At 47.9% G+C, this 68534-nt stretch overlaps 2 protein-coding genes and 1 long non-coding RNA gene across 3 annotated transcripts; 1 reads left to right on the top strand and 2 right to left on the bottom strand.

Annotated features, from left to right (window-relative positions):
• Positions 1–8220: 8220 nt before the first annotated feature.
• LOC144135296 (uncharacterized) lies at positions 8221–9477 on the bottom strand. Its single transcript, XM_077668007.1, has one exon. It carries the CDS (start codon positions 9436–9438, stop codon positions 8341–8343), a length of 1098 nt encoding a protein of 365 aa, XP_077524133.1. The 5' UTR covers positions 9439–9477; the 3' UTR covers positions 8221–8340.
• An 11133-nt stretch (positions 9478–20610) lies between these two features.
• On the bottom strand, positions 20611–36392 carry LOC144135295 (protein Skeletor, isoforms B/C-like). Its single transcript, XM_077668006.1, has 9 exons — positions 36253–36392; positions 35491–35625; positions 32888–32960; positions 32176–32278; positions 25362–25527; positions 24264–24339; positions 22778–22983; positions 21392–21475; positions 20611–20700 (listed from the first exon to the last, which is right to left on the bottom strand). Exons 1-9 carry the CDS (start codon positions 36302–36304, stop codon positions 20684–20686), a joined length of 912 nt encoding a protein of 303 aa, XP_077524132.1. The 5' UTR covers positions 36305–36392; the 3' UTR covers positions 20611–20683.
• Positions 36393–39746: 3354 nt separating this feature from the next.
• Positions 39747–42269, top strand: LOC144135294 (uncharacterized). The gene is made up of 3 exons (XR_013315438.1): positions 39747–40120; positions 40857–41016; positions 42182–42269. It is a non-coding gene; the product is annotated as an uncharacterized LOC144135294 (long non-coding RNA).
• The last annotated feature ends 26265 nt before the right edge of the window (positions 42270–68534 follow it).

Here is a 68534-nt window from a genome sequence, read left to right as displayed (position 1 = left end):
AAGGGACATTAAGTGAGGGATAGGCTAAAAAAAGGTATTCAGATGAATAGAGATGATCTTCGATGGCAGTTTTGATATGGCCCAAGTTGACTGTATACAGCCACTACTTGACGCTGTCTTGAGGAAATAAGAGAGGTAATTATATTTTGGTGCGGACTTTCACGGGGTAGACGACTATTACTACTACGGGAAATACGACGATAATTGCGAGAAATCCGATAAGTACGTGTGATAGGCATAGATTCGTGATTAGAGGCAAGATGGATTTTATGATTTAAGGAAAGACTGGCGAGTTTGCGGCGACAGGCTGATGTAGAAAGATGCAGCTGAATCTCTAATGCGGAAACGCCTTTAGTGTAATACGAATTGTCAGAACAAGTGAATCCGGCAGCAGTCATTTGTTCATTCAAGCGGTGCGTCCACGCCGCCGCTGCATCGGTTACCATGTCGTGGTAAAGTCATTCTTTGCGAATGAAGGCACCTCCGCCCAACTATTTAACTAGTTAGGTTCTAATACGCGGTGTGTTCGTAACAAATTTATTACCTTTTGCAGTGAATTCCTGCCCAACGCCCTATAGTTACAGTGTGGTCGCACTGACTGACGAAATTACTCGATTCATTTGTTTGCGCGAGGTCGTTCTTGCTGTTGTGGTAGTTGATGGTAAGGGATAGCTAAACTGCTGCTCGAAGCTTTAGATGACAAATCCGGCGAGGCGAACACTGCGCCATTACGACTGTCGGCGGCTTGTCCTAGAAACGATTTTAACAAATTGTACGCCAACGGAAATGAAGGTAATGTTGGAATAAACTGAGCAGTACGACTCCGCGATGCATGGTCAGTCCGAGCGCAGCATAATCGGCAGCTGGTTATTCCTATGAAACTATTTTTTGAAGGGACTAATGGTTATTCTTTAGGGGGTTTATGGTTGAGGTAACGCAGTTGGTTTCCAAGGAATAACCCCTGTGTAATATTTAGCTCTTTCTTATGCGACCATACCATACCAAACACCAATAAAACCAGACAGTGCAGCTGCAAGATAAAATGGTCTTTTTGACTATAAACCCGTATGGTATAGAGGACAGTAGTGGTGGGGATTTGTGTACCGTAGCTGGAACGGTGGCCGTGGCGGTCGTCCGATTCTCAGATCTCGAGCGACACGGGGGTTCCTCCTCCTCCTCGTCATCGCACCAGGGCTCCGTTGTGGTCGCCCTGCGGCGGGGCGTCGTTTGCACCACCACGTCGTCAAACTTGCTGACGTTTGGGCAGCCTTTCCCTTCCTTGCTGCCTTTCACCAGACGCCCCGACTGGGCCGCACCTGTGCAGACGCGGCCAGAGCCGCCAGACGCCATGGTCGCTCTTTACTAAAACATGGGAATAAGAAGATCGTTAATAATTGCAAACAGGATTATCGGCTTAATAGCCCGGTGTCTTGATGTTTGGCGTCCGCACGGGTACACAAAGGAATAGCTGTTTTGCTGTGTGCTGTCCTAAATGATGTGCGCCAACGCTACGGCCTCTTCTGGTGGCCCACACAATCCAAGTACCGGAGGTGCATCCCAAATGGCGCCAGCTCTAGCCTTATCATTGCACGTGCTTGATTTTATGACACACATCTGGGATGTTTCATATAGTTTTCTTGTTGCTTGTTCCCCTTAGATCACTCGCCTTTGTTCTCGGTGAGGAGTAGTACGACGATGAGTAACAGAAGCACCGCGATGATGTTGACTGGAACCAGCATCTTGAGGGTGTTCCTTGGCCCTCCGTATGCTTTGCGGTGGAAGCGTTAAATACTATACCGCACACACTTTCACTATTCCTACTGCCATTAACAGAAGGTAGAGGCGGAGTGTGCTTACGGTGCGTTAGACGACTCTAAGAAAATACAAAGAATAAACGGCATTATGGTTAACATTTATGACACTATACGTTTAATTATCCAGGACGCTAGTTACTAGTACGCCACGCACAGTAGTGCACTCGAGGCTAGAGTACTAATGATGCACAAATATTTTCTTTAATTTTTGTCTTACAAACACGTGGGACCTCTAGATTAGAGCAAAAGGTTTAAAATATGGGAGGCTTTCGCCGGAATACATGGCCGAGATTGGAATTCAGAGTAATGTTCTCTTAACTTGAGCCCAAATAATTGTCCGGAGAGATACAGTTCCAGATGTTAATGGACGCCTTATACATAAGGTTTTTCAGTGGAACTTCATTTATTTTCTTCTTCGTTGGTCTGAATGCCGAAATTATGTCTGAAGAAAAAAAAAGCGCTCTTCACCCTCATGACTTACCCATCATGTAATCAGTCTTCTCTGGAAGAAAGAGCCACCACATGAGCGATTTCAGCCCTCCGTGAATCTTTGTCTGGCTACGGAATTGTCCCGAGGTAAATAGCACAGCTTCTGCCAACTTACGGAGGTCAGAGTCAGGCGAATTGCTTACGGAGCTCCTGGGAGCTTCCATCTTCTGCCTAAAAGACTGTACAGCTGTAATTGAGAAACAGGAAGAAATGAGATGTTGAAGCATTGTAGTAGAGTTCCGAGATTCCTCTGCTTAGCGAAGCTTCTCTCTTCTTCAAAGCACAGAAAAAAGAGGACGAAAAAAAGAGGAAGGTCACGCTGAAGATTGGGAAAACAGAGCTGGTGCAACGAAAACAAGCTGCGTGCTAAGGCTGTCTACATAGTCGAAGGTACAGAAAAGTTCCGCACTGAAAGATAACACCGGCCCGTTTCAACATAAGGTACGTATGCCATCCCGACACACTGCACGTGAGAAAATATTATGCCAAGCGGGAAGAAACAGTGACTGCTGTTGCGGAGATACCTTAGGTTCTAGGGTGCACAATGCCAGCAGCTAGCCACCATAAAGGCTTCAGGCTGTCTCTCGTAATTGCAAGAGTGCCGCCGTGTTTTCTGCAAGCCCTGTTGTCTATTCTTTAAATTCGCAGAGACAAATTTTTCGCAGCAGAAAAAAAGAAGGATTAAAATACACACACATGATACGGAGAGGAACTCAGACAGCCAAAGCAATAATCGAACGAGGGCATAACGGTTCCTCTGAACCTGCAAGAGCTCGAGACACTGGAACAGGGGCGCGTGAAAAACGGCGATGATTATGATGATAGACCAAGCTGCCTCTTCTTCTTAAACAGCCTAGTTTACTAAAATACATAAATGGTATTGTGCCACTCGAAAAGAGGACAACGACATAAATGGAACTGAAACAAAGGTCTTGATATACAGGTGCTCGTAGAAGGTCTACGATGACGGAAGCTAGTACAAAACTTAATTCCTTGTCACTCTAAGCGTGTAGCCACTGTTGAATCTTTTTCATCGTCTTCGTTGCCCAACCAGAGAAGAGGAAGACCACTTGGAGAGAGAGAGAGAGAGAGAGAGATAAAACATTTATTATTTCATTGAAGTGTTCCACGAGTCAGGTAGGCGGACTCCTCAGTTCAGGACTCCGGTTTTGGCGGATGCCTGGACCAGTCTGATGATGCGACACTGGTCCTCTAGACCATTGCTGGTCAGGGCTGCCTCCCACTGCTCGTATGATGTCTGTAATGTTTTTAAATGAGGTGGTTTGGGGGGACAATTCCAGGAAATTCAAACAGCGTAGGCTTATCGCCGCACCATGGACAGAAGGGACGGTATTTGGAAGGGTGAATGAAGCTGTACAAGTACAGGTTAGGGAAGGTATTCGTTTGTATTCGCCTCCAAAATGTGGCTTCTTCTGTGGTGAGTTTAATATCGGGAAGGGGATATATTCTACGATCTAATCTAAGCATCCCCAGCCGTTCCCCATAGTTTGATGGTAGAGGGGTGAGGTACGGGCAAGGATCAGCTCGGTTTGTTAGCTCACGAGCTAGATCGTTTGCCGCCTCGTTGCCTTCAAGACCAGAATGGCCCGGGGTCCAAGTAATGTTATGGGGGCGTTAAAGCGTAGGTGAGAGGCCCTACGGTATGAGTAGAGCCGCTGTCATTTTTGGGACTCTCCCTGTAATGTAATATTGACAGGCTCGCTTCGAGTCAGTTATTATGTGAGCTGATTTGTCCGCCAGATCACAATGCCTTATTGCAAGGGCGATGGCGGAGGCTTCCGCCGCGGCAGGATCCTCAGCCCAGAGTGAAACACTCGTCAGTAGTTGAAAATTGTGGTCAAGGGCGACTGCAACTAAGATGCTCGGTTCAGTGTACGCCGCCACGTCTACATAGACTGCTTTGTGATCTGACTCTAGACGCCGGCGTAGATGAGTGACCCTAGCCTCCCGTCTGCCTTTGTGGATTTCTGGATGCATATGTTTTGGGAGCGGAGCCACCGAGATCTGTCTTCTTATGTTTGCAGGTAGTGTGCACCGATCCCCCGGCGTGGGTATGTGTCATCTTTTGATAGGCTAACAACAACAACACCGAGGACACGCCCTGTGACGTTCCGGACTTCATCTTGGTTTTAGGGTGCACTCAATAAGGCCCACTTCTAACCGTTCAAGAGTTGAGTCTGTGGTTGCCTGCTCGTGGCCCATTCTCAACAGCCACAAACGGGAAAATGTGCTCTGCCTTTTCCTGCACGACCTATGCACAGTCTGCCTCTCAATGTCAACCTCGCCTCTGGATAGTGAGAGGAAGTGAATCACGAGATATTTGCATTAAAGTCCATAGTGCGCTCTCTCCCAGACTGGACGTCAGATGGCTACACAGCACATCCTTCCAACGACCTCTAGGCAAGTGGGAAATTTTGGTCGTTTAGCAAGTTCCTGTTTTGATGATACCTGTGGGTACCAGTACGATTATTGTTGTTGTTGACCTCAGTTTGAGTGGCGCATACCCACGGTGGTGGATTGGCGAGAGAGTGTTATTTGCATACGTTTAATTTAGTTTTCCATAAAAGACACTGAATGGAATAGATCGTTAAAGACGCACATATGAAAAAGTCAACAGTCACTGAAACCATAGAAAGAACAGAGGAATGCTTCTCTATTTTTCAGAACTTCTGGGGTCGATCAATAAGAAATTAGTAGGGTAGCCAATTTATACCTGACAGATAAATGATTGGAAAATAGGAAGTGCTCTATCACATGAAGTGCGTGACTAAGTACCGTGCGTGACATGCCGAAGTCATGGGTTCGGATCTCACCAGCGGTATGTGGTTGTTCCTTCGTCTACTGCGGTGTCAATTATCTTTCACGTTAGAAAGGATTACGCTACTAATTTTGCGTGGATCAACAGCAAGCGCAAATTGTAAAAGACAAAAACATTCTCCAAGGCATTCCTTTGTTGACGGATGGCTTCCTTCATGTGTGTTCACGAGTTTAGTTTAGCGGCAGATTGACTTAGAGTTATAGCTGTGGAAGCTAGGGTAAACTTTAAAGCTTTGGCACATACTGTGAGAGATAACAATTTGGCTTAAAAATAAACTAACAAAAGAATTTCCCTCACACAATGATATAATCATGCATAAATTCACACACAGATTTCAGGACATGTCCCCTGGCCCTTGCATTGATGGATACAAGAAGCGGTGCCAAGTTTATACTGCTGTATTTTAGATAGATGTTATTCTTTGCGGGGAAAAATCACGGAACCTTACACGTAGTGCCGTACTACTGCCCAAATGCTAACATTGTTGTTTAGAAAACATCTATTCGCGCCATAAATGCATTGAGGTGTTCCCCTTCAAATGCAATTAAAAAGAATACATGACTCAACATGAGTACATTAATAATGACGGCGAAAACAATGCCTACATGACACTTTTGAATATTGCGATAAACAAGAAATGTTCTGTTTTGGCGGTCCAAATTCTTGGCGGATAAAAAGAACGGTTAGTGCAGAGAAACAAAAAAAAAGGGGGGATATAATAAAGTGTCAACATCTGGGTCCTACCAGCTCAAAAATCAAGCCTCTTTACCCCACTTGGCAGAAAGTTCTGTTCAGCACTTGAACACTGTGTGAGATGCAGTGTGCTGTGCTTGGGACACCCCGTGTAAGGCTAAAATATCTCTCCGAGTATTTATGAAAGATTCCTGTGGGCGCTCAAAGATCTTGCACAGTTCCGAACGCAGTCAGAAGAGATGTACACAGGAACCACAAGCCACAAATCCACAAATACAAATTTCAATAACGAGACAGATGAGAATAAAAACACGTGAGGTCTTTCTCTACCACTTATACAGTATACTAGAAAGTACAATGTTCCCACCGCCGTACCTTCACTCCTTCTTCCCCAAGTGTCAACTTGTCTATGAACCCAATGGAAGGCGAGCTCATATGCGCCGTTACACCAACCAGTTTGCGTCCAACAAATATTTGTGCATGGATGCGTGTGTGTAGATGTCTTGGATGGCGTCGTGTCTGCAGCTCGTCGCATTTTGACCTCCTAACCGAGAGCCTTCTCTTCCTATTTCGTCGTTCTGTTAATCCCCTCTCATATTGGGGAGTAGCAGGCAAGGGACAAGTTCTGTCATGCAACCGCTCCCTTGCCGCTCTTTCCCTTTATTAAACTTTCCCTCTCAAACATGTGATCGCACACGCCACGGGTTCCAGAAGTTTGCAGGTGTAAACGCAGAAACTTCTTTCCACAGAAATCTCGGCCAGATGGTCTCTTCTTTATTCAATTTGATTTTGTAGTGGGTGTTGTGTGCTGTTTGCGAGTCTTTTTTTCTGGATAAGCGTTAGATGAACTTCATTAACAACCTGATTCATTTTTACTTCGTGCGAGCTTCCTATCTGCTAGCCTATCCTTCCTAATGGTATACAAACCTCCTCGCGTCGTTGTTCGACGGCATTTCCTCGGCTTGAAGCTCACAAAGGCACGGCAAACACAAAAATGCCTGACGACAGGAAAGCAGTGAAAGAAAAAAATCACTATTCGATATTGAATATTGAAAAAACTATTCAGTACTACTAAACCAGCCTGCTAGTAAGCACGTCTTACCTGCGTTCTGATGTACTGCATCTCTGACAAAAGTACACAAATTTAAAAATTTGTATACTCTGAGACGGAACGAACATTGTCGAGTTCTCTTTTTGCATGAGAATCTGCCAGTACTTTTCTTTACACGGTGAAATTCCTCGCAGCAGCCTATAGGCCGCTGCTATGTGATGGTGTGTGCTGATTGTCACTGTTTAAATTAATTCTTTGCACGCGGAGGCCATGAATTTGAACAAAGTTCAAATACCAGACACGGTATTGATCTGCGAGGATTTGAAAATAGAGTTGAACATTCCTAGAAAGCCACATCTAATGTCAAGCAAAAAACATTGTGTTGTAGATCATGGGTGTTCCGAATCCAAGCACCTTTTCGCTTGGTTCCCTCCACTACATGGCAAGACGCACATTTTGAAGGGAGATCACCTTGAAACCCACGCAGAGTTATGCAGAATAATCCACCACACACCTTTTACTCACTCAAAGCCTGATTCGCTTTTGCTCCGCAGAACTGACCATTCACATCAGTAACATGCCTGATGATAATAGATAAAACCACTCTCAAGCTTTCGTAAATGAAACAGTTGTCAATGTCCCCACCAAAAAACAGAGTCAAATATGGTATGCCTGCAAACTACAAGGTAACTGTACAGACTTCAGCATATGTGGTGCTCTGGTTGCATATGGAACAGAAAAAGTTTTTCGAATACATCAGCAGCGCTGTGAGAAGTCTCTGCACTATATGGGCACGTATAGCAACTGCCGACACGGTTGTTTTCGAGGCCGTGATTTAAAAAACACTGGGTTGACATAAAGCGAATTGCGAGATAATACACAGTACCTCGGAAATTACCATTTGTAGTTTCTATATCCCGGCTGAAAAGCACGCCGCCACATAAAAATACACCCACACACGTCCATGATTATAACTCGGCAAAATGTCCGGCAGAATAAGCAGGATAAGGCATCTGTACAGAGGTTGCCTTACAGAATTAGTGCAAGAGCTGACAAGCCATCCGAGTGGAGCTCGTGTTATTTATGAAGCGGAAGAGATTCCCCTTTACAATCATGCTAAACTCTAAGCCAGTGCAACACCAAAAGAGAAAGTACCACTGCTTAGGGGTAATTTTAAGGCAAACGATTTGAATGAACAGTGTAAGATATACCTACATATCCAGCGCGTACACAAACATGTGCTTTAGGCCAAGAGACCAAACAAAATAGTTACTGTAGGGCCTCAGTTCAACAGAAAAAGGAAGTTAATCTTTGTTGTGGCGGCACGAGTCTGCATTCACAGGTTATGTGCAGGAAAATATGCAGTTTGTTCGTGAAGTTGCAAAGGAATTGAGAGTAGGTGCCACAAATACATTAGGCTGTACAGTGCACATCAAGAAGCTATGTCCACAGCATCAGGCGTAAGCACACTTGGGGCTCTTGTTCATCTCAGATCCAGCAGGGCAAGAAAAGGCACTTGAGAAGGGATCGAAATTTTGCGCCGCTGCTTTGCACACTTGCGACACTTTCACCCTCTTCGAAGGATCAAAATAACAGCTGCAGTGACAGAAAGTTGCAAAGAAGATTTTCTCGGGTCTGAAATGCGGGAGGCCTTTCAGAGGCAAATCAGAAGCCCCATCCTTGAACTTCACGTACGCCGTGTACGCGACGTCAAGTGCAGGTAGCTCAGGGTACGTAAACCTGTTATTTATTGACGCCGGACACCACGAGGCGTTCCAAAAGGCCGCAGTATCCGGTGCGTCTGTCGGCTTCATTACAGTGCCGCCGTTAAACAAGTGCGTCAACATGTCAAGGGCTTCGAAGATTTCCTGCGCGTAAATGTAGCCCAGACCTGCGTACGTCATGGCGCTAGTTCCGTCTTTGTAATAAAAGGGGGGTCTTAATGCCGCCATGGACACGGACATGGTGTTTAGGATGGGGTTGTACGAGACCAGTCTGTTGTCGACGAAAGAGTAGACCTCGGCGGCGGCAACGTACTCCTTGCTGGTGAACAGCGTCTTGCTGCGGTTCTGTATTTGCAGGCGACTCCATCTCCACTCCCCGAAAAAGCCGTCCTTTCCTCGGTAAGGCTTGCCGTAAAACTGCTGGAATCCCCCCGGTCTTCCGAAATCGTCGTCCGGCCAGAGTACGGTGGACATATTTTCAAGCACCACCGCCAGAACCTTCCTCGTCGTCGCGTTCAGTGTGGCGTATGAGCGAAGCTTCTCCAGGGCGACGGCTCGGACGTTCTCAAGTAGACCGACGATGGAAAGCCGCTCGGGAGGTGACAGCAGTGTCTTGTGAATGGACGCCAAGAGAGCGTTGTACGTCGTGGAGACGTGGTCGAAGCAGATGATGCGCTGGAAGTACTTCCCGCTTGGGTGCTCGTTCAAAGTTAAGAAGAGCTTGTTACTCGTCGCAGCACCGACAGACTGCACAAACCACCAAATTGTGTGGAAGAAAACGTCCTGGGCTGTGAAGGCATTAAAAATGGAGTCTGCAGCCTTGAGCATATTTTCGTTGGTCGCAAGGAGAAGGTCGCTCACCGTGATATTTTGATGGGTGCCAAAAACCGATCCGATAGCCTTCGCCCACTCTTCTGCACCCACTTTCCTAATCCAGGTTGGCAGGCTTCGGATCTCCACGAGCCTGGGCTGCTTGTACGTGTCGTGGAAGGCAGAGCTCAAGTGACCCAGTACTTGCGTCTGCACGTTCACCCCAGTTGTCAGGAAGGACGCGAAGGACTCCGAAGGTGGTCGGTATTTGAATATGCTGTTGTTAAAGAAGCTCAAATAGATGGAATACGCCTCTTCGTACAGCAACAGCGTTTGGTGCAGGCCATGCCATATAGCCGAGAGTGCAGAGGGGCTGAGGACAACTGCTCGCCCCCGCTGAAGAGGAGTCTTTGCAGGAAGCACATGGATCCGAAACCACAGGGGCAGTTGCCAGAGCACCGACAGCTCCAGAAGCAGCTGGAGGGGCCGAGAGTAGTCTGTGATCGGCGGCCGGTGGCCGTCGTCCAGAGTGGGCCAGGCGAAGCGGCTTCTGTCCACCAGTTCAAGTAGACTCATCAAGGAGTCCGCATCATCGCCAGGCCTATGCATGCAATCGCGCATCATGCTCAGCGGCCTGTTGACCACGGCCTCCCTTTCGTAGGCGTCCATGCTCATCTTCTCCACGCTGATAACCCAGAGGAGGACGGCCTGCGCATTGACCGTTGTGACCACGTCCACGTCCCCAAGCTTCCAGCTGGGGCAGATGAAAGTACTGAAGTCCTCGCATGCCAATGGGCCACGGCTCTTGTCAATGCCCAGGGCCACGGCGTGCTGGACGCACCCGCGTGTTCCGCATACTTTCATCCCGTCACCATTTCGTCTGCTTACTGCTAATATAAGCAGCACCAATAAAAGTATCGCCACAAACAGCAGCGTGGTCAGTGGGATGGCTATGGCGTCCATGTTCGGAACAAGAGGCCTCCCTTGTTTCGGATGAGACGTGGGGAAGTCGTCTTCTAGCCGAAGGTTGAGAGGGCACTGTACAAAAGTGAGCCAAGGCATAAACAAGTTTATACGCGAGGTACTTGATGCAAAGCTCGCGAATGAAATGGCGAAATTAATGTAACCTTTGTCCGTTAAAGTTTCGACACCAATTTATTTTATTCTCTAGGAATGATTCCCCGAAGCAAACGATGGTGCGTTTGTGTAGCGCCGACTATTTGGGCTAAGCTGAGCTATTTATGTTAATTGCTGTGGCAGCCGCTTGATGGAACTACAGGTAGAAAAATACGTTGTCACTTGTCATTTGCGCATTATACTGTGAGTGAATGTGGAGGGATGGACGTCCGCCTGCAACAGCGTGTAAACATAAAACTCATGTGTGAAGCTTGGCAAGACAGCCACACAGACATATGAGCTCGTTCGTGACGCTTACGGCAACGAGACATTAACGCGGGCGCGAGTTTTCGAGTGGTCCAAGAGGTTCGTTTCGGGACGAACGTCGATGGCAGACGACACAAGGCAGGGGCGCCCTTCAACCTCACGGAATAAAAACAATGTGGCTCGGATCAGGGAAATCGTACAGCAAGATTGCACCATTACAGTCCGCATGCTATCGATGCTCTCGACATTAGTAAAACAACTCTATTAAACAGCGTGCGCTATCAGGACGTACACAGGAAACTTGGAGACAGAGGAAAGCGCACGCTGTTTAATAGAGATGTACCAACTAGCCCGTCAGAAAGTTCTAGTAAGACAATATGCCACCAGATTTTCTATGAGAACTTGCCAGACTTGTGCCGCACTACCTCACACAGGACCAGAAGGACATGCGGGCATCAGTGAGCGCTTCTTTGCTCTCCGAGGCAGATAAGGATGCTGCAATCGTCGACAGCATCATTGCTGAAGACGAAGCATGGTGTTTTCAATACGATCCTTAAACAAAGAAGCAGAGCGTCGAATGGCGGTCCACAAGCTCTCCGGCGTCGATAAAGGTGCGGCGACAGAAGACCAAGACAAAGATGGTACTGATAGTTTTTTTGTGCACCAAGAGTTCCGCCCACAAGGGCAGACGGTGAATCAGGAGTTTTATATCCGCGTGCTCCAAGACATGCGCGATGCACTGCGACGCCGTCGCCTTGACTTATGGGCATCTGGACAATGGAGCCTTCTCCACGATAACGCAAGGCCGCACACTGCTCTCAGCGTGACAAAATTTCTCGCCAAGCACAGCATTACTGTACTTCCCCATCCGCCATACTCGCCTTACCTCTCCCCATGCGATTTTTCCTGATTCCTCGTGTGAAGAGAGCCCTAAAAGGTCGCTGGATGGGGAGCGCGGAGGTCATTCCAGACGCACACGACGAAGGAGCTGGCAGCGCTGCCAAAAGAAGCGTTTTCCAGCTGTTTCCAAGACCTCAAGAAGCGTTGGAAGCTGTGTACAGACTGCGAGGGAGAATATTTCGAAAGGGTGCTGCACAAATTATTTCAATGTTAAACGCATTTTTTTAATGAACTCAGTCTTGGAACTTCAAGGACAAAGGCATAGATCGCGATTTCAACGAAAGAAAACTTTTCACTGCTTATTTGTGTTTTCTCTTGCTATAACCTACCACAGCCTTCGTGAGCATTGACTATATTTATATTTCTTCCTATGTTTTCTCCTGTTACCTTTTTTGCTATTATACGTACTCCCCATTGTAATGCCCTTGGTCACTGAGAGTAATTAAATAAAAAATCCTTAACTCCCTAAAAGTAGCTTGTACGAGACTATTTCAGGCCTATCGGCAATACACAAGCTCGAAACAGTGGCGCCTGCATCAAAATGTTGGGCAACTGCAATGGAAAATCTTTTGCTAAATGAGCAAATGTACGTAGAGTTCCATAATAAAAACTCCACATTGTGATTTAGCTTTAACTTTTAAAGTGCAGCATGCTCAACGAACACCACTGCTATAGTGTTTGGTCTGCACGAAGTGGCGTCCAAACTAAGCTTCAACCAAGTATTTCACGACAGAGAAGCTGTGTGCCCGACTGAAAAACGTTTGTGTCCCCTGCTAAACCGGAGGGCATGCAAAGGATGCGCGGCGGCCATTGTTACCGCCGCGCATCCTCTGCATGTTTAATGAAGTCCAGTTATCAAGGGCTCTATAGCCTGCATTGCGTTGGGGTCACCGTCACTTTGGCGTCGTAATCCTTCACGTGCTACTGATATTGGTGCAGCGACAGCTACGGTGGTGATTGGTTTTAAGCTCGTGACCTTCCAAATTCCAAAGAGGGCAGAGAAACCTAGACGGATACAAAGGGCACGGCTACCTGCGTACGCTTTCTCGGGAGCCACCGATCATTCCGGCGCCGGGGTTCATGAAGAACGATTTAATCACTGCTGCTGACGAAGCACTCATCGTGTTTGATCTGAAGAAGAGTGGGCACATCGTGGGAACCCATAGAGCAACTGTATGTTAACAGAGTATTATTTGGGCCGTATATATAAGCATGGACCGTGAAAGCCATTGCTAGATATTGGTTTGTTATCATGTGTTTACATAAATGATAAATATTTTTTGGCAATTATCTACGATTTTAAGGCGCACTATGCATGCATTAAATTGCATGCACCCTCTGTAGATGGAATGATATCTCTGAATTGCGTGAACTACCCGTGCCCACAATCACTGAATTGTCCTCTAAGTGATGAACTGGAAATGTCAGTTGCACCGTTTAAGAGAAACTTAACGGCGCTGGTGCGTCGACACACACTATCTGTGCTGGACAGAATAGTGTAACGTACACAAATAGTGAATTTTCAGAATATCTGTTTTCGGCTGAAGCTAACGGGCAGTCTGTCGACAAAAACATGCAAAATATGTTATCTGTTCTGCCCAAATTCGCTCTGCGCCTCCGCCATTAAATCATGCCACAGCCGTCTGTCGTGTCGTACTGTAGTCATCGCCTTGCCGTCACGTAACAGTATCCTCTTTCCTTGACTTGGAACAGTGGAGCTGGAATGCGGCCGCCATCGGAAAGCCATCTGCGATCTGATCTACGGCGATGCCCCAACAGATGGCGCGGAAGCAGTACGAGTTTTCTCAGTGCAGAACCTGCGTCCGGGTGGAACTCCTCTTGGCGGACATGTGATTTTTTCTGTGCAATATAGTCAGTGCTCATCAATGTGTGGGCATATAGAAGCAACATTATGTGTGTAAACTGCCGTGTGGAACTTTGTTGCGATAATTATGATAAAAGTGAGAATTTGAACAAAGAACAGTCACTGTGGGTGAAGAGAAACCGCTGAAGAGAGCTATTAACGCTATCCTAAAAGCAGATATTAAGTGTCTCCCTCAGTTTTAATTTTTGCCGATTCGGCAACTCTGTACTCCGGCACACAGAAGGAGGTGTTCTGGTTTCACTAAACCACGCCGCTAGTTACTCGCGACCTACCGGGTTTTGGGTCTCTTAATCGGATTGTTCCGAACAAGCACTTTATACTTTTCGTGCGGCCAAGACGCGAGCAACGCGGTGCAATGACTGCCTGCATAGGCGAGTTTTGCGACTGACCTCACATGGATAATCCAGTACTTTAATGGTTACAGCAACAATGTTTATCTTCATTTTTTTAATGAAATGAGTATTACAATATAAAAACAGTACTCAAAGCATAACTTGAGTATTGAATGAATAGTTGTGTGTTTGTTTTGAGAAGACATTTCCCATTCCTATTTAAGTAGAAGGAACTCGTTTGCGGAAACCAACCAGTTCCTGCGGACTTGGCGCTGGACAGACTGGGCGCAGGGCGCTGGACAGCGGTTGTCCACGACGGAACACCGCAGCCTCCCCTGCCGGTGACGAGGGCTCAAGTTGGGGGAAGCTCCCGGTAGATGGCGCCTCTGGTGCGACACCTGGTTCCATCGGGACAGGATGGTGATGTTCGGTGAGGCTTAGTTCGGCCAAGGGATGGTCTCGGCCTCCGGGCAATGCTTCTGTGTGTTACAAAGCATGCGTTTTCAAATTTGCCAGCAAGCAGTTTAATTGCTCCGACTGATGTTTGCAAAAAAATTTAAGAAGGGGGTATATAATTTCATTTTCCACTGCTAACCATATAAGTCAGTGTAGAGTGCCGGGGTAGTGCGGTGTCAACGTTTACACACATCAATCAAGCGGACAACTGCCTTTCTCGTGCTTTTCCTGCGATCACCTCCCAGCGCCAAGTTTTCGAAGCAACTTTCCGACTGGGTTAGCTTTTAGTATGAAGACACTGCAGGGACCGTATTTTCAGCGTTTAATTTTCGTCTCATTTTGTCTTACGCCATTGTTTTCTGCTCTCGGTGACGTAGGTTGTGGGAAATAACATCAAATTATTCATGTCGGTAACACTTCCGTGATGTGCCTTATTTGCAAAAACGCGCCCCACACCCATGCTGCCTGCAATAGTGGACGGAGCCGGCACCGATAAATAATGGAGCACGTTAGTCTGCACCCCGTGAAGACTGGCTATGACCGCGATCCGTACCTTGCTTTAACACCTTGCAATTCTTACGTCATAATTAAAGTCTCGAAGAAATGAACTGAAAACAAGATAAAAAGCTGCAACTTATGGTCCCAGTACAAGGATGCTGAAGCGTGTAGCTCTGTATAATTCGTGCATGTAGAAATTTGCAGATCGCAAAAGGCTCTTACCGCAGTCTGAGGGGTTGGAGGATTGAGTTGGAAACATAATTGTACATGACAGTGTGCAAGCCGACAAGCAAGAAGAGAGATATGCGTTGCATGCTTCTGCTATAGACAAGTCTGTATGTATTTACATTACATAAGTAGTGACTCTTTTTTCCTTTCCCTCTAGTGCAGAACAGGAAATGAAGCTACCATGACAAAGAATAAGAAACGTGCACAATATTTCTTCTCTTGCAGCTGCATCTATACTGCAAACACCAAAACATTTTTATACAACGTGACCTCTTAACTGCGCATTAGATTCGTCACTTCTCAAAATTAGGCAGTGTTTAGAGCATACATGCATCGTGCCGTATGTGTGTAATGTTACCTAAATACGTGATCTAATCATTGGTGCTTGCTGCGAGGGCTTAAAAAGCAATTGATGTGACATTTCGAATGCAAGGGGCGCCGGTCTTGGCCCCTTTATGTGTTGCGCTAAAAATGTATCCGCCTTCAAAACATGAACCATATAGCCCTCAAGGAAACGCTGCCGAAATTATGAGAAGTGTGCACCTTTACCTGCAAAGGCGTCACCCATGGTGGAACCGGTTGGACGCATCTTATATTCGGCCGGGCTTGCTGGAAAATGGCTAGCGTCTGTCGTCGAAGGAGCAGCACCGATGTCAGCAGCTGGCGGCTGTTGGTGGTCGGGGGCATCAGACAAGTGTGCAGAGACGCCCGCAGAACTATATGGAATGATGCTGCGGAGGTTCGAAATTCTGGAGGCCTCTGAGGATGGTGCGTCCTTAACAGTCGTTCCAGCCGCAGCTTGCTCGGGTGCCTCGCTGGACTTGGACGAAGAGTCGCCCGTCGAGCCCGAGCTGCCATGTTTTCTGCGACCTCTCTTCCCCGCTTGACTATTCGAATGACTCTTGGTTGTCTGCGTGTCGTCCTGGGAATCTTTGACACTCCCTGTGTCCCACTGGCTCGACGTGGAGTGCTTGTCTGTCGATTCATCCGCCGGTAAGAACCCGGGCCTGTTGTGCTCCTTCGAGGCATTGCTGCGCTTCCGGCGAGAGGCTTTCTTAGGCATGGCTGCCGTTCAGAGTGCGAGGCCTTCGCCGTGATCTTCTTCTTTATGTCGGGCCACGGGGTGCTCGCGGTGCTTCGTGCTTCATCGCTCTCAGTTTCCGACTTCGTTGCTGCCTTGTGGCGCCACCTATAAAGTGGACAGTGCCGCTCCTGCAACAGCTCTTAGATAATTCCAGTTGAGAGAGAGAAATAGAACAAACTTTTACTGTGAAAAAAGGAGACCGGATCGAATTGTTCGTGCGGCCTTCATTCTAGGACTCAGTAGTCGTGTCCCGTGCACGGCTCTCCGCGTTCTGGACGATCATCTCGAACATGATCACGTCATCACCTGAGTCCCAAGACATGCTGGACCAAAGATCGACCACGGCGCCCAGTGACCCTTAAGGGTCACGAACACCTCAAATAAGTGGCAATTCCCATCCATCCATTCTAGACATGCCGGTCTCGATGGCAATATTGCGGCCTAATATCAAAGACCCCTGGCTCCTGCAAAGCCGCACCACTGGGACACAGACATCGGCTATGATGACGTCATCAATGTGTACCATGTCCTGCTTTTTACGTGATTTTCTGCATTTTTTAGCAGAGTAACGTTCTTTCCTCCATGAGCCAACATCAACTAGCCACACTTGCTGGTTTACTGCACTATATTCCGAATGATTAGGTCGAGATCACCGATGTGGTGCTCCCAGCAGAAACACTCCCTGATGATTATACTTCTCATTGACCCCCGCCAATGTGGATTCAAATGCCAGTCACTTTTTAGGCCACTTTTTCGCCGTTGCTCTTTCCGCAGTTGCTGCCGCAAGTTTATGCGCTCGACTGCTGTATTCTTTGCCTCTCTGTAGCCGTACTGATCGTTGATGGCCTCTTTCCTTATTCTTACAATAATCGGAAGTTGGCGCGGAATTTGTCACGTAGTGAAGTAGACAGTAGGGTAAATATAATGGCTTTGGTTATATTCTTGTAAATTTTAGCGCATGTGTGCCTTTCTTATCCCCCCCCCCCCCCCCCCGGCATTTTAACACTGGTGGAGTTGCAGAGCAGGAAACAAGGCGAACCTATGCAGCAGGGGCCACTGGGTCGCTTCTGTAAAACACCACTCACCATTGAAACCACCGTCAAGGTGCAGAGTCCAGGTGGCGCGCATAGCAAATTGACATATTAACGTCGTCAATACTCATAACCGAGTTCGTGTCTGTAAACTCTGTACATGTGTTACAACCTTGACCCTGCCCTGAGGCTTGCCAGGATATTTTGGCACCGAATAACGGCGTGTGCTTCGCTTCTGACCGAAAAGGAAATTTCACGTCAACTCGCGCTGAGTTTTCGTAGTCTGCCGGATGGCCAGCTGTCTGTGTGAAGATGGGAGAGTGCTCTGAAAGCAAGAAGCTAAGAGGGGAACTTCATGTTATTGCGCTTTCAAGCCCGCTGCTGCAGGCGCTTCTTATTTTTGTAATGCTAATGAGAAGATAAATCTGGGCAACGGCGCATGTTTCGCATTTTTCCGCTTCGTTATTTCCTCCCACTTTTGCGTTTTTACAAGGTCTTCGTGTATTGCAGGGTTAAAAGGATTCGCTGAAACCTTGCCTCTGTCGTTGCATCAGGCTTTAATAAAAACATACCTGTCTTCAAGACGCTACAGTAAGCTAATATTAACATATGCTCTCTCTACATGCTCATACTTTTTGTCGTATTTCACTGATAAGGAGAAGTTAATCAATGCTAACAAATTTATGCTTGCGGCTTTTTCTGTAAATGCGAGCGAGGGATACTTTTTAAATACCTGCAGTCAGATGGCCTCGAAGGGAGCTATAGATTATTCATACTTGGTCAGCGTGATTTTTTAATGATATATTTTACGTCAGTTTTAGCATTCACGGCGCTGCACTTAACTTTATCCGGGTTTACATGGCGTCGTATTATGTCGGGAACGAAAACTCCGACGTTCACCGGCTGACCAAGGATAATATTCACATGGGGCTTGAGCCCTAGGGGACATGTGTCTACAGCGGCTGGCGCTTTCGAGTATGTGCAATGTATGTTCACGTGGTCTATGTGAGCTATGGACCGGTTGTGTCACGAGAACAGAAAGCAGGATGTCGTAAAGCTGACATCGCGTATTAGCCCGAGAGAGGGCGAGCTACTCGCGAGTCTCATCCATAAAACTTATTATCTGTGTTTGTTGCTCGCATGTGAATAGAACTAAAGCGAATGCATGGCTAAAATAACGGTGCAATAGATACTAGTTTTTCTGTTGTGCAGTTGCCTGTTGTGTTGCTATAACTTAGGCCCCTGCTGCACGGCTGACATAATTGAGCTGATTTGTATTTTTCCTCTACAAATTGCAGAAATTGCAGCATCAAAGGCGCCTGATGTTCCTAATGGGCAACATCTTGAGAGAAGAACTGAGTCACACCTGGGCGCATTCCGAGGGAGCAGCGAACACCGCACGTCACAGGACACACATAAATACCAGCACTGAAACTGCTACTTTTTCTTCCCATTATCTGCAAGTGTTTTCAATGAATGAATACGAAACTCTAGCTGGCACTGTGCTGCTAGAGGAAAACAAGCCGCCACAGTATTTATTTACAAAAAAAAAATTGTTACAATATTAGACAGTGCTGCTGCATTGTGTTTGTGGTTGCCAGAGATGTTCCAGTAACCTTTCTGATAGGTGAAGTTTGAATGTATATTAAGATGAAGCATTTATATCAAGTGGTGGCCTTAAAGCAGTATTATGTCTCGAATTCTTCGCGTTAACGCTGTCCGATCGAGATATATATGTAGTGTTTGCAACCCCTGGATGAGGCTTACATTTATTGTGTTGCCGACGAGCTTTTGAACATTTGCTTTCATGAGGGCTATTTTCCTCTTTCCGATTTGCCACCTGTCCACCTATGATTAAAATCTACAAGACAGTATTTTTTTTTTCAAAAGCGGGGCTGTAATTCTGATGCGTTAAAAATTCTGTACTCGGATGAAACGTTCAGCTGTTTGTAACTTGAGGTGTCCAGATGTCAAGCAGCAGACAGCCCTCAGCGATGCCCGTACAACAGTTCATCTTCGTTGCACGAGCGACTCGACTACACAAGCATGAATCTTAACGGTGACGATGGTGCATCTGGTTGCAATGTAGTGGCCCTTGCATTTTTGACTATTGCGTTCATGGCGATATCAGCAGTTTAATTACGTCAACTGCAGGACAAGAGCCTCTCCCATATACCTCCAAGTAACCCTGTCCTGTTCACACTGCTGCCATTTTCTGCCATCAAACGTCACGTTCTCATGCGCCCACATCCGTATTTCTGAATCAATAAATTCGTAACATTGCCAGGAATTCAGGACAGCACTAAGCCAGTGCCGCTAAGCCTAGCGTCCTGTCACATTCTTTTCTGCTGCCACTCGCTCAGTCTCTTTCTTACGTGTCCAATGATGTCATCTTCCTATTTTTCAATGTTCAAAGCTATGCGCTGCGTCGTTGCAGCCGAGGGAACTAGAAGCGCTTGTCCCGAAGTCCTGGTAATGAACACGCCGTAAACGTATCAAAAGGTCTTGCAGAACTGAAAACATGATTACATTTCTGTAAGATGCGTTGCACTGTAAATACTCACGTGTACAAGACGGTGCTATGGACATTGGAAAAAGTGTTGAACTCTAGCGGTAACTTTGTTTTCTGCGCTGGATTTGTTAAACCGTATATTCTTCAGCATGCCTGCGCGCCTCTAGTTTAACTGTGACTTCGCCGCTATCACCGTTACCGTCGTCGTCATCAAAATCATATTTGATGGGAATAGAAACCGCCTCCACGGCTTCCAAGATTTTAATGTTTATTGTAGACAGGAGTACACGTAGAAGGCGACCCGCGTGGCAGCCCCCACCTTGGCAACGCTCTGACTCCTCAGCCTGTACGATACCACGATCCTTTTAACGAGGAACGGACACCTGCTGCGGGGAGCACGCGCTCTACACCCTTCGTATGTGATTTCGCTCCCCAGGGTCTTACCCCTGCAGACGGCGTTAAACTGCGGAGGATCTGAGTTTGCATTACCCTAATTATAGCCTTACTCGGAATTAGCCTCACTTCGGAGGCTCATTTCTCCCGCTTGAGTGGTTTCAGTGCTTTTCCGCAGAAGTAGATGTCGGCATCTACAGCCTCCTGCGGGACTTGCCAGCACTGGAGCCAGGCAGAATTGAGCACCTGGTATCAGTCTGCCTTTCACTGGACAGAGCACCAACCTATGGCGCTTTCATTCACTCTCTATTATGAAATAAAAATACTCAAAAAGAGGCAAAGAACACGCTGACAATTGTCACTGGCAAGAGCACAGCTTCGGTCTGCGCCGGAAAGGCGACGATGCAATGGGTGAGACAGAGTGCTAAAAAGAAGAGGTGGGTTGTAGTACAGCATTTTAATTTCCACCATATAGCAATACGAGGTGCTGCATGTGATGACCTGAACTGTACATATATGCTGCCTGGATTCCTGCTTGCCAGGAGCAGAGAGAACAGGCATTCATTCCAGTATGAAGACTGGGAGAGAAAGAAGAGGATAGAAGGGAAGAAAAAAAGATAAAAGAAAGCATAGAGACAACCGCTCAATCTACACTGTATCAACTAAATCACGAAGTGTTGCAAGGTGGCATTCAAAAGTGCTGAGTATTCATTATTAGCTGGTCGTTGAATACTGTCTCACTCTGGTGTTACCGACGAATGAAGTGGCATAACGGCAGCAGTAGCAGAACTGATCTGCACGGCACTATTGCGAGTTTTGCCGAACGTTTGGAGAATGTTCCGTTAATTTTTAAAAATGGGCTTTTTGATGTATAAAAGTCGCTCCTTGAGCGATCTAGAAAGATCGCTCTTTGCGGTATGAAGATCGTGACGTTGTATTAGCGGTGTTTCGAAAAAGCGATCACACTCGGCAATGCGCCCTAACAAACTCTGGCCATCTGGCACCCTTGCGAAATGCTATGTTCGCTGGAGATTTGCCATGAATGACACCTCTCGCCTAATCTTTTAACTAAATCGTAGACCAGTTTCTCAAATAATTTTTTTTTCTCGGTCGGTACCTACAGATCAGAAAGACGCTTATTACATACTTGACGCAGGTTGCGGTGTCGGGGCATCATCAATTTGCGCAGTGAGCATTATAGTGAAGCGCGAGCAAGCAAGCTCTGTAAGTGCACGAATGCTTGAGAAGTGTGAGGAAGGAATCATTTACCTAGGGGCCTCCTGACGGCGAAGGCAGCAACCAGAGCGGCCATGCACGGCACGGTCAGCACCGAGAGTGGGCCGATGTCAGCGCCTGCGCAGGGGCGTATATGTCCAAAGGGCGGCTCGACATCTCCAATCATGGAGCCCATTTAGCGAAGCGACCTGCCACCGGCTGCGGTCTTCGCGAAGGGCGTCTGTTTGCTCACTGAGAGGACGCTCTTTGGCGTCAACCGTATAAGCCGCTTCATCGTAATCCCGGATGGATCGAATTACACGGAACGCTTGTCCATTGCTACCCGTTGCGGAAACCGACAGGAGATGAGCTACGTATAGAAAAAATCGCTTGCCGAAGTAAAATGCATCTTGAAACCGTGCGAAAAAGACAAGGATCGAGGAGGAAACCAACAGGACAGAGCGCGGAACTTCAACTTCCGCGCTCTGTCCTTTTCGTTTCTTCTTCGTCCCTGGTCTGTTTTGCGCGGTTTCAAGGTGCATTCTACTACTAGTCCCCAACTAGCCCGCCTCTCTCTATTATGCTTGCCGAAGGCTAAATTCGTGTACACGGAAAGTATTGTAACACATACGCAATATTGATTCTAGTTAATGTGGTTAAATTAATAGAAAGTATAAATATACTTTGCCTCTCAGCAGGCATGTAGTCATAATTTTTTTTGGGGGGGTGGGGTCCGAAGCAGTTGTATAGGGCGAAGCCCGAGGGGGGTGGGGGGGGGGGGGGGGTTGAGCGCGATTTCGGTAAAACACAGGCCCCGCCCCCCCCTTCCTTGGATACTTACCTCCCTCTCAGAATGTTGCCAATCAAAATGTTCACCAACAGTAAATCTTTAACGTGGTATTTTTTTCAAGTGTCTAGGGACTTCTGTGTTCATTGTCTTACTGTGGTTGCTACGCAGAATAATATTTATTTTATCAACAGTAGCAATGCTTCTATAGCCAGACAAAGCAGGCCTTAGCTGGCAGATTATATACTTGTAATAATATCAGAGTCAGCCTACTTGCTTATCTACTTTAATGATGTTTTAGAGCCATGCTAGACCCAAACAGAAGCAAATATTTTCTGTTGCTAAACCCAATGACTCCGCTACGTAGAATGCATGATGTTTGCGTAGAACCCATAGCATTTACACAGAGCCCATGACTACGCTGTGTGAAACCCATAGTACCACATGGCGGTTAGATATCGCCAAGTGGCACTGGCATCGAGGCTATCGCTGGTGTTAGGATCGGTACTGGTACGTTCTAGCCTCTCCACACCACGAACAAGCCCCAATAGGAAGTTCACTGATTACTGCATCATACCTCTGGGAGCACGGTTAAGCACCAGTGCGGCTGATTCGGCTGCAGTTGGTGGCAGTCTCTTAAAACAGGTACATACCTGAGTTTCGTACGCAGGGGGCAACAAGCGACTTAGGATCGTGCAGTGGTAGGCTTTCAGCCACCGTCTTGTCGATGGTAATGTCAGCGTAGCTCTCCATTGAATCGTAGCAGTATACCGAGAACCACTTGAACTCGTTCCAGTGGTGGCCCTTGGGAAGCTGGATCGTCACGTCAGTCTTTTCTAAGCTCCCAAGTTTGCCCCTCCTGCGCACATGAGGTCCAGGACGCAGTTTTCGTTATGCGTGTGGGAATTCAGTTTACCACATTGTTATGACATGAATCGCCAAGGTGTCACATGAAATAAATACCTCACCCAGGCATTCTTAATTTTTTTTACTAATTTCGTTCTTAACTTTTCAGTACGGTGTGTCCAGCATTTCAGTGCCGACCTGTAACCACACCGACAATTTTGAGACCCTACGGCTATAATAATAAACAGGGGGCCTTCTTAACTGCACGCTTAAATTAAAAATGGCATATCGTTTGGTAGTTGGCCCATTACCAGATATTGCAATGGACCCCCATATTTTGGAAGTAGGCCCAACCCAGAAAAAAAATTCGGGCGGACTAGTGGAGATTCTTCGTAGTATTAACACGTATTAGAGGTTGATTTATGGTGAGAGATGCGGTACGGTTAGTATAATCCCAGATGAAAATTGGCAGGGGTTTAACGTAGTTAAACCGCATAAGAAGTGTTCATTCTTTAATTGGGGGGACACTTCAGCTCCACCTTAAACGTATGACACGATATCTTTAGTGGGTTAATGCGCATCTATGCAGAATTGGTCATCCTCTACTTAACATTCGTAGATGGCGGCGAGTCCTCGTACCGCTACCAGCGCAGTGGCGCCGCGGCTAAGCGATGCGCCACTGCACTAGCTGACAGGTGGCTGCTTCTATCACAGCCACCCGTAGGGATTGTGTGAACCATGTTGCTCTCCCCGAGAGACCTCTCGCGCAGATGGGGCGACGCTCCTCCGAGCTTAACCGAGTAAACCGGGTGAGCTCGAGTAGTAGTAAAGGTTTGCTAGGCAACGGCAAGAGACCTTGCGCACGTATGGTGACAAGATTTTTGGTCAGTTTTGGTGAGCGTATGAGTGCTTTCGCAATAATAATCCCTTGGACGGTACTCGAACATCCTAGTTCTCAGACTTTCAAATTTGGTGGTGCTGATGATGTCACGAGCCTCTCGACCAATCAGGGAATTTTTTTATTGAAAAACCTAGTACTTCTTGGAAGCCGACGATCTAAATGCCATCGCATTGAAATTAATACTTTCGAGATTCAGGGCCCTCTAAGACTACACGAAAGGTATTTACTGTTTATTGGGTTCAGAGAGGGCGATGCAGAATGATCTGCGCCTCCACTCAAAATCCATGGCTTGATTGGATGTTAAATATGTGGCTGAGTTTTGATGTTCGAAATCCCAATTCTTTAGGATGTATGTCGCCAAGCTAAGCCAAAGCCATAACAGTTGCACCTACTTGAAGCCGTCGTAGATGAGATGCGTGAGGTCTTCCTTCTTGGGCTGGACAGTCGGGGCGGCCACGAATGACGCGGCTGCAAAGATATTACCCACCGTTATTGATGAATCACGTTCCAGAAAAACGGATCCTATAAAAGCGCGTATATGCTATGCCATTTCAACAATACAATGTTTCGCCGTGAAATATAATGGCAATGGCTGCCTGACAGCCGTGCCAGGGACAGGAAACTCGGGTGAGTTTTGGTTTCAGTTATTTCAGAACACCTGGTGACTGAAGGAGACCTGGTGTTTTAAAAAATAATAAATCGTGGATATGCACGCAGCCCGACAGGCTGCGGCGATGACCAAATGGTCTCAGGTACGAGGAAAGAACGCTGCTTTGTTATCGCCGGCGGAGCTTCGAATCCTGGTCAGGTATGGAGCTTTTTCAGCTCGATACCATTGCGATGACAACAATACGACGCTTCAGTTGGCTTTCCTCCGAAAGCTACTGGAGGAGTTTGCGCTTACATCTATTTGCTAGACAATGTTACTATAAATAAGTTTCCTACGCCTGCCAGTGCACTGAGCTTTACGAAGTAGTAGTAGTAGCAGTAGTGCCGTAATAATGGAAAACTCAGTGACGTCAGCCCTGTGGTATCACAAGATGCCCTTCTGGCAAATGAGGATAAAGCTTCGCCACGTTTACGTGCTGGCACTGACACTCTTGCAGTCTGTCATAGGTTTAGGCTTATGGTTGTTCAACGTCCCGAAGCGTCCCGACTAAGGCTATCAGGGACGCCGTTGTGAAGAGCTCCGGAAATTTAGACCACCTGGGGTTCTTTAGCGACAGTACACGGGCCTCTAGAATTTCGCCTCCATCGAAATCTGACAACCGTGGTTGGGATCGAACTCAAGTCTTTCGGGGCAGAAGCCGAGCGCCATAACCACTGAGCTACCGCGGCGGCCTTGCTGTCTGTAATAACGTCCTAAGGGTCTGCAGTGGGGACTGGGCCACGTCATGGGGTGGGGAACAGTAGTATTATTTTGCGCATTTCTGAAATGTCTTCATTCCTTGTATTTTAGGAAGCTCTCTTGTAGTTGTGCCGCGACTTACACGGACAGTGGGCGTCGTGCTGGAACCCTTTGAGCAGCATAATGGCGCTGTCCCGCAAGACCACCTCGGTGGCCATGGTGCTGCGGTGTTTGGCGCTTAGCTTTCCCAGGCTCTGCTCCTTCGGCAGCACGAAGTCGCTCGGTATCTTCACGTTGCCGAAGTCGGCCTGGGGGAATACGTGCTTCATATCATCATTATCGTCAACTTCACCATCAGCCTGACTACGCCCACTGCAGGACAAATGCACCTTCCTTACTGCTCCACTTGCAGAATTCTGTGCCAGCTGTGGCCCCTTATCCACGCAAAGTTACTAATCTCATCAGCCCACCTAATTCATATCCAATATTACAGGACAAAATCAGTTTTGAACGGCAAAGAGTTTATGAACTCAGTTTTTTATTTACTGTAAGATTTCACTATAACAAACAATACATCCGCAGACCGCCCGTCGGCAGGCTTACATTTTTTTTTGCTATTGACGTTTTGGTTATCGTCAAAAGCGTTCCCCATTAGTTTTTTATGCAGTCTTAATTTTCTCGATGCAAGAAACGGAAGCACTACAAAAAAGAAATTTTGCTACATATTGGAAGAATGGACCATTATCTTCAATATTCTGTATTAGTACCTAGCAGTTTTTCGATATTCAAAATGTTTGTACAAGAATGTTGGCCATGGCCGCCCCCACCTAGGGTTCCCTTCTCTTGGAATTCAGACCGTTACTCTTAACTGCCCCTACCTATATTGCTTCCGCACTATATGCCCTGCCAGGTGCCTATATGCGCGATGCCAAGGAACACCTTTTCGCTACCCTAGTATGAACTCTCCCCCCCCCTGAAAAGAAAAACGTTGCTCATTTAAGCACTGAGGCGAAGACAGTGCAAAAGACCCTCGAAGCAAATGCTCGCCAATACGATCGGCAGCAGCAAGTATTTTCTCCTAACTTAGAAAATTTGCCTGCAAACCTTCAGGCGGCCCTCATACAGCCCTCATACATGACAGCCTACCGGCGGCCCTCCGAAAAATCATCCGACAATAACTGTGACGTCTCCTGCCATTTTGCAGCATCGCAGCCGCAAGTGGCGTTCCTTATGGATATTGACAATGAGGAAGTTCAGCAGGCACATGGGACAGCATGGCCTGAACTTGGTCCAACGGCCACGCAACCGCCAACGCCTGCTCAAAACGTGATTATCGACGACGCCGTGGTACGTAGTGCCTCGACAGACCGCTCCAGGAGCCCTTTGTATCGCCCCAACTATCACAGCCGACCAGCAGCCCATACCCACGTCCACCAACCACTCCAGAAAAGCAGAAGTCCGGAGGACCCCCACAAGCACAGCCCAATTTGCTTCCATTGCAGGGAGCCTGGTCACATCTTTAGCCATTTCGACATTGCCCACAGTGAAGAACGGGCTTCTCAGGCTTCCCCTACGACGCACCAAACCACGACCCGGCCAGCAATTACAGGATGTAGAAGAGTGCTTGCGTCACGCTAAGCATATGCCGAGCAGCTCAACGAGGTCCCACGACGGCCTGCTTCGCCACGAGGAACCTTCTGTCACATAAAATAGGGAGTCAGAAATACAAGTATGAACGAAAGAGATGTGAAGAAGACGACAAAGATGGCGATAAGAATGACGTGGATTAACCGAAGACTAAAGAAGATGAAGAAGCATTCAGTGAGGTGGGAAGAGACGATTGGTGGAGAAGAGAACAAGGAGAAGACGACGACATGGATTACGTGGACTAACGCCAAGGTTATAAAAGCGCGAGGGAGAGCGAGGCACGGGGGAAGTACAGAGAAGCAGAGGATGCGGAGGGTCAGGGACGCTTCAGCTGGAAGACAGCAACGCCGTCTACTGCTCCGGTGAGCTCGAGTTCTATGGCTTCGCACCGTGGGCTTCCAGTCGTTCCTGAGCCCGTTCCAGGCAGTCAACGGAGGAAGCCACCACCTTCTATGGCCAGGGGTGTCTCCAGCGTTGTTGCCACCATTCGGGTGGTGCCCCCAGCGCCAACATCACCGGCATCACCTCCACGGGCGCTTGGACTGGGAACTTGTACGACGTAGCCAACGACGCCGCCAGCGACGCCAGCCTGAACACGTCGAACGCCACCTCGACGACGGCTACTGGACCCATACAACGCCGCATCCACACGGAACCAACAGGGAGCACGAACGCCGACCGCAACAGTAGAACGCTAGTAGTAGACGCTGGTAGCTGTGCACGCGGGTCGTGTTTATTGATAGTTTTTGTGCTTTGTGTTAGTTTTGTTAGTTTTGTGTTCTAGTGTTTGTGTCACGTAGAGTGTATTAAATGTGCGCCTGTGTGGGTGCACCTGTCGCCTAGTCTATTATTTCGGTCCGAGTGTTCTCCGGGGAGATCCGTGACACCTTCGCACCGGATCTTCGTGGAAGGTACCCCAGCCCTCGTAGGGTAAAATAAAAAGGGCAACCTTTGGAGGTGAGGCTGTTTCTCGGTGAAACGATGAAGGACCTCCAACGCCGACGAAGCAAGGTCACGCCGAATCCGCGACGACAACGCCGCTGTGTAAGATTGGCCTCACAACGATGCGACGCAGCTTCAAGACGACGACCCTGCTACACAAAACGATAACTCGCGCACCACCTGCAGTGCCAACGAAGCCATGATCCAACACCAATACCGACATGCAATTTCGCCACACAGCTCAAAAAGTGGCAACCCCACGGTACGGCCCAAAAATCCACACAGGGGGAGCCCACCTTCTAGCACCATCGGGGCTATGCACCGCGAAAGGAACGGCCAACGCACACACTTATCCTGTTAGCTTCGTAGTTCTCCTGCAGCGCTCCCAGGCCGTAACCCTGGGCAAAGGTTTCATGAATGATCATCAAGTGGTCATCGACGAATGAACCCATACCTTCGGACGCAACTCATGAACAATAGGCGGCCCTGAGTGTTTGCGATGAAAAAACTACCGTCCCACCCCGATCAAGCGTCATCATCCAGCTGTGTACCGGGAATACAGGGAAGGTGAAAGGCATCGTCAAAATAAACACACAGTTGCTCTTAGACTGAGGAATGGGCATCGATCAGGCATAGCCATGTTACGGAATAGACAACTCGATGTGTTCATGACCAACAACGAAGAATACCGACACCTGAAGAAAGACACGCTGATAGCTTATATGGAAAAACTAACCTACATTCGAGGCTCCTTCGCCCATTTCGTCCAGTCAACAGAAGACTCGCCAAACCAAGACCACATGCCAACCGTCAACATTAACTCAGCGTTGCCCCAGCACAGGCAAGAACTTCTGCAGAACTCTCTTCCAAATTATAGAGACTATTTGTCTGCCTCCTCAAAGGCCCGTTGAATTTCTTTTTCCAAGCATCCCATTCTAACCGGGGAAGACACCCGCCGGCCCCGCGAGAACCCCGACCGTGTCCCAACACGCGAAGACAAGCGAGACGTGATAATTAATAAGGGAATAATTAATAAGGGAGGACTACTGATCCGGAGTTCCCGGGTTCGAACCCGACCGCGGCGGCTGCGTTTTTATGGCGGAAAAACGCTAAGGCGTCCATGTGCTGTGCGATGTCAGTGCACGTTAAAGATCCCCAGATGGTCGAAATTATTCCGGAGCCCTCCACTACGGCACTCTTTCTTCCTTTCTTTCACTCCCTCCTTTATCCCTTCCCTTACGGCGCGGTTCAGGTGTCCAAAGATATATGAGACAGATACTGCGCCATTTCCTTTCCCCACAAAACCAATTATTATTATTAAAAAGGGAGCTTTCCTTTGTAGCCGTATGGCTGCGCTCGGGTAGATGTCATTGAGTAATTACTCCTTTTTAGAAATCTACTCCACCATGGAGGATTCCTCTAAAATATTTGACCAAAGCGTGATCATGTCGAGGGAATTCTGCATGACAATGTCATCCGGCAATCGAAGAGCTTTGGGGGTGCACCAGTCATCCTTGTCAAAAATAAATACAGAAATGTTCGGTTGTGCATCGATTACCGGTGATTGAGCAACGTAAGCAAGAAAGACGGCTGCCCCTACGTAGGATCGGCGATACCCTAGACCGTCTTGGCGACGCCAAGTGCTTTTCGTTCATGGATCCAAAGAGCGGGTATTGGCAAATCTAAATCGATGAAAGTGACATAAGGAGGCCGCCTTCAACAAGCTCGATGTGCTCTACGATTGTAAAGTAATGCCATTTAGATTTTTTTCGGCCCCAGCCACCTTCTAGCGTGTAATTGAAACAGTACTGGCGGGCGTTAATTTGAAATTTCGTCTCATATACTTAGATGATGCTACCGTCTTCGCGTCGAACTAAGCCGATCACTTAAAAAGGCTTCGGCCCGCGCTAAATGCAATCAAGCCCTCAGAACTGTACCTAAAGTCAGAGAAGTGCCACTTCGCCTACAAAGAGCAGCTGTTTTCAGGCCAAATTTCATGCAGAGATCGAATTCAAAGATGGAGAAAACTGTTGCTACCGCGCAGTTTCCACAGCCGTCCCAAGAGAGCGGCACGCAAATTTTCATGACTACTCGTATTAGCGAGGATGTGTAAAACCCTTTTCGCGCATTACCAGACCCTTGACGCTGCTAGCGAAGTCGGATGTGTCATTCAAATGGAAGGTCGGCACCGTGAAATATTCAGAATACGTGAAATATTCATCGCCGCCTGTGTTAGGATCCATCGATCAAAATGCTCAAACCGAAATTGATACCAGCGCAGGCAGCGTGAGGCTAGGTGCCGTTCTTGTCTAAGGTATCATTGCCGTGAAAGATTCACAGCGTACGTTATCAGCTATTTGTCACAGGCAGAGGCCAACTATTTAACGACAGAGAATGGGTGCCTTATGAAAACTTGGGCCACGTCAAAATTCCGCCCATGCTCGTACGGCAGACCTTTCAAAGTTGTGAGTGACCATCACTGACCTGTCTGGCCGTTTCACTCGATAGAGTTTTCAACTCCCAGAGCATGACGTCACCGCCGATTAAACGTCTAGACGTAAGCGCTGAAACCGACTGCCTGTCACGACCCGCTATCTATGCACCTCCGCAAGACGACGATGACGACGAATCGCTAGACCTATCAGCGCTAGCACTTTCTCTGAGCAGCAACACTCGAACCCCTACCTCTACCGCCTCATCGAGTGCTTCAAAGGCGACAGTTCTTCCCCTCCAGCTTCATTAAAGTGAAGAGTGACTTCATACTGCGTAGAGAATGATGCTCCCGTGACGAACTTCTCACCGAGCTAAAACGCATATTTTATCTTTGTACCTATATATACAAGCCCTCAAAAGGGCGTTATACATACTTCACTCGATCAGTCGGCCGCTGGGAACCTCGAGTTTTCTCGCACGGTGCGCAGAGTTCAAGACAAATATAACTCGTCCCGACTATCTACCGATGTTGCAATTCATGTAAACTTTGCCGAGATTTGTCAGCGACGAAAGACTCCACCGACCCGATCAGCAGGGCTCCTGAAGCCTACTGAACCACCACTGCGAAGGACTTTTCAACAGATTGGCATTGACTTCTTGCTTTTTCCAGAAGTCAGCATATCAAAACAATTAGATTACTGTGACAACTGACTACCTGACCCGCTACGCCGAGGCGAAAGCCCTGCCAAACGGAGCAGCAACAGAGGTCGCAAAATGTATCGTGGAATGCATCCTTCTCTTACAGAGCGCTCCTGATTTGCGCATCACAGACAGCGGAACAGCTTTCACGGTGGTCCTCATGCTTGCCGTCCTGCGCTACAGTCAGACAACCACTGAAAGACAACTGCTTACCATCCAGAGACCAACGGCCTTAAGGGGCGCTTCAGCAAGACCATCGCAGACATATGTGCCACGTATGTGGACACTGAACACAAGACTTGGGACGTCATCCTGCCTTGCGCCCTCTTCGCCTACGACACCGCAGTGCCAAAGACCACCCAGTTGACTCCTTTGAAGCTCGTTCATGGCGTATCATGCCACGATCATGCTCAACGTCATGCTGCCCAACCTTACTGAAGACGACACCCCTTGCCTGCGGCGCGAGGAAGAAGCTCTGCGTCTTGCCTGGCCACGCATTGAAAGCCAGCAGTGCACCGACGCTCGATGATACATCCTACACCAAAGCCACAAGGAATACCAGTTTGATGGCCGTACATTGTTGTGGACGCCCATTCGTCACCGTGGACTGAGTGAAAAGCTTTTGCGCCGTTACTTAGCCCCGTACAAGACCATTTGTCGAATCGAAGAACTTGTCTACGAAGTCGTCCCCAACGGAGTAACAGCAAGACAGCAGCGTCGCGCATACACAGACGCTGTGTATGTTGTGCGCCTAAAGTTCTATTACTCGCGCTAATACACGCATTGTGTTTGCGCACTCTCAGTGTTTACTTTGCGTTGTCTCTGTTATTTTATGGATGTGCTAAGCAAAAGGGGCACACAGAAAGAAGCGCAGGTTTGTACCAGGCTGGTTCTACGCATATCACAAAAGTTCTAGACTGTCTCTACCCTCACATCGGCTTCTCTCCCAACCCCTTTCTTCACGCCCTCACTTTCTGCATAGCTTCCGCCTCCCCCTCAAAAAGGAGCGAAGCCTTAAGACAAATAGGATTTATGACATTTGTTTCCTCTTTTGTTCCCGTTCACCTAATGACCACTCAATAGTGCTTGCACTATTAATAAATAATAAATAAATAAACGGACAAAACCAAACAAACAGAGCAGAAAGGCGAAGAGAAGACTAATACTATACTAAACCAAGAGAGGCGCAATGCATTGCTATAAGCGTGGGAAATTTGTGGATAACCATTCCTCACCGCGAACTTCTCGCAGAACATGCCGACGCAGCGATAGGCGGTGATCTTCTGGGGCAGTCTGATGTGCACCGTTGCCTTCCTGTAGGGTTTCACGACGTTGAAGCTGCGACATAAAGAAGTCGATAGCAGGCGCAAGATTATCGTCTTTGAGGGCCGATTCATATGCGCTCAATCTTAATCGCGTTGGATTCAGAAGGTTAGTCATAAGTTACTGGCGCCAATCTCTGAATACATAGGATCTCTTCTCAGGGTTCGATTTAATTAGGAAAACCTGGAATCCATTCTTTCAAACGTTTCTTATCTTAAAGGAATCTTCTAAAATTTAACTTGGCTTGAAGCTTGCACCGACAGTGCAGGTCTGCTGCTGCGTGCAAATCACTGCCTAACACTTTGGTTTAACCTCGCTATTGTGACATAGGCCCCTAAACCCATCATTTGAACTATTAAGTGCATTTTTTCGTTATAGCAACCTCAGAATGCGCACAGCGTTTAGCTTCAAAATCCGGATGATTTCATCACCTGCGGTGCACTCCATATTTTGCTTTCTACACTTTGTCAAACGTGCAAACAAGATTTGGGAGAGGTTCCGTTTGGATCAACATCTTCCCTGTTTCGCAAAATTTGCTAGCGTGCATTATTGTTCTATGCGACCTACAGCCCTGCGGCTTCCAAACAGGCACAAACGCTGCTTCGAGTAAGACATCGTACGAACCTGCCGTTCTCGTCGGGCAGCCGGTCGCCATTGTAGTCTAGCTCGGGGTTTCTCCCAGCCTTGAAGTACGCTTCTGAAGGCGGATAAGAAATAATGTTTACAACATGAATACTATCTAGCCACAGCAAAAGATGCCTGTTTCAGCACATCGCTTCCCTAATAGAGTGTTGGGCGACACCTCTCAATAACCGCCGTGGCGAAGAACACAGCTTTAGAATTATAGTAATAATAAAAATAATAATTGGCTTAGGGGAAAGGAAATGGCGTAGTGTCTGTCTCATATATCGTTGGACACCTGAACCGCGCCGTAAGAGAAGGGATAAAGGAGGGAATGAAAGAAGAAAGGAAGAGGCGCCGCAGTGGAGGACTCCGGAATAATTTCGACTACCTGGGGATCTTTAACGTGCACTGACATCGCACAGCACACGGGCGCCTTGCATCCATAAAAATGCAGCCGCCGCAGTCGGGTTCGAACCCGGGAACTAAGGATCAGTAGCCGAGCGCCCCAACCACTGAGCCACCGCGGCGGGTTTAGAATTAGAACAGAGGTCACAAACGCAGGTGTATATACTTTGTGTCGTTAGAACTCTTTATCTCCATAAAACGCTTTATTAAAGTAAACCGAAATTGCAGCAGCGTTCATCCAACCTTAAGCACGAGGCACTGCCGCCAGTGCCGTTTGCTTATGGGTATGCTTATTGCTTGCCGGTGCTGTGTCCGGCTGTCTGGAAGGCGCCGTTTAGTAACCTTGTAGGTGCGTTTTGAGTTGTAGCGCGGTTGAGAAATGTGGAAGAAGTTACACCCACAATTCTCTTCACCCCCACTGAAACGTTCCATAATAGCTGCGCATGCGGAAATGTGGTAAATCAGAGTCCGAATGGCTCCTGTGTGCTTTCCGCGTGGCTCCGGCCTGATTTCTGCATTACGGGCGTGGCGCAATTAAAGTCCGTATCTACGAATATTTCGTATGTGCTTCCGGTTTAGTTTTAATATCTTAGGGTTTGTTCGAGCGAAATCTAAAACACACGGAACCAAAGCAGAATTTCACATGGGTCAAACTGTAAATACGCTTTGGGGATTAACATCCCAAAGCGACATGCACTTCGCCTATAATGGGCCACAAGGGAAGCATACTGGTCTATGAAAATCATCGTACAGAATGTTCCGCTAGCGTACCACCGGTTTCTGTAAAACGCGTAGATGTTCACAGCAGCGTAGGTCACGGCTCCGTAATGCAGCCCTCACAGATGATACCGTGGAGAAATGCTGCTGTCGCTGTCGAGCTAGCGCCAGCAAAACGACGGCGCCGTTTCACCAACATCCACGAGTGAGGGCGTTTCCGCCACAGCTGCTCACCTTAAAATATTTTATGCATCAGCATGAGGAGTGCGGCGAACCACTTTGCGTTGACGCCGTGATGTCGCACCGCAGCCTACCACTCTAAGCATATAAACGCCTACATGGGAGTAAAAAATGGGAGTAAACTGACATCGATCGCACTGATTTTTATAAAAGGGAGTGTGCCAGCAAACAGCTTACTCCCCTTCTACTTCTTTTCGTTGAGGGTCTAGGCAGTATGCAGTGGTGTCTTGGTATAGGAGGGTGCCGTGATGCAGTGTGTGTTAACTGCGAATGTGGGTATGACTCATGTGACAGTCATAACTCGTCATATTTCGAAAGTGACTTCATCAGGCATGAAATAACGACAACCAACCCGGAATGATGGAAGTCACCGGGCCGGAAGTTCACGGTCAGGCGCTAAGTGGCGCTATGTTATCGCATCGCACACGTAATGGAAATAAGTGACCCTCAAATTTTCGATAAACGATGCATTTACTTGGGGACAGACAAACTATTCTGGGTGTTTTCAGGAAACCAAGGACCTCGCGTAAATAGAGGCGCCGCAGGTCGGACAAGCCCCGCCCTAGCAGAGCTGATACAGCTGAGACCAGGACTCATGGGCAAAGATAATTCTATTCCCATTTAGTTTTACTTTCATTCTTTTCGCCTTTCAACTTTGGCTCGAGTGACGCCACGCCGTTAGTAGCGCCGAGATCCGCCACTCATTTCCGGCCGCTTTTACGAGTTGAAAATCCTACCCCCTGAGTTTTCATCACGGTATATTGCGCGCGTTGCTTTTTTTCTTTCAGTCAGCGCACGCGAAGAGGTATTGATAACCAAGTGCTTAACACTTCCTGTGTCTTCCCTTCTGTAGTTCGATAGCTGTCAATGCAGCACGCTTTTCACGAAACAGTTGCAAAATAAATTCCCCCGCAATAAGGGTGCCGCTAGCTAATGACTGGTGCGGGATGACATGCGTGCCGGGGGCACAATATAAGGTGTGGCGCGCATGTTACATGACAGAGGTACAAAAGGCAAACACAACACTACTTCGGAATTGTGTCGGTTGTACTTTCATACTGTCCATTTCTTAATTGTCACATGATTTCGTCCTATAAATACCCTTTCTTCCCGAATAAAATGCTCTTTTGCCACTGCTACCAACGAGTCTCGGCTCCCTTCTCTTGGCCGGTCGACACCACAGTTAGCGCTATAAAATTGCCTCGCTCACCAACTTTAAAAGGTAAGAGACGCCAACGTACCGGGGCCCCCACCGTCGTAGTTGAGGTCCGTGACTACGACGCTGCTCTCGGTGGCGGCGTACACGTTGCCGGAGAAGTTGTGGGCATAAGACTTGATTGGTCCGATGAATTTGCCGTAGTACGCACCAGCGCTTCCTGGTGAAGAGAAATAGGTACGCATTGCAGAAGTTCGAGGCCAATGACCATGACGGCGATGTGCGCAAAAAGGGGCGCTCCATTCAGGGGTCGAAGGGGTAACAGGATACCTGGACCGTAAGCGCAGGCTTGGCCGGCACTCCTTACGAGTTGTCGCACGCGAAATACGTGCGCGGTAAACGTTCTTCTGAGAAAGTCTTGAAAGTACTTGAAGGGCCAGTGTACAAGCAGGACTTTGCACCGTACCATTACGGTGTTCATCAGACCAGTCACGTCCAAGGCGGGACAAACGCCTTTGCCCGTTGTGGTTGCCCTTTCCGCGAACATTTTCCGATCTCTTATATGAGTGTTTGCAGGCTCCGACCCTAATGGGTGACTGGTTGCGTGTTCTCCGTATTTTCTAGATTAATATGGAAAGTGGAAGCGAGTACACTTGGAGTAATGCTGGAAATGTAGACTTCAGTTTACAGCGGTCCACAATGGGAATCGTTGAAGTGTGCACCAAGACGTGACGGGCCAGGCTGACGATGGATATTCAGAGAACTCGTGACCACCGCTGAGCACCAAAAGTTAAGCATGAACAGCGCATTCAGTCTATCAAAGTAGAGTGCGGGAAAAAAAGCTCACCCTTCGGAGTGATGCACACCAGGAGAGCAGCGACGAACACCCGGGTGGCCATGGTGGGAGGCACTTTCGACACGTACTCTTCAACGTGCTGCACGCAAGTGAACAGCGTTTATGTTTAGTTCCAATCGATGTAGTGGTACCCACTCAAAAATAGAAAAATAGGTATCGGCAAGGCAATAAGACTCCCTGTTGAACACAACGCAGCTCCTTCTTCTTCTTCTTCTTCTTCTCCTCAAGTAACTCCTCTGCCTTTTCTTCTTCTTCTTCTATCACTGAAGGTTGAATGAAGAAGACTTCAGGAACTCTTTAATGAAATACCACGTGGAGGAAAGGTAACTGGCAGCTTCAACGACTCTGCGAATGTCGCTGTAACATGCTATGTAATGGTAAACGTCATCCCCAAAGACCGTTTAAAGTTTTCCACCCACGCTAGACTGCGCCGGTATTCTCGCCCTCAAATACCAGCAGCATCTGATCAAGCCCGGAACTTTAGGCATTTGACAAAAATGCCTATAGCAAGGGTAAGAAACTCCAGCTAGTTAAAAGGTGAAGAGTTTTTGAAAATATCGTTTTGAGGTAAAGATAACCTTTTTGCAATATAGTAATACGAGTGTATTCGGACGTCGAAAAGCAGGTGAATCGTGTTAACTATTGAAGTGATTAACTAAGTTCCAATAGTTCACTTTTTATATAATATGGATAGGCACCTGATTGCAATTAGAGATTTGTAGCCGGCCGTTAGCAACAGCCATATCAGTTTTCACAATAACTAAAACGTAGTTGCCCTCGCCGCTGCGGCTCGACTAATTGCTTGATTGTAAAACATTTTATTCGTCGGAAAGAGCTTGGTGCTAAGAAGTCGCGTTAAGTGGTCGAGAGTACATAGCCCTTAACGTCTTTGTTAGCCCACTCCAACACCAGAACTTGAGTTCTGGGGTCAGAGCTAGCCAACACGGCCTCCCACCGCACGAGAGAAGGATCGGTAACTAGGTCACCCGGAGGTGGCTCTATTTTGCAATTCCAAAGGATACAATGGTAGTAATCCCGTTGGCCGCAGTGTTTGCAGTCGGGGTTGTATTGATTAGGATAAATGTGCGCGAGCAGTGATGGGTTGTATATCAATCTCGTTATTTAGAAGACGCCATGTAACCTCTTGTTCTTTAGTCAGGCGTTTGTGTGGAGGGGAGGGGGGGGGGTGTTCTCCTCTATTTTAAAACGATTGGATAGATCATAATATGTGATCATGGAGTCATTCGTGAAATTTAGGGAGACAGACTCATCCAGTGCCCGGTCGACGAAACCTCGGGCTTTATTGTGGGCTGCCTTGTTCCCCGGATTCCCCGAATGGGTTGGGGCCCGTATGCAGTTCTGAGTAATTTGGTGAGCGTTTGGTGGCGTTGAGGATTTTAAGAGAGATGCTTGTAATTCACCATTTTGCGAAAATATTGCAAGCCATTTTAGAGTCGCTAAGTATGGTGCTCTCTTGGGCATGCACTAGGAAGAGGGCTAGTGCTGCCTCTTCTGCCGTTAAAGAGGATTTGGTTTTGATGGTTGCCGGGACGATGTGGTCACCAATTCCCGTTCACAGCCACAATTTCAGACATTTGTGTGTTTGTATTCCGCAGCATCTATATAAATTGTTCCGGTGCACTGTCCGTATTTATTATGCGCTCGTGCTTGTCTTCTACCTTCTTGGTGCATGTTTTTCGGAAGTGGTTTGATTAGTATAGGTTCCCCAATGGTCGCGGGGCAAGTCTACTTTAGCGTCTGTATTCGTAGGTTAGAAGTTAATTCCAAGCCTGATTAGAATATTCCTGCCAGTTCTGGGGAATTGGCTAACCTCGCCGCTGTGGCTCAGCTAATCTGGGCCATTTCTCACGTCATTCGAAAACCGCGCGCTTGCTGGAGGACGCCGAGCGACGTCAATCAAATCGTGACAATCCGTGACGAGCGTGTCACCTGACATTCTCTGCCCCGACCGCGCTGGAGCAGCGAAGTGGCGAGGAGCACTGCAGCACAGGTGGGGCTGTGATTGTTGCGTGGTACGTGCTTCACAGTGTCGCGATTTCGTTGACGTAGCTTAGCGCTCTCCCGCAATCACGTGGTTTTCGAATGGCGTCAGTAATGGCCCAAGTTAGCTTAGCCACAGCGGCAAGGGTAATTGCGTTTTTTTTTTTCAAAATTCTAAAAACTGATATGGCTGTTACTAACTACCGGCTACAAATTTCAAAATGCAATCAAGAGCCTATCGGTAATAGTTCAAAACTTAAGTATTAAAATTAAGCTATTTAATATACTAGTTAACATAATTCCCCCGTTTCTGATGCCCGCCAACACTGGTGTTACTATGCCGCAAAAAGCTTCCCTTTCCTCATACCTCAAAAACAGTTTGAAAAAATTTTGGACCTTCTAAAAAAACATCCGGTATACTCTATACGCTGATTACAAAAAAGGCAAGGTGTAATTATGACCCCAAGGTATGATTAGCAACGTGATGTCTGAAGGCTAGTGGATCTCTCTTCCGAGCTACAGTCATCGCAGCAGTTTTTTTTTTCGGTGTTAATCGCAATTCCCCAGGTCGAACACTAGGTTAGTATTTTACTGAGTGATGAGTTTCAACTTATTTTATCATAAAAAGAGGATACTTACGCTTAAGCTATGCCTTAAGGGTATGACGCGATAATGTTAATGCGTTAATGCCCGTACGGCTCATGGCTCAGTGGTCCAGCGGTTAAGCGGTTAAGCGATGTGTCACTGTCCGGCGATGGTACGCGCTGCCACCGGTGTGCCTTGTGAGGCCCAGGTTGGTCTTCCCCAGCAACGTCTAGCGACCAATGAATAATTGAACTGCCCCCTGCCAAGGTAAGCAGTTTGCTCACAATCCGATGGGCAAATTCTGATGATGCCCCAAGGTCACGTGATCTATGTGGCCCACTGCCTTCTAGGCTGCTTCTCTGGCGATTTTTAGCGGGGTTTTTTGTGCCCATGGTGAACGACACCGACGACGACGCGAGGTTTTTTGCGACACGAGCTTTCGTCCATGAAATAAGTATTTTACTTATATTTTCGACCATGAAAAGATTTATCTGAAAAACTCTCTGTGCCTTCCAATTCTTGGTCAATCTTCCTTGTGGGCATGTGCCTTTGTGTGAGGGTAACAACAACAACGAGCTTCATAACGCTGCCGCGTTAAAAATGAGCCCGACAACAACGCCGGGAGTGTGTTGATATCTTCCAGTCGTCTACAGACACATACCCACAGTGTGGGTTCAGCCGAAAATTGGGAGTGTGTCTCCCGTACCTTTGTACAAGGTACGGCACGTTTTTCCTCATCATCTTAGTTCAGTGTGCTAGTTCTGCCTAGAGGAAGAAGAGGACTTCCAGGCTCCTTGCATGCTGAGAATCAGCTCTGGAAGTTATCCCTTTTCTGTTCATGACGAAAAATTCACCGGTGTTATGCTCCCACGTGCTTTTCCTTTTTGTTAACTGCGTTCAGGTGAATAGCCACCCGATTCTTGGCCGATCCCCCAGTGTGGGTATGTGCCATCTTTTGATAGGCTAACAACAACAACAACAAGTTATCGCAGGCTACGACCGTAACCCCAACGGTCCGCAACTCAGCCTTGCCCTAAACGACACCGGTACCACGCCTCTCTGTCAGCACCTACCGGGCAGTCGGCTGGGTCTCAAGAATCTGGTCGTCTCCGACGGACACCTGTCTGCGTCCTCAGTCCCATTTCTTCAAGGAGCCAGCAGACCGACTGCGTCCGGCCCGCAGTCTAGACTTCTTGACTACTGTCAGGTCGTTCGGACCTGCCCATATCCTGGCCGACAGGGTCAGCCTGCTGACTGGATCGTCGAATGGAAGGTCAGGTGGGAAAGACGTGGAGTAGTCCAAGTAATTGCACGCACTTGTTATAGATTTACTCATGCATCTAATATACATTATCCATTTCGCTTACTTTAAATCTCCTCCATCGAATTACGGCCGCAGCGGTTGTGGTAAGAAGAAAGTTTTAGCAGTGAGTTCCCTGGCATAAGACCACAGAATAATCGTATCCTGCAAAGTGCTTTCGAGTTTCAAAAAAGCAAGAGGCTTATGCACGTGAAGGAGAACCGTAGAGATGACCTGTAGCATCAGGGTTCTATAAAGAAATGCCAGATCCGTCAAACTTCACAACATTCACAACTCGAAGTTTTATGTAAAGTAGCTGCTATTGCCAAGCAGCAGCGGCGGCTGCTTCCAGAAGCAAAGCCGCTTTCGTGTGCACACTGGTAGCGCCACGCAGAGGTTGGCACCGAAGATTATTCGCTCCTGGTCGGTTAGGTATCATAGTTGCTCCAATGTTATATGCATCGCAATACGATGTCTGACGCAGAATTGACAGACATGGCAGGATGGCTGCACTCAGGCGGATGCTAATGAGTTGTTGCTCCCTTATTAAACCGTCTATGTTAACCGCAGTCATGCGCACTCAGGCTGAGAAGTGTTCTTGTATTTCAATGGGGCACACGCTCAGATGTTCACGCCATTGCGAACCGTTGATCTTCCACTTCCACTGGCTTCAATTACTCTTCTACGCTTTCCCTTTCTGCTTTTCCAGGGCCCTGCCGTGGTTTCTCCAGAAGGGCCTGTACCACACCACGTGCCTCTGGTTGTGCCACTGTTTTCTCCACCGGACTTCCCTCCTCACAAGCCACCAATGCCACCACACAGGACAAAATATGTGTCAACACGTCCATCACCGACCGGGTCTTCTAGCTGTAAGTGTGCATTCGTACTTTCGGCGCGCAGGATAAGCACAGATGAAGAAACGGGGTTAAGATCGAAAGCTGAGAACGTTGCTTGACGTTTCCACTTTTAGATGCGCAACACAAACACGGACAGGAAACACATAAACATATATAGAGAACAAAACGCACTCACAACTGTTTATTGCACAAAGAAAGCCTACGTGACTTTCTGTAGTATACAGCCAGCACAAATAATGCCTGGGGGCAAGTGTTCGCCGGACAAATAGATACTATTCCATTCGGAATCGGGAGAACAACATCCACCCTGAACCGTTTAAGTGTACTTTTTAACAGGGTGCGAAACACTGTATGCGTCCAGGATCACGCTACACTTTATTTCCTGTTCCGGCGAACCCTTCAAACCCGATTTTGTGGAGGGAACTTAGCCATCTAGCACGTTATTCCAGAAAGAGCAGAGTACGTGAATAGTAAACCAGAAACAACGAAGCCTACGTACCCACTGGTTGAAACTTACTGCTATTCAGTGATTTATCGACAGGAAAAAGGTAAATATGCTGAGTCGTGTGAATGTGACCTCCCCCGGTGACATGACTTAATAAGCGCATGGCCATAGCAGGTGTAGATGGAGATTCGTGCCTGCTCCACAGCTCACGAGAACCATTGATCTCTATCTCCACGGCTGCACTCGCAATATATACCACCAGTTATGCCCTGTCGCACCTGTCGATCGTACGGTGGTCCGCAAGCGTGCTTTCACACAGTCTTCTTTACCCTGCCAAACCGACAGCGAGTTCCAGCACTAGCTCTATCTCTCAGATTATTCGTGGTCATACGGTGTCGTTTGTTTTTTGTTTGCGTGCTCTCGTAAGAAGCAGAGAAGCTACTAAGACTCGGAGTCTTCTTCCCTCAGCACGTTTTCATCTCCGCTGTTACCGCTCTGATTCCTCCTTTCCAGCTGCTCCGCTATGTATGCAAGTGAGAAGCTGGACACTTTTTCTTGTTCGGCAGCTGTTACCCTCGTTAAACTGACTTCCTCGCCCCCAGTGGCAGGCATGCCGGGCATCGGCAGTCCATTGTCGGCCAGCTGCCCATGGTCTCTCCGGTGAAGGATAACCCGCAGGTCTTCTTTCGGCCTAAGGTGAAATCATGTCCTTTCTCCTTTGCACATTGGCAGAGTCTCGATGACGGAGCTGGTCTGCACAGTGTGAGACCTCGCCGTCCTCCCGGCGATGGTGCCCCCCGACAGCCTGCGCCACTACCTCTACTACAGCGACGTCATGGTCTCCAAAGGGACGCTGCACGGCTCCCGCATCTAATCCAGCTGGAAAATGTTCCGGACGCAGATCCACAAGCGCAACACTACCAAGGGCGGCATATATGCGCTCGACACCAAGTGAGAGAGACGCTAGTAGAGAAATCATGTTTTAACTGTTCATGTATCACTGTTCGTCCGCTGCAGTTTACTGCTCTGGTGCGAGTACAGACTTAACGTACGCAGAGCCGTGAAAAAGTGACTAACACCCCAGATTTAACCAATACAAATGTTGCCTATTGATTGTTTGGTACTGTACGATGCAAAAAGTGTAAAATAAAACATTCGTTGATTGATTGATTCATTCATTCATTCATTTTTTTCTCACTGTACAGTGAAAAAGAAGCCGAGAGAGAAGCCATTCATACACAGCCCAACGTGTCCATGGCTCCCTTTAGCAGGGAAGGACAGCACCGAATAACAGCACAAGACAACACGCACAAAGACGCAACTAGCTCCGTCACGTACAAAACAAAATACACAACAAAACTGAAAACGTATCAGTACCTACAAGCATAAACCGAGCGCACAACACACAGTAAATCACAATATTAGAGTATCTGACAAAGATGGCAGTGGAATCAGAAAGCTTCAGTTAAGGAAAGCCGCTACCCCGAATGATATAGTGATTTAATAAACGCGGTAACTGATCATGAAGCATTTGTGGACAGTAATTAGTGCAGCAAGTTCCAATTTCCCAACACACTGTTCACCTTGCGGTGCAAACGGAATCGGCTGAACACTGCCTGGCAATATCAATAGGGGTACTCTCTGCCCACTTATTACTATTATAGCATCCCATTTAGAAGAGCTTCTTGCTGGGCGAGTTGGTGCATGGCTATTGTTAAGAACACTTCTTAAAAACTCCATTCCATGACAACCTTCACTTATATAGACCACTAACTATGAGTATACTGAACTAAATTATTTAGGAAGCTAAATTGTAGACTCTAAATATGGTACGTTAACAATATCTCATGAACTTTTTTCGGGTTATAGGTAGATTTTTAGATTACGTTCTGTTATTGGAGCCCCACACTAGAAATGAGTAAATTAGGAAGGATTCAAGCAGGCATCTATACATAAATGATTTCACTCTTTGATGTGAGATATACAGTTTTTTTTATTATTCCTGTGATACTGCTCATTTTATTCAGCACCATATTTAAATGATCATTCAAGTGTAAATTATTTGAAATAAATCTATACCAAGATTTGTTTCTCTTTGGCCAAGTCCATGCACTACCTCTGCAACACGAAAGGTATTTGATGCCGAGCAGGTTCCTTAGCGTGAACAAGAGACTGAGCCAAGGTAGTCTATCTCTTAATTAGTACAGTTACCATGCAAAAGTTCTGCTCACTGGGCAGCAACACCCTTTAGCTAAAACGAGCTGTTAACTCATTAAACTTGCATCTGGTTACACTCTATTGCTGCGCGTTGAGCAAACACGTGAAGTGTGGAGTGTGTGGCGTGGAATACAGATTTTATGTTTGATAAAAAAGTCACGCAAAAGAATTGGAAGAAAGGGACGTTGTAAAAGACAAGGAGGAAGCGTTTGTCCTCCTCAGCGCATTGGTCAAACGATGTTTCTACCATATTTGCGCAGATACTCTCGTTCCAGACTCCATTCAAAATTTATCTCAATAAATCACTGCGCGCCTAAATCTGGTGACAGCTCCTGAAGCGGTTCTTGCATTGTTTCCTGTTCCAGGTATGTGAACGTTCACCATTTCGATGAACCGAAGTTGATGATGGAACTTAACTTGTTCGCCAGTATGAACCTGAAGCATGACAGCCCTCTCAACGTTGTGGCGAAGAGAAAGAACCTGGTGGCCCTTATGGACAAGGCCCAGCAGTTGCTGCAAGCAGCTGCACGATTCTCGACGGATTTTGGTCTTCGTGAAATCTTGTCAGTGATCCGGATCATCGAATATACCAATACATGTGCTATGGAAGTGAATTCGTCCCATCATTAAAACCGCGCGAGGAATTTAGTGCGCACCGAGGGCTGAGCATGATTTGTGCATTCATTCGGAAGCATTGACAGTGCAGTTTAAATTATAAACTGAAATGGTGCAAAGCATCTAAAAGAGGTAGAAGATAAATCATAGTGAAAAGGTAACGCTGGCTGGCTTCCATTGCGATCGGCTGCACGTTCGATAGGCAAGCTTGGCTGCTTCAAACCTCATTAGAAGACGTGACTTCAGGCATCTCCACAGATATGGTCACAAGGGGTTAGGACAGGACACGCGCTACTCCTGTCTTTCGCTCTTGTGTACTATTTCAGCCTTTTCCCTGTTTTCCTTTGTTGTGTCCATGTCTTCCTGATCAATTAAAGAGGCTCCAAATGGTGACCTAGCAACCAGCTCAAATAAACACTCAACGGGAGACGTGGACAGAGATTTTCCTTTCAGGCCGGCGGTAGATTTCACCTAACGTTGCAGAGCAAACTTTAAAAATGAGGTGCTTCAACACGGTTCCTACTGTGTCCCAATCTGCGTCCTATCACCATTGTTTTTCTTCAGGTGAAAAACCTGAAGAGGAGTAGCGACCAGCCTACAAAGATGTCCTGGCTGCTGCCGAACACTCACCTCTGTGACAGGACGGGAAAGTGCGAGTCTGACCCCTTCCATAGGGTCAACGTCATCAAGAAAGATTTGTTTAAGATCCCTTGAAGTCAGGCCATGCCCAACCTGACTCTTGCGGAAAAAAGAATTACCATTATCGGGAAAGTGGACTCAGCACCACTGGTGTGACAACATCTTAAACAGAATTACTATTTTCTAGCTGCACGGCGTTTTATAGGTGTACCTCAATTTTTTTGCCTTATGAGATCCACTGGCTTAAGCATAGAAGGCAAGGTTGAAGCGAGCCACGTCAAGTATGATTACTTACACTAAAAATCGGGTCGCTCAAAGCTAGTGCGATGGTTTTTAACAATAAACCCTGATATACTCGAAGGTAGTGAACTGGCGCCCCCTTATGTATGTATCGCCATAGCACAGAAGACATTCCTGAGAAATACCTTAAAACTTCACCTCAGTTCCTTGTACTTAATGCATGAGCATTCGCATTTTAGCGTGAATCTCGCGCTTGTCACGTGTAGGATACCGAGAGAGATTCACGTCTGTTGGACACCGAGAGAACTTCAGGAAAGACTGCTTTCATCTTTCTACAATTTATAATGTGTAGAAGGTACCGTATTTTCTAAGCGCTTCACATCTGAAAATGCCGAACATATGAAAGGGGCAGGCTTGTAAAGAATAAAAATATCAGCAGTCTCCAGTGGTGGTGCTGTTTCAACTGATCAGTACCTCTCTCAAAAAGCGGGATGCTCGAACACAAAGCTATTTTTCAATGAAATAGTTATGCACCCTTACAAGCGCGCACACTACCCACGTGCCTAAGTCTGGACGCTTGCAAAAGCAAGCGTATTCATCAACAATCATTTATTTACCCTTGAAGAGCCCCTACTGGAGATTTACTTTAATAGGAGGTGTGTACAAGATAAACAAAATTCAATCAAATGAATACTATGGTTAAACAATAATAACACAAAACAACATAAAAGCATCATCAGAACTATTACGCAGATCATGACATGAACGTGTAAGGCTTATTTTATTCACCTATTTCCTTTTCATGAATATGCTCAGCAAGAAGAGAGCAACATCGCCCGACCTCACGTTTTCAAACATTGCAAGAAGTAGGCATTGTTGGTGCCCGTTGGAAAGGGGGCATAATTTAGACGCTTATCTGGTCTGGAGCGCAATGTTGCCGTAACATTTCATTGGGAATGAATTACCAGAATTCCTTTAGTTCGAATGTTATTTTTTCCTGGTGGAATGGATGCTCTTGTGTAGAGCAACAATGATGTTATTACAGAATATAGCCACACTTCGCAGATCTACTTTTTTGCGTATGGACTACGAGACTTTTTTTTTTTCAGGGCGTTTTCGACTAGTACAACTCAAGCCTATAGAAAGCCTCGACCAACGCTTTCAGTTTCAGCTGCTGCCAGTATGTGTCCCATGCGGCTGAACGTCCATAGTTATCACGGGAACTTGGAGCGCTTGCTACACCCCGTCGATTTTTATGGGTGTCAAAATTACTGAGTACAAGTAGACCGTAGTACAAACGCAGGGACCATTCTAAGTGCGATTTTGCCACGCGTAAGGCCAGCAGGCCATCCCAGTTAATATTTCTGCGAAGAATATCACAGCGCTCAAAAAGGTTTCTCTCAATTACAAGTGAAAATATTGCAAAAGATTAACGTTGTATCTACTTCTGGCGGCTACAGATGAGGCTAGTTGCTAATGTCCCGGAAAACAGGTTTGAGCCTGTGTGGAACTCGAAGAACCTACAGCAAAACAAAACATTCTAGTGGGCTATATACATGGTCCAAAATTGTCCTTGAGCTAAAGGTTTGGAATCAAGCGACGTGTTTCTGAGAGTGCCCTGAATCGTCCTAAGCAAATCATCCGCCTTTTCCTGCAGCAAATAACTCTGCCTGAACACCCCGTCTCACGTAACGCTGCCTTTTTGATAGAAGGAGCGTATTCCGCGGACTAAGCTAGAATAAATGTCCCAAGTTTAATGCTGCATTTACCACTTTTATTTCAGACGGCGCTCAACGCACCAAATGCAGCTGATGACGGCTGCTTATAGGGACAACGTGGTGAGGCACGTTGTTAGTTATCGATTCACGGTTTGCGTGCCTTCACAACCGACCTTCCGCGGTGGCTCAGTGGTTGGGGCACTCGGCTACTGATCAGGAGCATCCCGGTTCGAACCCGACCGCAGCGGAGCGTTTCGATGGAGGTGAAACGCAAAGGTGCCCGTGTGCTGTTCGATGGCAGTGCACGTTAAAGATCTCCAGGTGGTCGAAATTGTTCCGGAGCCCTCCACTACGGCGCCTCTTTCTCGCTTTCTTCTTTCACTCTCAACTTCCTCCCTTCCTTTATGGCGAATTTCGACCACCTGGGGATCTTTAACGTGCTCTGACAACACGCAACACAAGGGAGCCTTTTTCGTTTCGCCTCCATCGAAACGCGAAAGGCGCCCGTGTGCTGTGCGATGTCAATGCACGTTAAAGATTGAAAATTGAAAATGTTTTTTTTTTTGGGGGGGGGGGGGAGGGAGAGGGGGAAATGGCGCTGTATCTGACATATCGGCCGACACCTGAACCGCGCCGTAAGGGAAGGGATAAAGGAGGGACTAAGAGAGGAAAGGAAGATAGAGATGCCGTGGTGGAGGGCTCCGAAATAATTTTGACTACCGAGGCCTCTTCAGCATGCGCTCACATCGCAGAGCACACGGGCGTCGTTTTAGTTCCGCCTCCATCGAAACGCGGCCGCCTCGGCTAGGACTGAACCCGCATATTCGGGCTCAGAAGACGAATGCTCAACCAGAGAGCCACAGCGGGCGGTCTGTGGCGCAACAAATGCTCGCTCGCCAGGCGCGCCAACTAGAAACATTGCCACGTAATATCTGTGACTAGCGCTACGTGAGTGAACGCTCCTTTTCTACGTACAAGTATCATAAGCAAAATTAAGGGAACTCCCCTGGTCCCGCAGTGATTTCCGAACCATGCCAAATTGTATGCATGCACCACCTGACGAAGCACTTCTGTTGTCGAGACTGTCGCACTGGTTAAGGTTAGGTTAGGTTACGTGTGGTCTCGACACAAGAAGCGCTTCGTCCGGTTGCGCCTGCATGCAATTCGGCATGCTTAAGCATGCGCTGGGGTGTCTCTTACAGTTGCTCACAATATAATTGCCTGCTAAGCGCCTCTGCTGTGACTTGACCGTGGCTCAACTGAGAAACGCCCAGCGCAAGGAATAATCGGATGAAGTGGCTGAATAGTTAATCGCCGTGTAATATCGCCACCCCTGTCTTCATCAGGTACGACAAACCGAAGCAACAGAAATTATTGTAGGAGGGGAGTCTTGCAATAAACGAATGTGGCGTAATATTTCCAGGTGGTACTTTGAAAAAAATAGGATAGCTTATCACATAACATAACATGTCAAAAGAACATTTATGACAAAAAAATTGCCTATATGTGGAATAGAACTTCCTAGTAAATTAATGCCGTTAACAATAAACAAAGGAGAAGTGACTCACCGCTGCTAGTTAACCTTTTAAGAGCCGAAACTAAGTGTGGCACGGGAGTATTCAATAGCATAACTACGTAATTCCTTAAATTTTCTTATGCGATTATTTATTGCCCCAGTGCCCCACACTCTGATTTAACTCCGTTAAACTCCGTGATGATGACGATACCGAGAAACGAGTTGAATAGCTTTGTCTAGGCATACAATATATTAGATCCCGAAAAAATATCGCATATTTATTTCAAACAAGCTCGGTTCGAGTACAAAACTTAATAAGCAAGTTTTTCCTTCGATAACGTGAATTTCAAGTGTTCCCTTCGACCCGTGACGAGGCTCTGTGATACAAACACACCAGTAAGGAATTCTGCACACGGCTCTGTGACTACATTCAGACACTACCCAAACCCCGCCCTCAACTCAGTGTCGCCCAGACTCATATTCTGTTCAAGCTTCACACCTATACCCTTGTTACCCCAGCTCGCCTGCACCTCTTTCCCATGCGGTCTAAGCCCTCCTGCACCACTTTCCTCATGCTGTGCAAAATCTGGAGCACTGTTTTTTTCCAGTGCCTAGTAGCCTTCCGATCTCCTTTCTTCCCCTACCCCACCCTACCTGGAGTACCTGGCTGACGTCGGACCAACTGGACGATCAGCGTGCTTTGGTGCTCCACAGCCAGGATATTTTGAGCGCTTAATATGTCGCTATTTAATAAAATGCTTTTTTGCCTCTTTCTCTCAAGTAAGCAAGCCGCTCAAAATTGCAAATTCTCGCAAGAACTTGTAGCAGTTCGAATATTTCTCACCATGAAAATTTCCTATTTCGACTCTCTATACACACTGCAGTGATTAACCGAAACGTGCGTGCGACATCCCGCGAATGCTAGTATTATTATTGTTATTATATTATCATTATTAAGCGCTAATATTTAAGCTCTAACCGCATCAAGCGATAAATCTCGACAAAACACCGCGCGATGGCTTCGCGCGATGCGTTGAAGGCCACCAAACTACTGTCGCTTATAGCGTCGTCCCGATTCTGGGCTTGCAGAAAATTCTGCCCATCGCCCAGGAGGAGGTCGTGAAAGTAATCAAATTCAAAACTCACTGCGGGCACATGATCTATTTTCGGAGAAAAATTCGTCCCTCTAGCGCGGTTTAAGCCAAGAAGCTGCCGACGCTCGCCTCTATGCATCCAAACATGCCTCTATGCATCTATGCATCCAAACAGTTCAGCGAAAGCCTGGTAAGAGCTGCTGAACAGAAAATGTCGCTGTACGATTACCCTTCTCGCTCATTCATTACAAATCTCAGTTCTTAAGAGACGTACTTCGCGCCACTGTTCAGTGTTCCTCAGTTCTATATACTTCGTATTACTGAAGAAGGATCTTCATTATTCCAATTATTTTGCTTCGTGCTGTTTAATGACTTAAAAATGGGGTGCTAGCGCAAGTCTACGCGTCTGGCAATGCGAGGTGACTGAACACTGAACCAGCACCAGCCGAGCAGCGCAGCTGAAGCGCGCCGATCTGCGGCCAAGTCTCGTCACAACGTGCGAGTCTGGGAGGCGATTGCAGTCGCTATCTTATGTCGCATTTACCGATTTAAGGCAATGGCTTCTTAAGGCCATTAAACGTGTCCGTGTGGCGCGTATATTAGATTGTTCTTGATAGCATGACCGGAATAGTTGACTACGTGCTCAATGACTGTGAATCGTTACTTCATGCAGCCGCCAGGGCACCCACAGTGCGGCTTCATCCGACTTGGCATTGGCGGCTTCGAAGTCCAAGCACCGCACTTATGAACTAGCAGCGGGCATTGTCCACTGAAGCGGGTGTCAAAAATAAATGCTTGCCTCTGATAGTGCAATACATCCCCAGTCTTTAAGGCGAATGATAGAGTATTGGTACGACACGGCTTCTCTTTCCTAGAGATCACAATAAAATCTACTTGCGGCTGGTCCACGGAACAAAGGTGGTGCGGAAACTGTTACACTCGAAGAGCATAACAGATGAAAATGTAAAGCGAATTAATCACTCTTATCTGGAGGAAAGTTTACATATTCAGAAGTTACTGACCAGATGCGCAGTTAAGTTACGAGGCGACTTTGGTTCTACGCAGTCTGCAATGGTGCATCTGTTGTGTTCTTTGTATTGAGGTAGTACTTTGTTAGGCCAGCTGGTAAATACAAGCTCACATTAACATTGCATACAGGACACGTAGTTACGGTACCCGTTGATGTCGTTACTGCATTTTGTTTACGCGTTTCATTTGAACCAGAGTTCTGTTTATCTGTGCGTTTTGTTGAGAGCTCTTATTGGGTGCTATTGAAAAGAAAATGAAGAAATGTCTCCAGCCTATTCATCGTTATTTTCCTCTCCTTTTTGTAATCAAACAAAGGCTCTCCGCTGTTCTTCCGATTCAAAGTGTGCAAATCTTCCGCAGGCTTTAGCCGCGCGCGTAGCGTCGGCCACGTTCTGTAAATAGCGCGCCTCCTGCTCTGGTTTGCAACGAAACCTTGGTAAAAAACCCAACCGGGAAGTAAGAAGACAGAATGCAAAGCACATGCCGGCCATCGTTGCTGAAGCGGAGGAGCTACGGCCAATATGAAAAACCTCCAGCGAAGACAATCGTTATCCAACGTAATCGTGCTGTGTTAGAAAAGTTTCCATGTTGTTGCTTATGTCAATAGATATTAACTGGTTTGTAACCAGCACACAATTTCTGTACAAATAAGCAAAGGTTAACGAGACTTAAGATACTGCTAAGTAAATTGGGTGCTGAAGTATCCGCCCGATTGACCAATGTCGAGCGTATAACTGCGCCTGAACTCCGGCGTCGAACTGCAGCTGCTTCCCAACCACATGCCGCAAAATCGAAATGTTCGCTGCGAGATAACTGAGTCAACATTAATCTCCGTTTCAACAAGTTTCGATCATTGTCCACTTTCGTGGTGATAATCGTCTCTGTATTGCACTTAAGCAAGAGAATAATAATAATTGGTCTTGGGGGAAAGGAAATGGCGCAGTATCTGTCTCATAAATCGTTGGACACCTGAACCGCGCCGTAAGGAAGGGATAAAGGAGGGAGTGAAAGGAGAAAGGAAAATGCGCTAAAAAAAAGACACAGACGAGAACACAAGGACGGGCGCATAGTTGCGACTGACTTTATTCGCAAAAAAAAACATATTTATGTCTTTTTGAATGCCAAATCATTGCGTAAAGCGCACATTCCAGCAACCTTCTTTCTTTTTTATACAATTTGATAGATATATCGTTTACACAGTTATCCCCTGAACACTCAGTAAAAAAAAGCCTCCGCCAGCACACGTGCCGTCTGGTCCCGACTGCGCCTCAAGATTCTAGTTCTAGCCAGCAAAATCCGGCATGGCTCACCAGGCGTAGCCAACGAGCATGAGCCGCAATGTAAAGGCAAATTGGGCCCTTTTCCGATCTTCATCGGAAGCCGGTGTTCACCCAGTCGATCATTTTATAAAACGGCCCGTTTGGCCTATGTATACTTTTCCGCACGTCAGGGGATCCCACCGAGCACCTGCCAAACTGAGTGGCGTAACGCTTCGTGCATTTTCGCACGCATCTTTTCCCGGAGACGATCCGGGGGCACAAAGAGGCCAACTTGCGCGGTGCAGAAAAAGCCTCCGGCACACCGTAGCCATTGGCTACATTCTTGAGATTTAGGGACACCCTATGAATATAGGGTACAACTGCCGTTCTGATCTTTAGCCGACCGCCACCTTCGTGGGGTGTTCCAGCCTTCAATCTCTGCAGAAGATTCTATGCCACAGCGACCGCGACCGACAAAGGGAAACCAGTCTTCAGCAACGTACTAACCTGACTGTTGAGGCTGTCATTGACCAGGTGAACACATGACTTTCGCAAGGCTTCCTTCAGACACAACACGCCAATGGCGCATTTTACCTTCTTAGAATGTGCAGATTCAACCGGCAACAGGTCTTATCGGTCTCGTGATGAGTACATCCAACACGTTTGATCTGGTGTTAAGGTGATTGGTTTTTTTTTTTTTTGGGGGGGGGGTTAACGTCCCAAGGCGACTAAGGCTATGAGAGACGCTGTAGTGAAGGGCTCCTAAAATTTCGACCACCTGGGGTTCTTTAACGTGCACTGGCATCGCACAGCACACGAGCCTCTATAATCTCGCCTCCGTCGAAATTCAACCGCCGCGGCCGGGTGTTAAGGTGAGGTTAATATCTAAAAGGAATACCAATAAATTATCTTGCACGGAGTCCGTGTGTGTCAAACCGGGATGCTCTTTATAGTGCTGTCACAGCAATATTCGGATAAGCTCGAACACTCAATCGTTCATGCAGAAGCATGCAGCCTTCCGTGCTGCAGACATTTCACGTAACCGAATTGCAAGTCGTAAGAAGGTAGTCTTGTTCATCTGGCAGGAAGGTGCTCATGTTTTAAGAGAGAGAGAAACTTTGTTTTTCCACACGCATCAACTTACTGGACTCTGAATTCAGTCCATCTCCTGCCTTATCTACCGCGAAGTAAAGCGACTTTCATTCGCCGCCTATGTATTGATGCTGCTTTCACAAGCATGTGCATTTCGCATTGGCATAGACCTAGAAGTGATACACGCGGCTGCGAAGAGACAGAAGATCATCTGCTGTATGAGTGCCTTGAGTTAAGCGCCGAAAGACAAGCTGTGGAGGGCTCTAGACTGCCTCTATCCAAGCCCTCTAACGGAGAGTAGAGCCCTTCCAGAGGGTCCACAGGGATCAGCGTTCATCAAGGCATACTAAGCCCTGTTTCGAATTCTGAGACCATCGTGCTTTGGGGACTGCTTTTGACTTTGCAGCACATATGTCCATACCTGATGTCCTTGCTCCTCCCCACATCCCTCTCTTTCCTCTTTCCCTTCCTCATCCGTCCTTACTCTTTTTCTTTTTTTCATTTTCTTTATTCCAATTCCGGTCTTTACAAATTGACATGCCTAGGCTGATTGGTCGGTTTAGTGTCTGGGCTGCTGTTCTCGCAAGGAATCGTCGCTTAGTACACGATCCGTTAGCGCACAAATCCAAACCGTCGCCGCAATTCCTCGAAGAAAACACTCAAAAACATGAATGTACATTACGAATGCAATAAATGTAAAATATTTCGGGTACGCTTCTGGATTGCGCCCTTTAAACTTAAACGGCCCAGAGGGCGCAGTGGGCTCTTGACGCAATTAGAAAAAATCCGGCAGGGCACGAGCCACGTTCTGTGCCCCCGCGCTCTCGCCTGACACCGCACGGTTTTTTCCGGCTGGCTTCTACGCAAAACGACTTCCCAGAACCACGTAACGAGATAGCTATCCATGAAGCCGTCAGGACGCGATTCCGCCTCGCACCCGCGGCAACCCAGCCTGACCGCCGGCCATCGAGAGACGTCCGACGTAAACACACCGCCTTCGAGGTCGGTCGGCGCGCATCGCCAAGCCAGGGACCTGCCACAGGCACAGCGGCCATCAGCTTAAACAGAAGGTTCACCGCCACCGGGTGATGTAGGTCAGCCTCCGAGCATCTCTGGTCCTTCCGTCACCCTTACACGCCGCGGTCCTCCACGGCGCAGGCTGACGGCTTCCACGAGTGTCTCAGCGTCGCCCGTCCCAGCAAAGCCGCATACCTTGAAGCCCTCTTCCGAGATATCGGGAACTTTCAAGCGCTCTTCCTCAGAGGCGACAGGACGTCCTCCTACCAGGACAAAGAGTCTCTGTAACCCCGACGGTGACGATGCGGGAACACTTCGTTGATGTCCATGACGCGGCTACTGTATTTCCGGGTAAGCTTCAGACGCACCAAGAAGTGTCAATGACTCCCGTGGAACAGAGTCGAGAGCACAAAATATCTGATGAGCCTCCAAAAGGCGAACATGCCGCACTAGGAGTCATGGCAGCTGCGAAGCCGCACACGATGCACGCATCGCCCAGTGCCGACCCTGTTGCCGCCAAGACGTCATCACTGCAGGCTTTTGCGACTTCTAGAACACGACATTGATCAGCAGCTACATCGCTGCCAATACCTGAGCAAGACACGGAATCACGTACTCTTCCAACCCCAGCGTTCCCTTTTTATGACAGGAGACTTCATAAAAAGCATAAACTGGACACCAGCAAAGCCATAGGAGACATGGCCTGTTACGGTGCATGGAAAACCACGACAAACACTGGCAGTGCAGACACAAGCCAAAAAGTTAAAGCATTTCGCCCAGATGGAGTCCCCGCAGGAGCCGCAAGCGCAATGGCTTTTTTGAAGGATCCTTCTGCGGAGAGCAGCAGTACAGAAAGTCAACCCGGTGAGCCTGTAGGCAGCTCACCGATGGGTAACTTTCAGGGCCTTGTCACATCGCAGCAGCCTGGCGAATTCGCAAGGAACTCGACATCGCAGACCGGCGGTTTGGAAGACCTTCGCCGAGGGCCCGACTTATTATCGGATGATGACACATTGGAGGTAAGAGGAAGCCTTAGATACAAATTAGAAACACGTATTGAGGATTTCTTCGTTTACAGAGCGTGCGAGTATCAGAACAAGCCAAAAGAATGTAACAAGAAAAATCACTGATGTTGAAGATTTTAGGCTCGTAAGAACTCAAAACATTTTGTGATCAACTTCATATATCTCAAGTAGTATATCCGGTCGTTCTTATCATTTTGTGTCCTTGGAATGGGTTCTTCCTATTCCTATTGTTTATCGAACACTTCTCTGTCTACGTAAAAGGGTTAAAAATACAAAGTATCAGCTAGTTTGTTGGAACAGAAAGATACATTCTCTTATGATTGCTATCTGCTGCTCGTTGCCTTGCAGGTGCAGGTGGACATCACCAGGAAACATGTTCCAGCGGCGGCACCAGCTTCGCCAACATCGAAAGTCGATCGCAGTTAATTTTCCTCAATCGTAGAACACATCCTTGCGACAATCATGATTCGCCCAGGCAACGCAGGTGCAATAAAGAGGGAGCAGCAACAGCCAAAGGCGGACGAAGTTCAGTCTAAACCAAGCAAGCCACCGAATTAACCCCCACTTCTCACAGGCGAAGAAATTAGAATCCCAGAACCACAGCAATAAATGCAATTACAGCTAAAGAAGCTCGAGAAACCTACGGAAGCGAAGGAACCAGAAGAAGACGTTGCATACGGATCACCAGTGGATTATGAACGCTTTCTTCCTAAGTCTAAAGAAGCTCTGGCCTACACCGAACTGCCAGAGTACACCAAGGTCCAGCAACAACCCCCTGCTAAACAAAGTACAGAAGAATTAAATAAGTCTTTAAAACCAAAGAAACCCGAAGAAGACGTCGACCACGGGTGGCCGGTTGACTACGGACGCTTCCTTCCCCAGTCTAAAGAATCTGTGCACTACACCGGGCTGCTAAAATATCCTAAGAGTGGGCGAGAGGAGTCAGCTAAATCAAGCACAAAAGAACTAAAGATGCCAGAGAAACCGGAGGAGCCTCGGGAAGACATTGGGCAAGGGTGGCCAGTCGACTATGAACGCTTTATTCCCAAATCTGAAGAAGCTCTGCAGTACACCGAGCTGCTCAAGTGCCCAAAAAGAAAGCCCGATTCCATTGCTAAAGCAAGTACAAAAGAAGTAAAGAGGCCAGATAAACCCAAGAAACCTGAGGAAGCCATTGAGCATGGATCGCCAGTGCATTATGAGCACTTCCTTCCTCAATCAAAAGAAGCTCTGCGTTACACCGAGCTATTAGAGTACCCCAAGAGCCACCGAAAGCTCTCTGTGTAACCAAATAAACATTAGTTAATGTGTAGGGGACGCAGGATGTGCGCGGAGACTCGCCACCAGTCGAGAGGTTTTCCTAGTCCTCCCCTGAGTCGAAGTCACCGGCATCCCCGACAGGTCAACCCAGTCCTTCTAAACCGATTGGCCCATCCAAACGGGAGACCACGCCGCCGCCCGCAGCGAAGCCAACACCGGCAGTCGCCGTCCGGCCCTTGAGTGGATTAGTGCATGACACCAACGAAGACCTGAAGTCAACGACACTTGCAAAGCAGGTCGGCAAAAAGGAGGAGGCATCAAAACGAGCTTCTGCACCCCAAGAACCAAAGCCAACTCCCGAAACAAAGATTTCACCGAGTTCTCCGTCAGAAGACCACGTGACAACCCCTGAGCGTTCACAGAAAAGCACTCCCGAAGTTCATCCGGAACTCAACAGAACGACTGCCGTCAGACCACTTACGACCGCCTCTAATGATGACGAAGGGCCGCAGGAGCACGACAAAGGAGAGCGTCTTGATTCGAGCTCATCGACCCCTTCCACAGTTACCATACCTGGTAAACACCGACCGGCGGAGGCTACACCCGCTGAGCAATCGGTTGCAGGCAGTCCTGAGATAAAAAGCATCCCAGTCCGGCCTTTAAGTGTGGCATCGCACGATGACTCTCGTCAGGCTGCACCAGCCCAACTCGCACATTCGGAGAAAGCATCCGATCCCCTCAGCCATCCGACAACGCGGCGACCAGGAATGCGGCTTTTCAGTGCTTTTTTTTCACGCCATCCCACCTGGAGGAATCGGAAGTGCCCCAGATGCGAAGCTGGTAATCACTGTCAAAGAGCCTGACACACGTTTACACAAAACCGCCGAGAAAACTCCGACCACCAGGCCCTTTATTACTAGCGTCCGAGAGACGCTGGCTGAACGCTTGGACACGAAGCCTGTAGTCCACGATACGAAGCACGGCCTGAGTCATACGCCGGCCTCCAAGGCAGGGACTGCGCCTCTGGTCCCCAAGGAGGCACCTAGCCATGCACCTTCATTAAAGAGTGGTGTTCATTCAAAGCAGCCAGCAAAGGAAGAAGGTAAAGGCCATTTGGCACCAGTATCTCAGAAACACACGACTGAAACATCTATAGCACCAGCTGAAAAACCGCCCGAAATACCAGAGCCAGTCTCTGTGTCAAGGCCCGCTACTGGTCTACCTACTGGTACGCGCCTCCTCAAGATGTCAACTAATGATAAAGCTTACCTTGAAATGATGATGTGGGACTATGGACGGATGCCACCCCCAAAGACTCCGCTGTTAAATGTCAAAGACGGATCTGCTGCAACAGCAACACCTGCTGAACCACCCATCACCATACCTCCGAAAGAAATAGCTGCACCACAACAGCCCGCGGCGCTTACCGCACAGGTGTCGAAGGATGTGGGACCTGCGTCTGCCAAGGCAGGAGCACCGTAGCCAGGTACGTCTGTCACAAAGTTGCCCAAAGAAGCAGTGCCCACAGCTTCCAAAGCAACAGCACCACTGACAGCGGCATCTGCATCCAATATGGCCGAGCAGCCGGTGTCCGCAGCTGCCAAAGTAGCCACTCCAAAGGCTGCGGCGCCTGCAGCAAAGAGGCTGAGGCGATGGCTAAAGGTGCCAAGGCGGCAGTACCACAGGCCACCGAAACTACCGCCAAGGTGCCCATGGAGACAGTGTCTGTACCTCCCAGTAAGGCTGGCTTGCCAAAAACCACGGCGCCTACCGCAAAGGTGTCTCAGGAAAAAGCGGCTGCACCTGCGAAGGCAGCCACACAACATAGCGGGATAGCTACAGCCGAAGTATACCTAAGGACGCAATAGCTGCACCTGCCAAACCAGCCGCACCAGAACCCACGGCGCTATTTGAAAAGGTCCCTCAAGAGGCAACACCTGCAGCTGGCAAGGCTGGCGGCCCAGACCTTGCAACCTTAACCACTAAGGTGTCTATCTGGTGTCTAAAGATACGGTTGTAGCACCTGCCAAGGCAGCCGAAGCCGCAGCTAAAGCGGAGAAAATGCTTTAAACCAAAGATAACCTCGGGAAACCACATCAGGAATCTGTCATCTCCAAACAGAAACAAACTATACCACCAGCTGAAGCTGCCAAACTGATCATTAGTGCGTCTGGGGCCCATAAGACTGCCGAAGAACCGACGAAACAACCGGGTGGCAAACCTGTTCCGGGCAAGGCGCCATCAGAAGCCGCTCTAGGACAGCCTACCACGAGCCCTGCGCTCGCCAAACATACTCACGAGGCCGCACTACCTGTAAAAACGGCTGCAACCGATCCAGAAACGGGGATTCAATGGCCTAAACCACCGGCAGAAAAACCAAAACCGATAACGGCTGCTGCAAAAGATGCCAAACCAGCAGAAATAAGGCCTGGTTTTGGGACTGCTGCTAAAGCTGCCGTTGAATATATTTCAAATCCATCACCTGAGATGGAAAATGAGGGCTCCCTTGGGTCAAGAGAGTTTACAGCTGCGATTGTGGCTCACAAGGATGCCAAACCAGCAGAGAAGCCTGCCTTTGGAACGGCTGCTAACACCTCCATGGAAATTAAGTCAACGTCATCACCTGAGATAAAAAGTGAACCTTCCTCTGGGCACTGAGGGGTCACATCTGCGGCCGTGACTCGCAAGAATCTCAGCGAAGAAAAGTGCAAGGATGCCAAACGAACAGCTATGAAGCCTGCTTTTGCAACAGTTGCTAATGCCGCCGTGGAACACAAGTCAGCGTCAACGCCTGAGATGGAAAAGCAAGCTTCCCCTGGGTCCAAAGACTTTACAACTGCGTTGGTGACTCACAAGAGCCTCAGCGCAGATAAGCACGAGCCTCACACGTACAAGTGTGCCAAGCATCGGGATGAAACAGAGGCACAGTACGAAATGATAAAGGCCAAGGCCAAAGTTAGGGCAAGACAGAGAGCAATGGCAAAAGCCCAGGATGCTTTCGAAGAACAGGAGCGGGTATCTATTGTAAAACCTTCGAAAAAGAAGAAAAAGAAGCGCAAACCAGTGTCTACCGAGAAAGAAGTCACAGATCTGTCAAGGAAAAAAGATAGGAAAAGCCGGCCAAGCGTAGCGCCCGATCATTACATAAAGTCCGGAATGTGTCCCTGTTGCGTCATCTTGCTGATTATTCTCTTCATCATTTTAATCGCTTTGCTATATTTGTTATGGCATCAGCCTGGGGCCCCGCAAGACACGACCACAACTACCTCCCAAGTAGCGCCAACCGATCAACCCACTAGTCGTCGTCCTACCCTCAGTACATACTACTGCTCTAGCGATGTTTGCAACGCAGAAGTCAAGTATCTGAAGTCGCTCCTTAGCACAAGCACGAAACCCTGTGATAATTTTTACGAATACGTGTGCGAAGCTTGGAGTAGAGCCCACGCGGTGCCTGGAGGGGGAGCAGGTGGTGTCTTGTCCAGCGACACAATACTGCAGGACAAGCTTGCCAGTGATATGGAGCCAGCGCTGCTAAGTATGCAGGACGCAGATGTCAAGATAACCGCTGGTTTGCATGAAGACTGCATGAGACGAGACAAGGTCGGGCAAAACGGCAATACTGTGATCAACGTGGCCCGGGAGTTCTTCAGAGACTGGGCAATCAAGGAATGGTCCGTGTTCAAAAACGGAAGTCACCACTGAAGTGGCGTGGATGTTCGCAGGAGAGCTCGTGCGGGACCTCAATGTGGCTGCGTTAGCCTCGTTCTCTGTCGGCGTCAGCCCAAAAGCCCTGGAAGTCGCGGCTATCGAACTTGACAAACCCCGGCTGGTCTTCTCCTGTAACGACGCTTCTAGGCCAGCCGTGACGAAGCTCTTCAAAGACGCGCTCCTGGAGGTCATGAGTAGCTTCGCTGCGGCTTCGGCGGCCGTTGGAAAAAGCGATGTGGACAATGTCATGAATGTCTTCAACCGGCTCGCCTACTCTCCAACTCTGGCCGCCAGCCCCGACACCAGTCCTATCCTGTACACTAGCGTCAAGCTCGTCGAACTCGAAAGCGGCTACAAGAACTTCCTCGAAAAAGTCTTCAACAGTATCGTTAAGATAGACGACACGACCGAGGTCATTCTGAAGTCTCCCGACTACCTGCTCAACCACCTCAAGGCAGCCATGCAGGAACTGCCCCCTCAAGCCGTCGTTAACTACTTGGGATTCATGGCGCTGGTTAAGGCAGCGCGTTTCTTTCCGGAGAATTTCTCCAAGCTTCGGCAGCTCTTCGTCAAGGACGTCCTAGATCGAACACTGCCCGACGTCTCGCAGACGAAGGCGCTCTGCCTGCTTGCCGTGCAGCAGGTCCTTCCCGGATGCTTCGCGAAGGCTGCCGTCAAGCTTCGAGGCATGTCCCGTACTGATCTGCCTCTGACCGAATGGCGCTCTCGCCTCGAGTCCACGTTCGACCGCCACCAGGAGCGGGTGGCATGGATCGGCGAGCTGTCGGCGCTCATTGTGCGCTACCGGCTCAGGACGAACCGCATTGCGGCGTTTCCGTGGGGAGCCCTCCAGGAGCCGTGCTCGCCGTCTCCGCAAGAGATCCCGCGGTGCAGCGAACACCCACCGCGCTTCTTCCACCAGGTGTCCATGCTGCAGGAGCAGAAGAGGCTCCAACTGGTGCTCAAGACTGGGCAGGAAGTGAGGGCGCTGAGAGGCGAGGCGCGCTCGGAGCTCGCCACCATCCCGGAGTACGACGTCATGCGCCAGGCTGTCCACGTACCCATGGCTCTCTTCAACGCGTCCGTAGCGAGCAACAGCACCATGTTCTCATTCCACCTGTCCAGGTGCGCATCATGTATGGCCTCTTGTCTTTAGGAAACCTGCGTGTTTAACTAATGTGCCTACTCTCCCAATGCCCATTTCGCATTCGCCACTTAGGTATGAGCGGCTCGATCATACTGCGAACCTAAAGCTGACGCTGTATTTTTGGCCGTCGCTAAGCCCAAGCTGCTTCTATTCTCAGGATCGCATCGCTACCAGCTGTCCGAAATGAAGCCAGTGATTTCAGCGCCGCCATATTTCAACAGCCACCATCTTTCGATTGGCAGTTTTTGCATTTTGTAGCAGCAGTTGGCATGCTATTGCAGGCGTGCAAAAATTGTAAAGGAGTGAATTGCGCATAGACAACACAGGGTATAAATATAACTGCACGTCGGTACCAGTTTCCAGTTTTCCGCGCGTCGAGCTGGGGAAGAAAGTAGTAGCAACGCTTCATTCAAATTAATTCTCCTTAAAAAGACAGTGAGGAGAACTCTATCAATTTTTTTTTGTTAGCAAAATCTGATTGTTCGGCATTTCATGGCTTTGTTGCCGCTAGTCCGGGAGCGAAAGATGCATTTATTTCAAAGAAATTTGGATTCGAAGTTGAAAATGTTTTCACCGTCGCTCCGATTCAAACTCGGCGCCCTATTATTACGTCATGGCGTCCTCTTGAACGTCATAGGACGTAGTGACGTGAACGTGACGTAAACGCAGACTCCGTGATTTCTGGCCGTTAGCGGTGCCGTCTAGCAGCTGCCGAAACGAAAGCTACCGCAGCCGCACGTTGAGGGAATCCATTGGGGGTCGCTACCGTCGCTTCGTTTACGTTTGCACCGGCGTCTTGCCAGCGTTACGATGGATCCCGTTCCCAAACCCGACAACGAAGTTATCGCAAAAACTACTGCCTGCATTTAAGCGACCTTAGCCCCACAGAGCGGGCGATGCTTTTGAGGGAGCACTGTTAGGTTAGGCGCCGGCGGGTCGCCTCCCCCTTCCGTCGTGAGAAGTCGTTGCTAATTAAATATCTTAACCACAGTGCGGGGAGTCACGAGGGGCGAGGACATGGTCGGCGCGTCGCGCGCATCGGAGGCTTTCCGAAGCTTTGGGGTCACTGGAATGTGATTCCTTGAACGGCGCCGTTGCACGGTGCAGCAGGCGGCATCAAGGAGGTTTCCCAGGGATGCAAGGGGCAGTTTGTTTTTTCTTTTGTACGAAAAAAACGAATGGGTGCTCAAGGGTGCTCGCATTTGAATTTGGCGGCTTAAAAGTAAAGGTGACGCACGACGCTTCAACGGATTCCACGCGTTTCCGGAGGTACGGGGTCCACTGGATCGGGCTCTCTCGCGCCCACTTGCATGTACCTTCAGATGTGTACTGTGAATGGATTAAATTAGCCGAGAGCTCGAATACAACAGCTCTGCCCAACTGCCGAAGCTAATCAATGGAGCTGCAAACAAAGGAGTTGGCTGAGAGCAGAGGCACGGTCTCTGCAGGTTCCAAATCTTTTTCTAAACTGCCTTGTATGTTGTCTCCCGTCCCTAATAAACGATTTCCGTTAAGGAGTTCGAAGTTAACTGGCACAGCCGGGAAAGTTTCGCTGCGCGAGCGTACGAAGACACAAGTGATCTTCATACTGATAACTGCCTTGTACGATCACCGACCATCGTGCCATCATAGTTATTCATCGACCGTGGCGACAATCTGACCAGCCTTAACAGGCTGCTTCAAAGGTTAACTAGCACTTGAAGCGGCACTTCGAGTTCCTCTGGTGTTCCGCGCTTGTAAATCGAGGCGCGCCAAAAACAAAACCACGGGGCACGCAAAGCTCATAGACGCGAAGCGCCATAACCAACCGAAACTCTCCTGGCCACCTGTGGCGCCGCAAAGCATCGGTTTTCTTTGCTTCCAACATTCAGGTTGTCTTAGACAATTGTCTGCCTTCCTTGTGCGATAAAAGTGCACTATCGGTTTCAAAACAAACGTTACTTCAATACTGAACCGCGCAACCTTCCTTTGTCAACCTCAGAGATTCGTGGTGTTATGGAGGAAGGAAAATTCTCCAAGGTGACGCCTCTTGTCCTAAGACATCATCACGCCTGTACTTGCGAGATTGGCCTGTGGCGGCGATACCTGTATTTTGGTTCTTGCTATTTTCTACCTTACACGAGCTTTGTTTTCAGTAAGAGTGGCGTTTTTGTGATCAGGAGCTGGTTTCCCATCGATGCAAGCGAACTTCAATTTCTCCTCAGTGTTGCTTTAATTCAAATTATCTTCATTTGAAAGCACTTTGAAGCCTTGGATTCGGTTATGTCCTCTAGTCTTCCACTCCCAGCAAGCCGCTGGCGTCAACAGTAGTGCTAGCTCCATAATGTAATTCATTACACCTTCATAGTATATGGTTGACACCTTTGTTACTAAAGGCGTTGAATGCATTACGGCGTCATTTGGCGTGATGTTGAGCGACGTTTTGCATAAAGCAAGCATATAATTATGAGAGCTTTTTTCTTTGTCTGTCTGTATTCCACCCCTTAATCCATTTCTTCACGCAACGCGCCGCGGTCGCTCAATGGTTAGGGCGCGTTTCGATGGAGGCGAAACGGTAAGGCGCCCGTGTGCTGTGCGATGTCAGTGCACGTTAAAGATACCCAGGTGGTCGAAATTCTTCCGGAGCCCTCCGCTACGGTAACTCTTTCTTGCTTTCTTCTCTCAGTCGCTCCTTCATCCCTTTTCCCTTAAGGCACGGTTCAGGTGTCCGCCGAGATGTGAGACAGATACTGCGCCGTTTCCTTTCCCCAAAAACTAATTTATTTGTTATTAGTAAAATAGCGTAATTTTTAATCACCTTAGCTAGCGCGATCGAGGCACTTCAGGAAGAACGAGCCAATGGGCGACCTCAAAATCCGGACACTAAAAATGCAAGGTGTAAGCGAAGTATGCATTTCCGCATTAAAAATTTTACGTCGGATTTAAATGCTAAAATACTACCTAAATTTCACCATCGCCACAGCGTGGACCAGTTTTTTTTCTCTTTGACGTACTTCCATGAATCATTTGAGGCACTTTTTTGTAAGAACACGTGGCGTCAGGTTACAACTGGCCCGGGCCTTGCTCCGGCATCACCCCTAACCTCTCCATTCGCGCTGTTCTCTTTCCCGCAGGGTGACCGTCCGCCTCTACCGAGCTCTGGTGCAGGTCCTTTTCCCCAACATCTACGAACGCGACGCCCCGCTGGCGCTGAACGAGGAGATGGCTCGACGCCTGGACAGGCTGCTGTCGTGCTTCGAGGAGGACCTGAGCAAGCTCTCGGCCGAGGTCCGGGGCCCAGTGTCCGTCGACTCGGCCAAGTTCCGGGGCGCCTTCCTGCAGCACGCGGCAGCGATCAGGCTTGCACTGAGCGCCTTCGAAGTCCTCCAGAGCGTGTGGCGCGTCTGGAACGTGAACGTCCGCTTCCATGACCTGCCGTACTTCAACAGCGGCGCCCTGTTCTTCCTATACTACGCGCTGGACAACTGCGAGTCCGCAGACCCAGTGTACGAAGAACGCCTCGGATCCTGGATGCCCGCGCACTACCGTGTCAACGCGGCGCTGCGGCACGTCCCGAATTTCGCCTCGGACTTCAGCTGCACCGGCGCACAACCGATGGCTGCGAGAAGGTGTGCGAGGTCTTCAAGACCAGTCGCCGAGAGACGTCCCGACATTTAGGAACGTTCGGCCGCGGCAAGGCCTATCTATCTTGGCGTTGGCTGTTAATTCACCAATTACACGAACTGGCAACGTCTATTGATGTCGCATGCACATTTACATATTAGGCCTATTTTGTCGCAAGAAGGCGCTCGATGAGCGTTAAAAACGCTCTGTGCTCCCGTTCGCCTATAGGCGAAGTATTGAAGCGCTTCTGTGCGCCTTAAGGCGCTTATTATCTTCACCTAGCCTCCAGCTCAAAGCACGTCTACAACAGTTACAGCGCTAATTAAACGCTGTGCATCGCGCAGTTCTTATTTGTGATTTTGTATTCCTTGAATGAACCCATAACACAAAAAAATTTTCTTGTCCCATATAACCATACGGGTTATACATGATTGCTGTGCTTGCTTCATTTCTGGTAAGTGCTTTTGCTGCTTCCTTTCACCGCCGATTAGACCTGATTTTCGGTAAGAACTGACCGTTTTAATGCCTTTTTAATGTGATTGGGTGGCTCCACACCATGGGTATGCATCCATATATAGTGTTGCATGGAGGCGTTGCAGATGGCGGAGCAAAGTGGAAGCTCCGGCTAGTTAAGTCATCATTTGGAGGGGGACTTGGAGAATTATGTGCTTGAGGAGTCAAACGCGCACGCCCAGCTATCCATTGATTTGAGGGATTTTCGCGAGGATTTTCGGAAAAACAAGTTGTTGGTCGCTCAGTTGGTCATGCATTAACAAATACGCCCACTGGGATACGCGCTGGGGTTTACAGCGAAACCATCTTCGATCACCTCCCACGTTTTGTTCCTGTTGAAACTGATATAAAATCAGAGCGTGAGAGCAAGAAGTACCTATCTAAAATAGATTATGCCCTTCTGCGTGAAAATCTACTGGTCGTGGACTCCAGTATAATATACCAGGACGACGTCGATACAGAGTTTAGTAACCTAATAGACACGCTTTCGGAAATGGTTATTAACTGCAGTAGAAATATTAGTGTTTGCTCTAATGAAGCGCCACTATGTCCTTGGATTACTGAGCCAATCCACGCCGTTCTAAAAGAAAAAGATTCATGTAACCGCAAATGGAAGCCCTCCCCCCACCCCAACACAAAGATAATGTTTACTATCTAAACCAATTTAAGAGCCTGCGCAACAGATCCGTGTCGATGATGAGGGCACGAAAAAAAAAGCATATTACAGGCGTCTCGTTGAACAGGCTTCCGCCAATTCGCATAGGGTCTGGAAAAAAATAAATGAAGTCGATGGCAAAGCCAGTTTGCGCCGTGTTCTCCCGGAGAGAACAGATGGCAGTACTACAGAAAGATTTAATTCCTTTTTCACCAATATCGGCCCGTCCTTAGCTGCTCAACTCCATGAATCACAACAACAAAATGCTGCATTCAATCCAGTTCTCAATACTTTTGGAATGTTTTAAATGGAACACCATGAAATTACATCCATTATTATCAGCTTACCAGGCAATAAATCTGCCGGACTGGACGGAATTTACCCATGCATACTTAAGGAAAACACTGATATCTTGGTACCCATCTTATGCAAACTTTTTAATCATTTATTAAAATATGCAAAGTACCCATCCGCAACTAAAGATTGCCTAAGTTGTCCCGGTATACAAAGAATGAGACCGATTCAATCCGTCAAGCTACAGACCAACTTCTGTCCTAAGTGTTATTAATACTTACGAAAAGATTTTATCGAACAATATTTGCAAATTCTTAGAAAAGTATAACTTACTGTCAACAGCAACATGGATTTCGAAAACATCATTCAACGGCATCTGCTGTCCTAAGCTTGACTCAATTATTACAGCATTACATGAAAACAAACTGGCCGCCGTTGTAGTAATTGATTGAAAGAGAGTGTTTGATACCGTGAATTACGCTATTATGCTCCACAAATTCAACCATTATGGATTCCGTGTTGAAGTCTACAGCTTGCTTTCTAGTTACATCGAAAACCGTCAACAAGCTGTACTTATGAATAATATTATATCACCACTTGAATATTTACAGACAGGGGCTCATCAAGAATCCGTTTAAGGGCTCATGTTGTTTTCGTTATACTTGAATGATTTGCCGAAGGCCCTAAGTTGCTCTGATATTTTAATGTATGCAGATGTACTGCGATCATAGTTACAGCTGACAACCATGAGGATTTAGAAGCAAAAACAAATGATGAACTGAAAAAAAAATTCACGCTGGTTTTTCACCAACAAGCTAACGATGAATTCAAGCAAAACCAAATATATAGTATTTAGCCCAGGAGCAAAAGTCATTGACAGCAACCAAATTAATATTTTCTTTAATGACCACTCACTTGAACGAACACACTCATTTAAGTATCTTGGTGTCATTCTAGATGAACGCCTTCACTGGAAAAATCAGATTAGAGCCGTCTGTTCGAAGTTGGCTTCTGACTGTTATGCCTTATTACAGGCCCGCGATTGTTTTTATACACATACACTGCATACCCTTTATTTTGCTCTTATTAACAGTCATTTGACATACTGTGTAGAAAAATGGAGTTTGACATACAACACTGACCTTGATCCTATCCGGCGATTAAAAAACGGGCTATCCGAATTATAACAAAAAGCAAGTATAACGAGCCAAGTAGACCAATTTTCCAGTTAATATCCTTCCTTTTGACCTCTTGCGCACAGCCATCTTTAAAATGGCGGTGTATGTAGGCAACATAGTAAAATAGAATCAACCTTTCAATGCCTCCCTGTTTCACTATCCTTCTCGACTCACAAGAAACTTCACACATAGCAACTTTAATCTGCCACTGAATCTAAAGCGAAAGATTGGTGCAGTTTCAGGAGCCAAGGTTTGGAATGCTTTACCCCCAGAAATAAAACAGTCCCATGAAACAAATGAAACGTTAAGAACATATTTTATAACCCTTTTTTGACCTCTGTGGTAGTCGTCTTCGGGTTGTATTTCTTGTACAGTGTAGTTCTTGATAGATCATTACTCATTCTGCTGTAAATGCACATTATCTTGTTTTCTTCACATTGTATGCAGTATTTCGGTCTTTCGCCGTTGATTTCGTGCTTTTCAGTTTAGACAAGAGCTGTGTCATTGCCCTTATGTATTTTGTTTCTGAACCCCACACTAGCTTCTGGCTATGGGTTCAGTCAGCGTGTTGATAATTTGTTTGGCAAGATTATGAATAAATGAAATTAAATTAAAAAATGAAATAATCACGAGCTAGGGTGCCAGCCTTCTTGGCATTCGTGTCCCAAGGCTCAGGTGATGGCATGATCTTGTTGGAGGGCGGCGCCCAAACTGCGGAGGTCAAGTTTGGGGACTCTGCCATTGCTGAACGGCCGACACGTGGCCTGCGAGACGGTGATAATATGGGAGCTAAGCGTTAGTTGGTCCTGTGCTTTGATGGGGAATGCGAAGGCAATAGTCTCTGCCGTAGCTGGTTCAGGGGCCTCAAAGGATGCAGCAAGGCAGGGGGAGAAGGAGTGCTTGACCGCCCCAAAAGTGTATATGAAGGGTAGTGGGTAGGAGGCTGCGTACACATATACGACTGTCGTAACGTTACAGTACTGTCTGCGGAGGTAGCGAATGCGGGCTGGACGTCAGATAGCCTGGAGTTCGGGATGCATGTGGCGTGGGAGGTGGTCAAGGTGAAGATGGGAGCGTAATTGCACAAGGAGCCTGTATGTGAGGGCCAGGCTGCGTAAAGGTTGTGGGTCGCCAATATGATCACGAATGGATCTGCCTGAGGTAGTAAGAGGAGGGGAGTGCGTAGAGATGCGAGGTCAGCCTCCTACATCTCTTCGAAATAGATGTGGGTGCAAAGGGCGAGGAGACGTGTTGTAGAGCTGCAGC

This window comes from Amblyomma americanum, chromosome 5 (genome assembly GCF_052857255.1).
Source record: "Amblyomma americanum isolate KBUSLIRL-KWMA chromosome 5, ASM5285725v1, whole genome shotgun sequence".
In the NCBI taxonomy this organism is placed as follows: domain Eukaryota; kingdom Metazoa; phylum Arthropoda; class Arachnida; order Ixodida; family Ixodidae; genus Amblyomma; species Amblyomma americanum.
The sequence above is the reverse complement of the archived record's forward strand: the minus strand, read 5'-3'. Positions and strand labels throughout refer to the sequence as shown.

Bases quoted from the DNA above. Each gene is read 5' to 3' on its own strand.
- LOC144135296 (XM_077668007.1), bottom strand. From the start codon at position 9,438: ATGCTCAAGGCTGCAGACTCCATTTTTAATGCCTTCACAGCCCAGGAC.
- LOC144135295 (XM_077668006.1), bottom strand. From the start codon at position 36,304: ATGGCCACCCGGGTGTTCGTCGCTGCTCTCCTGGTGTGCATCACTCCG. The intron at 32,961-35,490 runs GTACGTTGGCGT...ATCCGCCTTCAG, and splicing joins CTACGACGGTGGGGGCCCCG to AAGCGTACTTCAAGGCTGGG. The intron at 22,984-24,263 runs GTAGGTGCAACT...TCATGTGCGCAG, and splicing joins CTCATCTACGACGGCTTCAA to GAGGGGCAAACTTGGGAGCT.